General features: G+C 43.0%; 3 protein-coding genes across 4 annotated transcripts in view; 1 reads left to right on the top strand and 2 right to left on the bottom strand.

Annotated features, from left to right (window-relative positions):
• Positions 1–18,630: 18,630 nt before the first annotated feature.
• On the bottom strand, positions 18,631–47,571 carry ddhd1b (DDHD domain containing 1b). The gene is made up of 13 exons (XM_063495764.1): positions 46,619–47,571; positions 44,678–44,854; positions 44,122–44,250; positions 41,957–42,104; positions 41,742–41,851; positions 36,798–36,904; positions 34,591–34,847; positions 33,984–34,059; positions 29,127–29,276; positions 27,696–27,760; positions 27,362–27,540; positions 25,909–26,166; positions 18,631–23,051 (listed from the first exon to the last, which is right to left on the bottom strand). The coding sequence occupies exons 1-13, from the start codon at positions 47,331–47,333 to the stop codon at positions 22,867–22,869; spliced, it is 2,556 nt and encodes an 851-aa protein (XP_063351834.1). The 5' UTR covers positions 47,334–47,571; the 3' UTR covers positions 18,631–22,866.
• A 4,606-nt stretch (positions 47,572–52,177) lies between these two features.
• On the top strand, positions 52,178–61,075 carry cgrrf1 (cell growth regulator with ring finger domain 1). Of its 2 annotated transcripts, none has more exons than XM_063494625.1 (6): positions 52,178–52,249; positions 54,405–54,541; positions 54,861–55,038; positions 56,948–57,095; positions 57,476–57,583; positions 58,924–61,075. In XM_063494625.1, exons 1-6 carry the CDS (start codon positions 52,239–52,241, stop codon positions 59,224–59,226), a joined length of 885 nt encoding a protein of 294 aa, XP_063350695.1. In that variant the 5' UTR covers positions 52,178–52,238; the 3' UTR covers positions 59,227–61,075. The 2 variants fall into 2 exon arrangements, with proteins under 2 accessions (XP_063350695.1, XP_063350694.1); XM_063494624.1 differs by having other exon boundaries at positions 52,182–52,408; positions 58,924–61,073.
• Positions 61,076–61,169: 94 nt separating this feature from the next.
• The window catches only part of psmc6 (proteasome 26S subunit, ATPase 6), a 10,876-nt gene continuing 7,109 nt past the window's right edge, over positions 61,170–64,936 (bottom strand). The window contains exons 8-14 of the mRNA XM_063494623.1: positions 64,922–64,936; positions 64,713–64,836; positions 64,321–64,382; positions 63,074–63,194; positions 62,910–62,990; positions 62,553–62,624; positions 61,170–62,473 (exon numbers count right to left, since the gene is read on the bottom strand). The exon at positions 64,922–64,936 is cut by the window's right edge and continues 47 nt beyond it. Coding sequence (XP_063350693.1) covers positions 62,355–62,473; positions 62,553–62,624; positions 62,910–62,990; positions 63,074–63,194; positions 64,321–64,382; positions 64,713–64,836; positions 64,922–64,936 — 594 coding nt within the window. The 3' untranslated portion in view covers positions 61,170–62,354. The remainder of the gene's footprint in view (positions 62,474–62,552; positions 62,625–62,909; positions 62,991–63,073; positions 63,195–64,320; positions 64,383–64,712; positions 64,837–64,921) is intronic.

Here is a 64,936-nt window from a genome sequence, read left to right on the forward strand (position 1 = left end):
AAGTAAGCAATAGCCAGAATCAGGCATGTGTGTATGTGTAAAGTTTATATTATATACTTAAAATATTGAAAGTACAAAGAAACTGCAAAGCGCAAGTGCTATGAAGTACATCAAGAGTGAAATAGTTCCGGTACGTGAAAAATAGAAACTAGAACAATGCACAATAATTTTAACAACCGTAATATAAACAAAGTAAAAATAAAAGTTATTTCCTTAAAACACCATATAGAACAGTCGTAATAGCAACCAAGTAAAAATTAAAGTAATTCTTTCCTTAAAACACCAGCAAGTCGTCTTTAACCCAGGCTCTCCAGGCAGTCAGTACCACTCATTAGTAAACAGGAAATGTGACTTCAAATAAGTCAGATGCACCTAATTTACATATACACAGACACCCTCTCAAAATAACCAGCCTGATGCAGCGCCCGTGGCAGACAGAAAATATGCACAAACATAAGTATTATAACAACAAATTATAACACAGAGACGTCTTATAAAATATACAAATATGTACAAGGCCTTAAAGCGAACAACCTACCGAATTTAGAAAAATTTAACTTTAACGGTCCAACCGATAAACTCCCTGAGTTTTTTGTAATCAATTAAAACCAGTCTCGGCCCCGGGCCGTGGTCAAATAACTAATAATCTAAAACAATTTAAAAGCGGCAACCAACTATACTTCCCCGAAGTTATAATTGTAACGTTACACGCCCGAAACCCGGTTTCTATCGACCAAAAAAGTGCAAAATACCGTCCCGGACGGCAAAGTGGTCCAACCACTAGTTATTCAGGAGTGCCCCAGGCTCCACAGTGACCAACTGACTATCCCTCAAAAGAGGACAAGATCTAAGCGTCCTTGACCTTGGCAAGCGTTACCTCTGAGCAATGCACTTCTTAGAACTCCCAGAGTTCCGTTCTACAGGAATTTAAGTACTTTTGAAGACACCCCACAAAACCACAAAACCAACCAAATCGGTGTCCAAGCCCGGCTTTATAATCAATGTAGACATTAATGTCACAAAATTCACTAATTCCCTGTCCTACTACATTCATTTACCACTGTAATTCCTTAACCTTATTTCAATTCACTTTTCCATACACTTATTACTTCTTCATAATCCTTGTAAAATCACTTAATTCTGTTTTCTGTTTTACTTAGTTCTATTCTATATAGAAACTTCTGAAATGATCACAACACAAACATTTACCAGTAATGAAATGAGTAGACATCAATTTCAATCATCCAATTCGGCACACTTCGGAATATTTCAACAGGTTGTGCCTACCTTTTGATATGGGCTGCCCTTTGTCCACTCAGATCGATCACTGCTTCCTGATTGTGCGACCCCCTTGGACGTCCACAACGCCACTCTCACTCTCTCCTTAACCAACACCGGCCAATGCACCAAATGTTATGGGTCCGAAATTGGTGGAGAGTACAAAACCAGGACAGTCCAGAAGGTTTGGGTCAAAGCAATCTTTATTGAAGTTCACGCGCGGGAAGACAATCACTGCATACATCAGCAAGGGTCTTCGCCAAAATTATACTTCAGATTGCTTTTATATCATCAGAGTATTATGACGCCCCCTCTTGCGTTTACAATCACATAATTTGCATGTACAGAACATTTATGTATTTTAAGAATTAACTGCAGACACAGGAGTTCCCCTTTTGGCATCTTCTTCCAAAGAAGGCAATAAACTCAGGCCTCTGTGGTCTCCAGGGGCCGGTCCTCTCCACTCGTCACCTGTTGTCAAGACAGACGCTCCAGTGCAGCATGTTAACTGAGTGCCTTCAGGCCTCCACTCAAACCTGTTTCTAGATTATATGTAATATATATATGTGTTTTGTAAGCATGTGTGCACTCTTTCTTAAGCTCCCAATTTCCTTACCAATGTATCACCCAGACATAGCGCTGAATGAAGCTTGTGACCTTTATTTACCTGGGAAAGCTTCAACTCTTTAAGACCATAGAGCTGCAATGTGTGTAAAGATATAACAATATAAAATGGTTATGACTGCACCTGTGAGAGATTAATATGGTGTCAGTATGTTTAAATGTTTCAAGGCCATCTTAAAGCTATAAGCTGTGTGATTAATGCTATTGGCAAGGCTATGAAATATATTGTAATAATGAAGCAATTTTCTTTTATTCTCACAATAGTAAAATAGGAAGTGAACATGCCAACAGGCAACAGCGAGAGCGACAGAGACACAACTGGGAAACAAGGGAATAAACATAGAGACAAGACTATATGTGCGTCACGGCACAGCAGGGAGGCAAGACAACGGAATCCTAAAGACTAGATAAGAAAACTAGGACAACCTGACAACATAAACAGAGGGACGAGAGAGGGCGAGAGAGCAACACACAGAGACATGAGGAGGGGAACAGACAGATAAACATGAAGACAAGACTGACCTAACAGGGGACGGCACATAGAGGCAAGACCAAGACAAACACGACACAGAGATGAGACCAGGCATGAACGAGACCAAACACCAAACAACCTAGACTAGAAACACAGATAACTAAACTAGGAACAAGTCAGACAGAGAAAACTGTAATGAATAAACAAGACTCAAAAACCATAGACACAAAACACTGAGCTGACCACCCAGGTACCCTAACAGCCACACAACATTGTAATGGGAAATGGACTGATTCTTATATAGTGCTTTTTTTCCTCTCCTGAGTACTCAAAGTGCTCTATACAACATGCCACATTCACCCAAGCACTATCTTCTATGCTTTTTTAAAGTGCTTTCTAACTACCATTCAACTACTAACTACATTCATCCTCCGATGGCTGCATCGGAGAGCAACTTGGGGTTAGTATCTTGCCCAAGGATACTTGACATGCAGACTGGAGGATCCAGGGATCGAACCACCAAACTTCCAATCAGTAGGTGACCCGCCCTACCTCCTGAGCCACAGCCACCCCTCACACCATGCCACCAGACCGTCCACCTCTCTCCTATAAGCCGCTTCGTCCCCTCCAGTGATGCGACCGATCACTGCAGTGCCATCTGTGAACTTCAGTATGATGTTCTCTTTGTTGGAGGTGACACAGTTGTGAGTGTACAGGGTGTAGGGGATGGGGCTGAGGACACAACCTTGTGGAACTCCAGTGTTTGTGGTAATGCTGACTGAAGTCCTATTGCCGATCCTGATAGTCAGAAAGTTCTGTAGCCAGTCACAGAGGGTGGGGTGCAGGCCGAGTGTAGACAGTTTGTGGATGAGTTTTTGAGGGATGACTGTGTTGAAGGCGGAGCTATAGTCAACAAAAAGTACGCTGATGTAGGAGTCATTATTTTCGAGGTGGGAGAGTGAATAGTGAGGGGCAGCAGCGATGGTGTCTGACATGGGCCTGTTGGGTCGGTAGGCATACTGCAGGGGATCCAGAGTGTCTGGAATATTGCTCTTAATGTAGGCCAGCACCACTCTGTCAAAACACTTGATTGGAGTGAGTGCAACTGGTCTGTAGTCATTTAGGCAGGTGGCTGGGCTTTTCTTGGGGAGAGTGATGATAGTTGTGGTTTTGAAGCATGTGGGAACAATGCTCTGACTGAGGGAAAGGTTAAGGATGGAGGTGAGAACATCAGCCAGCTCGTTAGCACATGCTCTAAGGGCCCGTCCAGGGATGTTGTCTGGTCCTGCTGCCTTTCGGGGGTTGATCTTCCCCAGGACCTTGTGGACTTGGTCTATTGAGACCGCTGGCGGGGGAGAGGGTCGGGTAATCTGGGGATTCGGGAAGGTCTTGGAGGTCTGGAGGGTCTGGGAGATCTGGGAGGTCTGGGAGGTCCAGGGGGTCTCAAAGCAGGTGTAAAACAGGTTGAGATCATCCGGCAGACCGCCTGCGGAGCTGATGGTGTTGGTGGTGGCCCTATATTCTGTGATGTGCTGCAGGCCTTGCCACATCCGCCTGGGGTCAACAGAAGAATAGAAGCCATCCAGCTTCTCTCTGTACTGCCTCTTAGCGTTGTAGGAAGCATTGTAATGGCGTTTCTCAGTCCATGCTTCGCAGCTTTATACTCCGTCTCATTGCCTGATCTGAGAGCAAGAGAGCATTCAGTATGCGAGTACGGGTCCAGAGTTTAACAGGTTTGGTGACAGGGTTTGATTGTTTCAGTTTCTGTCTGTAAGCAGGGTACATGAACAGAGAAATGTGGTCAGACTGTCCAAAGTGGGGGCGTGGTGCAGCCCTATATGAACAGTGTATGTTGCTGTAAACATGATCCAGGGTGTTCTTGTCACGGGTAGGAATGGCCACATGTTGGTGATATTTGGGGAGTACAGTCCTTAAGTTGCACTTATTGAAGTCACCTTATTGCATCTCTGTTTCACGTCTCAAGGTTTCAGGTTTGTTTTTGCTTAGTTTTTCCCAGTTTAGGTTTCTCTTAGGTTTTGGTTTTCGTCCACTTCGCTCCTGTTTTGTTTCACCTTTTGTTAATAAAGCTCGCTCACAACTACGCAGTCTGCATCTTGGGTCCATTAATAATTCACACACGGCTTGCCCCGGCAACCCTTGACAGTACGAACCAGCCACAACATGGATCCAGCAGACTTACCCGGGGAGAGCGATCTGATGCGAGTCCAACACCTGGTCGAGTGGATAACCCACACCTCTAATATGAGAGCAAGGATTGTGGGGATAAATGCTATTGAGGTGATCCTCAAAGGAAATCCCTATCTCCGCCAGGTCAGAGGATGTTTGGACTTATTGGCCAATTTGCATGAAGCCTGGGAGGCGGTGCAAGCTCGGGAAATAACGGACTTTGTCCAGCAGCAACAGACAACGGCCACCCCGGAGCAGCTGCGTCAGCCTCACCTACTGGATGTGGTTTTGCCCGGCCCGTTGGAGCCGTCTGCGGGGAGGAAACGACGATCGCGCCGCTGGAGCGTCACCCCACAGCCGGATGTTGAGACTTCTGAATCGCCGGCTGTGGTGAGTGAGGACTCTTTTTCTTTTTCGAACTGTGGGACTATTTATTCAGGGGCTGTGTTTTGTGTGGCAGACAGCAATAAGAACTGCTTATCCGCTGCCCAGCAGCCTTCAGCTCAGTTAGCTGCCCAGCAGCCACCTTCAGCTTGGCTAGCTGCCCAGCAGCCACGTTCAGCTCAGTTAGCGGCTCAGCAGCCACTTTCAGCTCAGTTAGCTGCCCAGCAGCCACCTTCAGCTCGGCTAGCTGCCCAGCAGCCACTTTCAGCTCAGTTAGCGGCTCAGCAGCCACTTTCAGCTCAGTTAGCTGCCCAGCAGCCGCCTTCAGCTCAGTTAGCTGCCCAGCAGCCACCCTCAGTTCAGTCTCCTGTGCCTCCAGTGTCACCTGTAGTTCAGGCTCCAGTGCCTCCAGTTTCACGTGTAGTTCAGGCTCCAGTGCCTCCAGTGTCACCTGTAGTTCAGGCTCCAGTGCCTCCAGTGTCACCTGTAGTTCAGGCTCCAGTGCCTCCAGTGTCACCTGTAGTTCAGTCCCCAGTGTCACCGCTACCCGTAGCTCAGTCCCCAGTGTCACCGCTACCCGTAGCTCAGTCCCCAGTGTCACCGCTACCCGTAGCTCAGGCTTCTGTGTCACCGGCCTCACTCATTCACTCCATGCAGGGAGAAAATCTAATTTCCACCTAGGGAGTTTCTCGCGCTTTAGCTGCTTTGGGCACAGTTATGCACTCCAGAGCCTCCCCAGAAGCTAGGTTTCAGTCCCTGGACCCCTGAAGATTAAGCAGCCCTCAGAGAACTACTCCGTGTCAGCGCTGTCTGGGCAGAGCCAGTGCTCAGCACAGCACCCATTGCCTTCATGTCTGCCAGAGGACTCCGTGCCTGCTGGCTTTGTGATGGCTTCTGCTGGAGGGTCCAAGGGGCCCGTCCAGCCTTCGTCTCGTGTCTCCGCTGGAGGGTCCGAGGGACCGCTCCGGCCTTCGTCTCATGTCTCCGCTGGAGGGTCCGTGGGACCGCTCCGGCCTTCGTCTCCTGTCTCTGCTGGAGGGTCCGAGGGACCGCTCCGGCCTTCGTCTCGTGTCTCCGCTGGAGGGTCCGAGGGACCGCTCCGGCCTTCGTCTCGTGTCTCCGCTGGAGGGTCCGAGGGACCGCTCCGGCCTTCGTCTCATGTCTCCGCTGGAGGGTCCGTGGGACCGCTCCGGCCTTCGTCTCCTGTCTCTGCTGGAGGGTCCGAGGGACCGCTCCGGCCTTCGTCTCCTGTCTCCGCTGGAGGGTCCGTGGGACTGCTCCGGCCTTCGTTTTCTGTCGTCGCTGGAGGGTCCAAGGGATCCGTCCAGCCTGCTGCGCCACCACCTGCGGCTGTCACACCGTCGCCTGCAGCGCCACCGTCTCCGGCTTCAGCCTCGTCTGGTCCAGCTTCAGTGTCTTCAGCCTCGTCTGGTCCAGCTTCAGTGTCTTCAGCCTCGTCTGGTCCAGCCTCAGAGCCTTCATCCTCGTCTGGTCCAGCCTCAGAGCCTTCATCCTCGTCTGGTCCAGCCTCAGAGCCTTCATCCTCGTCTGGTCCAGCCTCAGAGCCTTCATCCTTGTCTGGTCCAGCCTCAGAGCCTTCATCCTCGTCTGGTCCAGCCTCACCATCCTCGCCTGCAGCAGCCTCTTCTTTGCCTTCAGCGTCGCTGGCCCAGCCTCTGTGCCTTCGCCTTCAGCGTCGCCTGGCCCAGCCTCTGTGCCTTCGCCTTCAGCGTCGCCTGGCCCAGCCTCCGTGCCTTCGCCTTCAGCGTCACCTGGTCCAGCCTCATCTGGTTCTTCGGTTGACTTGCCACGGCCTCATCTACACCTAGCACGGCCGGCCTTACCTCAACATCTCCGGCCATTTTCCAGGCTACTGGCTGGGCATCATCGCCGTCGTGGGTGGCCTCCTGACCCCCTTCGCCTGAGTCGCCGCCGTTGCCTTCCGCACGGTCAGCCCCCGGACCAGTTCTGTCGTCGCCGCCACTGCCTTCCGCGCGGCCGGCCTCCAGACCCCCTTCGGCTGAGTCGCCACCGTTGCCTTCCGCACGGTCGGCCTCCGGACCAGCTCAGTCATCTCCTTCGCCAACGACGCCGCCGCTGCCTTCCGCGTGGCCGGCCCCCTGAACTGTTCAGACTCCTGTGCTGTCAGCCTCCGGGCCGGCCCCCTGAGCTATTCTTTTTTGGACTCATGTTTTGTTTTGGGACTTCCTAGTGCTCCTGTTTTGTTTTGCTCCGAGTTGCTGGTTCGTCTGTGTTGTTCCCCTCCATTTTCCTGTGTATTCTCCCCGCGTTGTTCTCCCTGCATCTCTGTTTCACGTCTCAAGGTTTCAGGTTTGTTTTTGCTTAGTTTTTCCCAGTTTAGGTTTCTCTTAGGTTTTGGTTTTCGTCCACTCGCTCCTGTTTTGTTTCACCTTTTGTTAATAAAGCTCGCTCACAACTACGCAGTCTGCATCTTGGGTCCATTAATAATTCACACACGGCTTGCCCCAGCAACCCTTGACATTATCGGAGGCTGCGGTCTGGTCTCCTTGGTGTACGGAGTGAGTCTGCAGCTGGACGGCGCATTCTGGGACTTTATCTGAAAGCCAGGTCTCGGTGAAAATAAGAGTGCAGCATTCTCTTATCTCCCGCTGTGTTGTGATCCTGGCTCATATTTCGTCGAGTTTGTTTTCCAGGGACTGCACGTTGGCCAGTAAGAGGCTGGGTAGCAGTGGTCCCGAGCTTTTAGCCTAGCATGGAGCCCTCCCCTCTTGCCTCGTTTGCGTCGCCGTCTCCGAAGCGCTCTCTTGGGGTCGGCTGGCTCACTTGGGCTCGGTGCTTCGTGGCCTTCCTGGGAGTGGTAGCGGTGGCTGCCGGGGCGAACAATGGCTGAATGTTCCGGTGGTAGAGCTGAAAGCTCCGGGGGTAAGAAAAGAGTAGAGTCCAGATGATTGTGTGAGTTGCCAATGTCTAGTAGTGCCTGTCTCATGTATGTTAGCAGTGCAAAACACTTGTCCAGTGTAAAAAGAACAGTGAACACACAGGAAAAAAAAAAAGAAAGTCGTCAATTGTGAGTGGCGCGAGCAAACACATCTGCCTCGAGGGGTGCCATGATTATTATTCCTACTCTTATAGAAATATGACTACGGTTTTGATTTTTTAAGATTATTTTTTGAGCATGTTAGCCTTTAATTAATAATAGAGCAGTGAAGACAAGAAACTGGGGAGTGAGAAAATGGCAAGACACAGAAAAGGCTACAACTTGGACCGGAACCTGACCCACTACACTCGAGCAGGTGGCATATGGTTGCCTGCTCACCCACTGAGCTAAACTGGCTCCAATGCCCAGGGTTCATATTCAGGCATGCAGCCCTTATGTTCAGATTCAGTAATCTTAAATGCTGCTGTGTATTCAAAGGCTTTTCCTAAAGGCACATTTTCCATTTTGATTTATAGCACCAGTTCTTAAGAAGCTATCGTTTTATCTTTTCTTTTAAATTTTTCACTTTGTCCAAACTGTTACAGATTTTGAAAATTAATTTTTCAATTCAATTCAATTTTATTTCTATAGTGCCAAATCACAACAACCGTCGCCCCAAGGTGCTTTATATTGTAAGGCAGACCCTACAATAATACATACAGACAAAAGACCCAACAATCATATGACCCCCTATGAGCAAGCAGTTTGGCAACAGTGGAAAGGAAAAAACTCCCTTTTAACAGGAAGAAACCTCTGGCAGAACCAGGGAGGGGCGGCCATCTGCTGCGACCGGTTGGGGAGAGAGAAGGATGACAGGATTAAAGACATGCTGTGGAAGAGAGCCAGAGATTAATAACAAGTGTGATTCAATGCAGAGGTCTGTTAACACATAGTGAGTGAAGAAGAAATATTCAGTGCATCATGGGAATCCCCCAGCAGTCTACACCTATTGCAGCATAACTAAGGGAGGATTCAGGGTCACCGGATCCAGCCCTAACTATATACTTTTATAAAAAGGAAAGTTTGAAGCCTTATCTTAAAAGTAGAGATAGTCAAGGGTGTAGATTTGGCATGGACGGAAGGGACATGTCCCCACCAATATCCAGTGATTATTGAATTGTCCCCACCAATAATTTGATCTCTTCGAGTAAAGAAAAACAAACCCAATAGAAAGAAAAAAACGATCTGTCAACGTCTCTTTCACTTAGCGGTGCAGAAAGAGTTAAATTACGTTCTCTACTGGAGTCCTACCTCATGTGACAAATATGGCCAATGTGATTGGCTGTGCCTTTCAGGGAGCTCTGTTTAGTTTTAGCAGCGGCAAGCCTGCGCTGCTAGGACCTGCAAGGAGGGGAGGAGGATGGCAGCAAAAAGGAAGAACCTGGATATAAGAAAGTATTTTTCAAAGAAACCTGTAAGTCACTTAAAGTCAAGTTCACTCATAAAATGTGTCCGTCATAATAACGTTACAGGCTATGCTAGGCTTTGGCCCACATCTGTCTAAAATTGTATGTAACCATGAATAACGTGTTTTGGAAACTAACTGCACAACAGGCAGCACTATTAGTTATCTCAGTCTCAGAGTAGCATTACTAATTTTTTATTGAAACTGTCAGAGAAAACGGCAGCCTCGAGTAAGCCAGGATATTAGTTTAAAGAGGCTGTTAAAATTGTATGTCTAACATTAAAATGTTGGTGACACAATAATTTCATCCTAATGGTACTGACATATTCATGAGGTAGTCATGATTTTGCAAATATTCCACCTTGTAGTGCAGTTTGCACAAATTGTTTTAAAAATGCACTCACCCTACAAACATTACTGATGAGTCAAGATCTGCACAAATTGACATAAACACTGAAGCAGCTACACATTTTATTCTTATTGTCATGTATGTCCTATTTGTCAGGTGACAGAAGAACCAACACAAAGCTCAGAGAGCAATGGTGATACAAGATCACAGGTGAAATTGGATGATGACTTGGTGGTTCATTACTGTATTTGAAGCACATGTGTGACTGCATGTATTTCATCAGGTGACAGAGGCAGCTCTGCCATATTGTATCTCGGACAGAGGTGAAGAGGCAAGGTCACAGGTGACTGACTGATGATTTGATACTATAGATTAACTAGTATTTATTATCATCATCCCATCATCCCAGTATCCTCGGCTGAGGATGAAAGAAGCTTCAGTGCTCTCAGAAGACTAAAAACATGACCAAGGTCAACAATTACTCAAATGAGATTAAACAAATGCTGCTGTATGCCATGTCCACCAGGAGAGACTGGACAGTATAGATGTAAAACAAATATGCCAGCAGTTTATCTCAGTTAACGAGAGGAGCAGGCATGTGTTTGGCTCCTTCACATAGTGGACATTGAGTTGTTGTGTGGGGCACCAGTAGTCTATGTCTGTTGCTGTAACAGTAGTTCATGTTTAGAATAAAAAATCCCAGCTCACTGATTTGATAGGGGCAATAGTGTGCCTAAAATGTTGCATAATTTTGCTGAGAGATCTTTTACTTTGTGGTCATCTTAGATGAGTAGTTTTATGGACAAAAACCACCATTCAGTGTTCCCTTAGTGCTAATGTATAAGAGATGTTGGTGTACAACTGAAGTAACGTTGTCCTTACAATCATATTCTTTTGTTGTTGTGACCAAGTGGTCGGCGGGATTATAAAAGAAATAATAAAATGACAACGCCACCTAGGGGAATTTCACCCCCAGGAAATATATCTAAGAAAAATAGATAAAAAGAATAAAAAGAGGCCGCACAGATTCAAGGATGCACACTGAGGCAGGTTGGCTCCAATATTAAAACAGTTTTATTTATGGTAAAAGAAATAAAGAATAAAATATTAAGAAAACAAAATGTAGCGTCTTTGTTGACAGTGTCCTAAAAGTGAAAATAAAACAATCGTGGAACTTGGACTTACCAGCAGCCGTGGACCTGAAAGAAAATCACACAAAAGGAAAATCACTGCAGCCCACCCGGTGCTGTACAAAAGAAAGTGTGAAAACGACCCACCACCTGAGGTCCCAGGGCCACTGGCACGTCCTCCGTTCACTAAAATAAAACACAGAAAAATACGTTAAAAGAATAAAAGGACACTGAGCGTCAGGCTCGCTACAGATCATAAAAAAACTAAAACACACTTTAATAACTTTAATAAAAGAAATCACACATGCACACACACACACGCACCACACTGGAAGGCTTATGCCCCACGGATCAAACTACCACTCGTGCTGGTCGTAATTGTCCAAGCCTCAATCGAAAGCTGGTCTGGCTCCCCACAGGCTGAGACCGGCAATGGAGGCAAATTTAAAATTCCCGGCACGACACTCGGGCAGAGGATCGCTTCAGCTTGATCACAGAAGTGTGAGTACAAGCCACAGTCCAGAATAAAATAGAATAAAACCAGGCGAACCAGGAAAAGGTAGGCCTACTTAATAAAAACAGTCTCACGACAAGATAAAACAGAATAAGACAAGACAAGACAAGACAGCAGGCTCCACCGAGGAGGAGTCCTCACAACAGCGGCTGGGAAGGCGTTTCACTCTTCCGATTTAGGTTGGGCGATTTGCCACGGAGAGGTGAATACAGCAATCAAACCCTAAAACAGATAAATGTAACGTTAGACCCTTATAGCTGTGAATGCTAATAAAAATAGTTTTAACGGCTTACCCCAGGACCGGAGGCGCTATACTCTCACTGGTGGGGATAACACGAGCACCTCTCTCGCAACACCGGAATAAATCAGAAAACTGCCGCGCTACAACAGGCCACAAAACTATATTACTGCACATTCTAATACTTGGAGTAAATCTGAGGTTAAGCAAGAGCATACCTGTGGCTGTCATATAATCTACTCTTGCTGATCAGTCCGTCGCAGAGTGCCAGCATTTACTGCTGCTTTGCGCTGAATGCACGGGAGGAATAATCCAGAGAAACACCGGCTTAGCTTTATACGGGCTGACGCCACCCTGCAATCAATATGCAGGTGGGTTGCCAATTAACCTAGTTGCGCAGCGAAGAGAACGAGCGCAGGAGAGAGCGAGCGCAGGAGAGAGAGTGAGAGAGAGAAAAAGAAAGGCGAGTAGCCCATCTGGCTACATCTACCCCCCCCCCCCCCCCCCCTTTTTGTATTGGCGCCCCGACAATAACTCAAGGGACCTAACACCATGGCCTGAATATGGCAAGCTGAGCATTAGCAACTGGTGCAGATTCAACAGGACGTGGCAAGTGATGAACATTTGAGTGCTGACCAGCTGTCGAACGTGCTGTTCTTCGCAAGTGTGGCCCACTCACCTCAGACTGTTCAACAGATCCTGAGGAAGAACCTAGGGGAGCAGAGGTCGGGGGTGCTACAATCACACTGGGAGTAGACCTGAGCTCCACCGATGGAGCTCTAGCGGCATCGGAAAGTGACGCCACAGGTGCTGCAGGGTGTGAGGGTACCTCAGGGACAAGGAGCCACAACTCGTCGTCACTCAGAGAGGTCCGCTCTGAGTCAGCAGGCGCAGGTGGGGGTGGAACCTGTGGACCAGGTGTAGGAGGCCCTAGGCTGACCTGTGCCTTCAACATGTCGCGATGGACATGTCGAACCTTCTCCAAGTCTCCCACGGGGGCAATGGTATAAACAGCCCCATTCTCTTGGGGTGCCCTCAACACCTGATAGACCACAGAGCTCCATAGGTCCTGGATCTTGTGCCGGCCCCGGGCGCTGTGATCTCGAAGATACACCAGCTGACCGACCTTTAAAGGAACAGGGTGGACTCTCTGGTCATGCCGCTCCTTGCGACGGTCAGCGGCCAGCGACAACCGTGCCCGAGCTCCCTCAAAAGCCACCATTAACCTGGCTTGATGCTCGACCACCCAGTCCTGAACCTCTCCAGGCACTGGGTCCTGAACACGGCCTAGAAGGAAATCAATAGGCAGCCTAGGATCCCTGCCAAACATCAGGAAAAACGGCGACTCTCCAGTGCCCTGATGGGGCGTGCTATTATAGCAAAAGAGCACATGTGGTAAGCATGCAGCCCAGTCGCGTTTCCGAGATGATGGCAGGGTCCGGAGGAGGTTATGGAGGGTTCAGTTAAACCGTTCACACTGCCCATTACCTGCTGGGTGGTAAGGGGTTGTACGGGACTTGGCTACCCGATACAACTCGCATAGCTGTTGCATCACCAAACTCTCAAAGTTTCTACCCTGGTCAGAGTGGAGGCTGCTAGGAACGCCAAACTTAAAAAACCACTCTGTTAACAAGGCCTGGGCCACAGTAGAGGCCCCGGGTAGGGACTGCAACCGTGTATTTGCTAAAAACGTCAGTCATAACCAAGACGTTTTCAACTCCACTACGGGAAGGTTCCAACACCGTGAAGTCTATGGCCAGGATTTCATTTGGCCTAGACGCCAACAGGTGACCCATATAACTATGAGATCCCAACTCTGAGTCCTTTGCGACCTGACAGCGTTCACAACGCTGAACCCATTGCTTGATGTCAGAGGACATCCCGGGCCAATAGCAACGCTGCCTGACCAGTTCAGTGGTACGCTCAATACCTTGGTGCCCATGGTCCTGGTGCAGCTGCCTCAAGGTCTCAGGCTTCAGAGCCTCTGGAAGAACAAGTTGGAGGGCTTCCTCACCTCCACCCGGACGCAAAATATGGCGATAAAGGATGCCATCCTTCTCCACCAGACGATCCCACTGATGCAGCAGAACCATGATTTGTTTGGGGACCAGACTCCTTTCCTCCGAAGAGGGCGGGGACTGCCTCCTCCAGTATACCAAGAAATCTTTCAGGAGGGGGTCAGCCTCCTGCAAAGCACGGATGTCCCCCAGAGAATGAGACGGAAAGGCCCCAATCTCCAACTGAGTAACGGAGGGCAAAACTGCTGGACACTGAGCCTGCTGAAGTGAAGTTGGGACAGGAGTCCCAGGCAACACACCCTCGGCCAGGCTGGAGCTCGTCTCATACTGTCGAGAGAGAGCATCAGCATTCCTATTACTGCCGCCTGAGCGATACTTAATCTCAAAATCAAATGCCGCCAGCTGGGATTCCCACCTCTGCTCGGTGGCACCCAGCTTAGCTGAGGAGAGGTAACTGAGGGGATTGTTGTCAGTGTAAACCACACACTTCTGCCCCAGCAGGTACTCCAGGAACTTTTCTGCAATGGCCCATTTGAGCGCAAGAAACTCCAGCTTCATGGAGCTGTAATTGTCCATATTGCGCTCATGGGGCCGAAGACCTCGGCTGGCATAAGCCACTGGCCTAACAACACCTTCTATGTCTTGGGAGAGAACTGCACCCAAACCACTATGGCTGGCGTCAATCTCCAAGATAAATGGGCGTGCGAAGTCAGCATACGCCAGCACAGGGGCAGACACAAGCTTGGCTTTCAGGGCCTCAAAGCTATCCTCACACTGAGGTGTCCAGATAGCACTCAAACTCTGTCCCGAGCCCTTCTTTGTCTTGGTGCCAGCCAATTTAGCCACCACTTGATGCAGGAGAGTCGCCAATGTGGCAAACCCCTCCACAAAGCGCCGGTAATAGCTGGCGAAACCCAAAAAGGATCGCAACTCTAACACGGAACGAGGACACTGCCACTTGGCTACTGCGTCAACCTTGGCTGGATCGGTGGAGACACCCTCACAAGAGATTACATGGCCCAAGTAGTTAACCTTCTGCTGGAAAAAGGCACACTTTTCTAGCTTAGCCTTGAGCCCCTCTTGCTGCAGCCTTGCCATCACCATCTCCAGCCGTTGCAGGTGCTGAGAAACAGACGAGGAGAACACAATGATGTCATCTAGGTACAGCAGTAACGACTGGCACTGCTGATCCCCGAACATCCTCTGCATTAGGTGCTGGAAGGTACCAGGAGCATTGCACAGCCTGAACGGCATACGATTCCACTCGAACAGGCCAAACGGCGTGCAAAAAGCGGTCTTGGGCTTATCCTGCTCAGAAACTGGCACCTGGTTATACCCGCTGGCCAGGTCGATGGTAGAAAACCAGCGTGCGCCAGCAAGGGCATCCAGACTTTCCTCGATGCGAAGTAAGGGGAAGGCGTCCTTCCTTGTTTTGCTATTCAGCAAACGATAGTCAACGCACAGACGGAGGCTTCCATCCTTCTTGCGGACCAACACGATGGGAGAGGCATAAGGACTGCTACTCTCCCTAATTACCTGGGCCTCCAACTGCCGCACGAGGAGGGCCTGAATCAGAACCTGCTCTGGTGCGGCGTGAAACCCACTCCCCAGTGCACTCCCTCGCAAAGTGTCCTGGCTGCTGACACCGGCGACAAATCACCGAGCCAGCCCGTGAAGGCCGAACACCTCTTCGGGGGTTCTGTAAAGAAACCACTGTCTCAGTGAGCTGATTTAACTGCTCTTGCTGGCGCTTTAGGAGTTCCTTTAGCTCACGCCACTCAGACTCGGGTGTACCAACAGGAGCAGACCTAGGGCTAGTATGCACCCCACACTGAAAACCATACGCTGATGGGTGGGAATAGCCACGGTCGCGAACACCGCCTGAAAACCCTTCTCTCTCCCATCTAATTGCTTCCCCGCGCACCTCTAACAAGGTGGCAGTAGGCACACAGCGAACATATTGTTCTGCGGAGAGCACTGTCAACAACATGTTCTACAAACTGGTCTCGGAGCAACACTTCTGCATTACGCATGCCATCAGGTGCACTTTGTTTTACTTGCTCCATCAGAGCCATTAGTGCTAAGGAAAACTCCTGCAAAGTCTCTCCCTCCCGCTGTCTCCTCGAAAAGAAAGCCTGCTGCAGAGTGACATAGGACTGCGCATTACCATACAGTTCCTTTAAAATGGTCAACACCTGAGCAGGATCCCCTCGCTCTGAATTAGGGCGGAATTTGATCTCCTCCCTTGCTTCTCCCTCTAAATGGTCAAAAATAAAGAACGCTTGATCAGCAACAGACAGGTGCCGGGCACGCATGCACGCTTGAACCTCTTCGACCCATTCAGCTATATTGATGCCCGTTCTGCCATTGAACATGGGACATTTACGGTCCCTAGGCACCACCACCAAACGCTCTGTGACGGCGGCCTGGCTACCAACATTTGGTATGCAACCAGCTGGTGTGAAGGAGGCCGACGCGGCACCACCACCAGACTCCAGCACAGCGCCCCTATCCCGGTGCAATTGCTCATTATCTGCTTTTAACTGCGCTACCAAGTCTTTAAGTTGTTGCAATTCTTCCTCCATAATAAATTTTAGACCAAAAACAGGGAAAATTAAATCAGCAAGGTGCTAAAATCATATTACTCTTCCTCCTAAACCTGGATACTGCTGTCTTGTCTATAATCACACACTTAAAAAAAATAGAGCCTTCAAACAGGTAAACTATGCTCTCTACAAAAATAAAACAATTTACAAGACCAAACGTCTACCTCAAATGTGCATCCTGTCGACCAACGCCAAGTATATGACCCCTAGGTGCCGTTGTCATTTGATTATTTCTTTTATAACCCCGCCGACCACTTGGTCACATTGTCATGACTGTATTTGAAGTTATTTTTATTTTTGTATGATACCTGATTTATATGGAATATGGCTGAAGTAAACTAAAGTCTAAAATGCTTAGTCAGTCATTTGTTTAATAGTAATTTAACATTATATAATTCACATCTAAAACTGAATTGTAAGTTTAAATGGTTTAAAAGCATGTAGAATAGCATATGTAGTCAAGTATATTTCTCCTTTTTTTTATCAAGAAGCAAAGACAAAAAAGAAAAAAAAAAAAGGAAACAGGGCAGGGTTCGGTGGTTAAATCATCTGTCCCCACCAGTGTTGGTCAAGTTACTTGAAAAAAGTAATCAGTTACTAATTACTGATTACTTCCCCCAAAAAGTAATCCCGTCACTTTACTGATTACTTATTTTCAAAAGTAATTAATTACTTAGTTACTTAGTTACTTTTTAAAAACACGATTTACAACCTGAATAGGTGATAAAGCGATAGATCTTTCAGCCCAATTCTACTTTTTCTGCATAATCCATCATACAAAATGTAATCAAATGGAAACGTCTCTTTTTAAAACTTTAAACTTTAAATCTTTTAACTTTATGCATCAAGCAAAAACTTAATTATATGCAACATTCTCTGACTGGAAGAAATTTGTTTAACATTTAAACCTATTTTCTGCACATTCCAGCATATAAAATAAAATATTTTTTTGTATTTACACTCACTCTTTCAAATAAATGCAAGTAAAACACAGCAGAAAATAAATAAAATCAAAGACTAGCGGTCCTGTTGCTCTATTTTCACCTATAAAGCAGGAGTGGGTTAGGCGGAGGTTTACCCTGGTGCAGGTGTGCCGCAGCGGTCAGTTGAAGACTCCGCGAGTTTCTCTGTGAATTTCCCATTACGTCGTAGCGCACTCGCTGCTTGCTTGGAAGTTTAGGGGGTTTTTTCGCTGTAAAAAGAAGTTTTCTTCCCAGGCACAACGGACACTAATGTTTTTGTCACTTTTTATGCAATCAAACTCAAAATACGGTCAGTACTTCCATGCTTTAAACGCTGCATGCTATACTCTCTCCCGCACTCGATATGTTATGATTTGCACACAGCTGTTGTCACGAACGTCGCACTCGCTTACGTCACTGTCATGAGACATTCTCGTAAAAAATCACGGTTTTAGTAACGCAGTAACGCAGCGTTCCTACGTGAAAGTAACGGTAATCTAATTACCGTTTTTGCAATAGTAATCCCTTACATTACTCGTTACTTGAAAAAAGTAATCAGATTAGAGTAAAGCGTTACTGCCCATCTCTGGTCCCCACCAATGCCAAAACCAAATCTACTCCCTGGGAGATAGTGTCTGTCTCCCGAATCCAAACTGGAAGCTGGTTCCATAGAAGAATGAGTCTGAATGAGATTCCGATTTCATTGCTGTATATCCTGGTGGTGTGGATCAGTGAATCAATGTCCCATTCACTCTTGGGGTACAGCTTGATGTCATCCATGTAGAGGAGGTGGCTGACAATTGCTCCAGTCGGGATCCATAGCCATACTCATCAATGATCTCACTAATGCTATGTAGAACAGCAGTGAGGACAGAGTATGTCCTTGGTCGATCCTGCATTTGATGGTGACTTGTGCTATTTTCTTGAAGTTGGACTCTAGTGTTGTTCACCACATCCCCATTGAGTTCCCGATGAAGGATCTAAAGGTCCTGTTGACCTCGTATAGTTTGAGGCATTCCAGGATCTACGTGCGGGGCATTGAGTGATAGGCCTTGCTGTACCTGGGTTGACAGCACTAGCTGGTGTTTCGCTCCTCTAGTATTCTTTTAGTATTCCTACCAATTCCTTTCTGTGTCCTGCTCATTTTTTTAGCCATGTGCCTGTTCATCTTTGCCGCTATATATGTAAAACATTTTTGATATGGTGAGCGAGACATATTGTGTTGGACATATAACATAGATTAGTAATAACTAAAGTTGCTTTTGTTGTTGTTGTTTCTGTCCAAAAAATGGTTTGAACAGGGTTAAACATTTCAAGCAGATTAATATAATTTTTATTTAAAAATTCTCCCTTATCATTTATTACACCCATAATAGTATGTGCTAAATCAGAAGTGTGTTCTGCATATGCAAATTAAATCTTTCACAATGTAAAATGAAGACCAGAGAAAGAAGTGTATGTTCCTGGTTTTTTTAATCATAAAATGGAAGAAAAAAAACCCAAGAATCTAATAAGAGCCACATCAATCATGAAGGAACTGTACAATGTACGCAGAAGTGGGAAGCTAGACAGAAACATGGTGTTAGCTACACTTCTCATTTCATCAGCTGCAAAGTAACATTTGACATAACTACATTTATTTAAAAAAAAAAAAAAAAAAAGACTGAAAAAGATGTCACTGTACAAAATGTAAACAGTATCGTTGATGGGTCCAAAAGACATATTCTGTTTCTGAATGTGATATGGAAACCTTTTAATTCTCAATATTGTTAGAGTTTTCATTTTGCTTCCAGGGTAATGCAGAAAAGGAGAAAGGCCTCCAGTCACATTCCAACGCAAAAGATACCCGCAGCAGAGGGGACCACCATCGGCATCAGTGATAGTTAAGGGGCAGTCTGCCACCCAGTACTGTTAATAATGCAGTCTAATGATTCTATGATTTAAAGTCATACAGTATGTATCATCATGCATCATTCATGAAAACCGTCTTCATTTACCATGTATCCTTGCTATGCTACCTTTTACAGCAATGCAGAGTATTTGGCCACCCCACATCATCAGACATTTAAGGCCTTTTCCTAACAATTTTTAGAAAACATAATATTTCATGTCCAACATATTTGATATTAGGTCTGATTTTATTCAATATTAAACTGATGATGAAAACATCACTATATTTTTACAAACATTTAAAATAATAGTACATTTGAATCCAAGGGTACTTTTTGTAGGTTTTGGTATTCAAAAAAAATTGACAAGCTGACTGGACTTTTTAAGGTACAAGCTAAAAATGCAAAAACAAACAAACAACAACCTATTCTCAAATTCAGAACTGTTCTACACACAGAAAGGATTTCATTAATAGAATTATCCTTACTGTGCAGAACCTAGACCTCTCTTGGTTGAAACTGTTTTTTTTTTGTTGTTGTTAGCTGTCTCCTAATTTTTGTAGGCCCCCAAATTCTCTACACCGATGCATATATAGGACATCACATATAATGGGTTTCAACTAAAAAACAAAAGTGCAAACACATATTACAAGGGATCAGTGAAAACAAGTTTAAAACATTTAACTGGCAGGTTAAACTTTTCTCTGAATTCTAATGTATGCATAGTACATTAGCAAATTTAGTGTCAGGTGTTAGTGTCAGCTTCTCTGCATGCTTGTGTCTTTACAGTTCAGCTAATGTACATGGCACATCTCCATTGAATGCTTTGAGTTAGGTAAAGTGGCCTTTAAGAAAATTGTTTAAAATTGAATTGGTGCACAAAGCTATTCTCTGGGTAACACAGAATCTACAAACAGGTTTTAGTTTTTACTAATATATAGACTCACACTAGGCATTGATGTAATTCACTGTTATATTTTGCCTTTTTGCCTCTGTTCTGATAGAAGGGTCATTTTTGTATATTATAATTTCATTTTTATTTTATAAATATATATTTTCATATTTTTATTTATTATATTTTATGCAATAGTACTGATTACAGTGAGGATTCAAGCTGTATCACCTCCAAGGCAACTCACAAATATTTTGCAGCCAGTTACGCCATTAGTGACACAAACAGTATTCACTTTCAACATGATAATAAAACACCCAGGCTGCTATAACATTAAGTTACTTTTTTTTTCTTAAATAATAAAGGACGAACTTTTGTGGCTGCAGTTATTTCTCCTGCCCATATTGACCATGAAGTCCTTTTAATTGTGGCTCCTTTTACAGTAGCAATTCTGACATGGTTAATCTAAACTTGACGCATTAAATGATGGTGATGTAGGCCAGCACAAAAGAACAAAAACATGTGCATCTCACAATTTTCCACATAAGACAACAGAACAAACTTTCCTAGGCTTGTGACAGCTGCATGTGCAGCAACACAGCTGAAGTTGGGCAAAACAAAATGCATTCTGGGATGCTTATATACAGGAAGAGCTGATTGGGCCATACCAAGTGTACCTCTTACATGGGGGAGAATATATAATTAATTTTAAGTTGTATATTTTCTTTGACTTATGAGTTGTCTATTTACTTTGTATTCTGTTGAGTATTATTGATTTGAAGAGGTTATTAAACTAACAGTTATTTTGTTTTGTTTGGTGTTACATAATTTGTTAGTATTTGTTATTACCTTATGTGTCATCCTGGACTGATCGGCCAGTAGTTATGTCCCCTGTGTTTGTTGTGTGTTGGGGCAGTTATAACGGGGTAAATCAAACCTACAGATGGGCAAAGTGAGACTTTGTGAAACACTGAAACACTCAAAGCATTTGTGCCAGAGTTGTATTGAGGCTTTGAAACAATCTGAAACCCGTCTCCATGATGACATCTGCTGGCCAACTTTCACTACACCAGTACACTACACTGGCACAGACAAGCTCTGCACAATTCCAAACAAAGCTACTTATTATACCAGACTGTAAATAATTATGATCAACACATATTTTGGAGGCCAGAAAAATATTGGGACCGTTAAAGATGGGTGGCAGCCTGTGACTATAGTGATCGGTGTACTTCAGCAAAATTCTTCCTCTGTTAATAGTCATGTTGCTTTCAGCAACTTAATTTACAAAGTAAATCATTCTGAGAAAAGACTGCTGTGTTTACTGGAATAACCACAGAGGTTTCCAGCTGTCTGGAGCTCAGTCTGTCTCATTTTTTCCTCAAAGCCTTCAAACTTTGGATGTCTTTGGTTGATTTTGAAGCTTTCCAGGTGTTAGTGTCTGCTTCGTGCTAGAAGCCCCCAGTCTCTGTCTTGATGCTAGTAATCATTCAAAAGAGGTCTTTACATATTATGTATATATCTATATAATATTGGATTGATTACACTATAGATTCCAGTGTTTAATTGAAATAATAGTATCATAAATATTAATTCAGTAATTACAAATGACTCAGATTCTTGAAGCATTGGGATCCCGGTGCTTTGTAATGCCTAGAAGGAGCAGGTTTGGCACCGGTTGAAATTGGGGTGAAGTGCACCAAACCTTGTTTAGTTGTGGTCATGTGACCCAGGTGTTTTGAACCATGCTTTGGAGCAGTGTTTCAAAACATCTGCACTTCACAAGCTTGACACAGTGTCGAAACACCATTTCCTCTCCGGTTTATGGGATATCTGCTTTAAGGCACACATTTGTAAAACTACCTTCTCCCACACCAACTACAGGGGCCTGGCTAGGTACAGGTTTTTCAAGGGTGCAGTGCTGGGTCTCCAAAACTACAAACAGGCTACATTTAGTATCGCTATTACAAAAGGAGGAGGAACCATTAAAGAAGCCATGCTACACATATATTCGGTGCAAAGGAGGTGGAACTATACAGCAGTGAACCAACAACAAGCCGCCATCAGAGGGTTAGTGGTTAGAGTGATGTTATTTTAATTTTAATTTATATAGTACCAAATTACAACAACAGTCTCCTCAAGGATTTATGAGATTGGTGGTCTTTAGGTCCCCAAGCATAATTCTGTCATGGAAATCCCTGCATGGTTCAGGAACACTTCCAGAAATCACTGTCTGAACATCTACATATCCAGATTAAAGCTCTATTATGCAAAAAAGAAGCCATATGTGAACATGATCACTTTTCTCTGGGTCAAAGCTCAGAGAAGACAGTCTCAGTCTGTTCTTTGTCTCAGAATGGACAAAATAGAAAAACGTTCTGTGAACACACAACAGAAATTTGAAATTGTTTTTGGAAAACATGAATACCTCAGGACTAACGATAAGAGGCGTCACCCAGCTTGTTATCAGCACTCAGTTAAAAGCCTGCATTTCTGATGGTACAGGGGTTCATTTGTGCCTATGTAATTGGCAACCTGTGTATCTGGGAAGGCACCAGCAATGCTGAAATGTATATAGAGGTTTTAGAGCAATACAACATAGATCTAACAGACAAGAATGAGGCAGCATTCCTCTCACAGAAGTCCAGCTACAACAAACCTTTGCAGAAAAGGTAGTGGTGCACAGTGGTAAACGTGAAACTGTGCAAACTTTTTTGAGACTTGGTTACAATAAAATTAAAAAGGCCTTGGTTTTTTTATGGTAAATTTTCTCAGCGTTAACATCTGATATGTTTTCTTTGTTGCATTGTGAATAAAACGGGATTTGAAATTTGAAAATTCTGTTTTCATTTACATTTTATACAGCATCCCAACATTTTTGAAATTGAATTTGGATTTCAAAAGTTGGAAAAAGAAAGTAAATTGACTCAGGTGTACAGGTCCCACTCTCACTTTGCACTTATGTGGTGTCTGAGTTGTCTTCAGCAGGTTCAGGAAGCTCATGTTGTCTGTACATAAAGGTGAGGAGAAACAGAGCCACATCATAAGAGCACCAATAGGCTGTATGTGAAGTCACAGCTGACCAATAGCGGCTTTCTACTAATCCCTCCCGCAGCTCGAAGTCAATGCGTCTCTCCAATTCCACTGCAACAGAAGAAATGCCATATTAGGATGTAAGATCATGTGAGCCAGGCTGGTGCTGAATACTCATACTGAAGAAGTTCATTTGACTTTTTTTCACTATGCAACATGTGGTTTCCATTTCAGTTTACTGGAGCAATAAAATTTCTACTTTTGGCCTAAACTCTTACTATTAACCAGACATTGAATATTTTGTAGGTATGCATTAGTAAACTACAGTAGATCATAAAACATATTTATAAATACCGAATGTACGCATACATTTGTAACCACCAACCTTTCTTTCTCATCAAAAAATTGAATAGAATAGCCCTTTATTGTCATTGTACATGTACAACAAAATTGTGGGTGCACAAAACCAGCTGTGCAGGAATAAAATATAAATAGCAGACAGCAGGAATAAATAACAAAGAGGAGAAATGTATACAATCAAGAGGAATATATAAAAAGCAAGAGAGTGCTTGGAAGTACTGCAAAGAAAAAATACTTCTGAAGACAGTCCGTGTGTGTGTGTGGCCTGACTGATGGGGGTTACTCAGACTATGGCTCAGATTAGTGAGGTGGGTGGGGTGTGGGGGAGCCAAGGAGAAGGAGCTGTTTGTGAGTCTTGAGGTGTGGGACCTGACCAGAGGGCGGCAGGTTGAACAGGTAGTGGGCGGGGTGTAAAGGGTCACCTGTGATGGCCCTAGTTTTCTTGAGACAGGAGGAGCTGGCGATGGCCTCCAGGGGTGGCAGAGGGCAGCCAATGATTTTTTGGGCAGTGTTAATTAACCTCTGTGCAGCCTTTTTTTTTCTCAGTTGTGGCCCCTGCATACCAGACACCCATGCAGAGCACAATCTCCACTAAGGAGTGGTAGAAGGCCAGCAGCAGCTTCTGGTCCAGGTTACTCTTCCTCGGGACACAGAGGCAGTGCAGCTGCTGCTTGGCCTTGTTTACCAGGGCGATGATGTTGTGGGTCCAGGTGAGATCGGCGGAGATGTGAGTGCCCAGAAACCTGAAGGTGGAGACAGATTACACCTATATTCCATTTATGATGCAAGGGAATTGGACCTCCCCTCCGCGAATTGCTACCTTATCATGTTGGAGGGATTTGTGTGTCCCAGGGATCCCAGGGGCTATGTTGTCTGGGGGCTTTTTGCCCTCTGGTAGGGTTTCCGATGGCAAATTGTCTGGTCCCTCCCACAGGACCAAAGAGCAATTCAGAAGACCCTTATAAGAAGACCATCGAGGGAACAGTTCACCCTGCCCAGGATAGGGTTACCGGGGCCCCGCCCTGGAGCCAGGCCCGGGGAGGGTGCCCGAGGGTCCTGGGGCCTGGCTGGGCACAGCCAGAAAAAGGGACATGGACCCATCTTCCTGCAGGCCCACCACCCGCACAAGGCACCGTAGGGGTCGTGTGACTTGTGAGCCGGGTGGCGGCGAGGAGCGTAGGACCTGGGTGTGTCTGCTTTGGGGTGTCTGCTTTTCGCGGATGATGTGGTTCTGTTGGCTTCATCGGGTGATGGCCTCCAGCTCGCTTTGGAATGGTTTGCAGCCGAGTGTGAAGCGGTGGGAATGAGAATCAGCACCTCCAAATCTGAGGCCATGGTCCTCAGTCAGAAAAGGGTGGAGTGCCCACTCCGGGTCAGCGATGAGTTCTTGCCCCAAGTGGAAGAGTTTAAGTATCTTGGGGTGTTGTTCACAAGTGACGGGAGGAGGAGCAAGAGATTGACAGACTGATTTGTGCTGCGGCTGCAGTGATGCGGACACTGTACCAGTCGCCTATGGTCATGAGCTGTGGGTCGTGACTGAAAGAACGAGACCGTGGATAAAAGGGGCGGAAATGGGCTTCCTCCGAAGGGTGGCTGGCCTCTCCCTTAGAGATAGGGTGAGAAGTTCGGCCATCCGAGAGGAGCTCAGAGTAGAGCCGCTGCTCCTTCACATCGAAAGGAGCTAGTTGAGGTGGTGCTTCTTTTACATGTGTGTGTACCCTCTTTTTCCCTTCAGGCTTAGAGGGGACATTTTCTGCCGGGTGTTGTAGGGTCCTGATTACTCCAAGTTCGTGTTCCAGAGGGTGGTGGGAGTCAAAGAGGAGGTATTGGTCCATGTGTGTGGGCTTCCAGTAAACTTCAGTGTTGAGGTTTCCATTCTCTTCAATATGCACGGCACACAGGAATGGCAACCTGTTATCATTTATGTCTTCCCTGGTGAACTTTATGTTTTATCCACAGAATTAATGTCTGCGGTGAAGGATCCAAGAAGTATAATCCTTCACAGCTCACATCACTGGAGGTTTCCTCCTGTTATGAGGATTTTCTACCCACTGTTGCTTGCTCGTAGGCGGGTCATGTGATTGTTGAGGTTTCTTTCTGATACTGGAGGATCTTTACAATATAAAACACCTTGAAGCAACTGTTGTTAGGAAATGGCACTATATACATAGAACTGAACTGAACTGACTTAACAGAACAAACATGATTTTGACTCACAAAAAAGTTTCTGAAAAATGATTACAGGGAGATAAAAGAAATGGTAAATGGGCTGGTTCTTATATAGTACTCTTTTACTCAAGCACTTTATACATGTCTCATTCATCCATTTACTACTCTCTACTTGTAGAGGTTATAGCTAAGTACTTTCTAATTATCATTCACACAGATTCTGTGTGACACACACATTCTGATGAATGCATCAGGAGCAACTCAGAGTTCTTGCCCAAGGATGCTTTAGCATTCAGACTCAGCCTGGGAGCAGCCTGGGATTGAACTACCAGCCTTCTAATTAGTGAATGATCTGCTCTACCCCCTGAAGAGCAGCCACGTTGGTTTAAGATCTTAATAACCACAGCAAATCATAGATGCTTTACTTTACAGCACTTACATGAGGTGATGTCCATGACAGCTGAGGTGGACTGGGACATGGCAGGCTCCACCTCCCTCCTCTCCTCCATTATTTGTTTGTCCTTGTCTTCTTTCTCTGCCATTGCTACTTCTTCCTCTCCTGTTCCCACATTTTTTACGTCAGCAGTCCCACTCTCAGAATCTGATGGCTCCTCCTCCACTCCACCCACCTGGCCGCTGGAACGGGAAAAGCGGGAAAATAGGATTCCTCCAATTCCCTTTCCGAGACTTGCAGCACCTTAGGGGTAATTAGATTTATGCATTAGATCATCTTATTTTGTATTCCTAATCTAAAGTTCTTCATTAACAATATTTACTGTGTTCAAAAAAGTTGTGTGTCTTCTGCCCTTTTCTTCTTTCAACTGCTCCCTTTTGGGGTTTTCTGGATACCCACAACCAAGGTATTGGGCAGTAATGGGAAAAGCTGGATTGATGCACCAACCGTATTAATTCTCATGTTTTTCAAAGCCTCAGGGAGTCACTCGAAGGGGGCAAAAGGGCAACAGGTTCAAGATCCTTGTCTATGGACCACAACTGTGGCAGCAAAACTTCCACTACTTCATAGAGGCAAAGGATCTCCTCTCTGTAAGGTCAAAGATTTACAATAAAAATCTTCGTGTTCTAAAAAGATTTGCCTTAAATGTAATTTTCCCTTTAAATTTAAGGGAAATTTTTAGTCTTCCCTAAAACTACTTTTTACCCATCTGCAGTTAATGTGGGGTGTGCAGTTACAAGTAGCAACCGGTGAATTGTGTGATGTGACAGTGTTTTCTACTCTTACTTTAAATGCTTTTTATCTATCAGGCACACACATTTAGATATCAACAGATACTTCTAAATCAAGATTTAGCATCTTGCCCAGCAACACTTGCAGCTTAGATGAGCTAGGCATCAAAGTACTCAACAGCCCATTCTATCTCCTTAGCAACCGCCTTTATGTTTTAATCCATCCACAAAAACAAAAAGGATAGCATCGGCAAATGTTAATAAAGAAAACAGATGTCACCTTGAAATGTTTGTTTTTAGCGTTCTAGTGCTCTACAAATTTCATGACCTAAAAACGCTTGGCTTCTCTCATCTTAAATTTTTGGGAGCTTAGTGGAGTATAGTTCTAACAGTATTAGAAGCAGTACCTCTATATCTGCTGTGTAATATCAAATGTCTTTTATCCAGTTAAAGTTACTCTCCAGAGCTAATTGCTTCTATTGATTTGTTTAGACCCTGTTTACTGCCCAGTGCTGGGCCTGCTACAATATCAGCAGCTCAAGCATCTTCTGTTTCTCTCAGCTTACATCAGCTGATTTTACTTGGCGTTCATATCCATTTCATATATTATTATTTCACTAAACTGATTTTTAAACTTGAGAAGTTAAAAAAATCACATATATATAATGTTCTCCTATCATCTATGACTCTATTGCCGTAATCCTCACCCATGATGCTGGCCTTGCCCAGGCTGGTGATTGACTCTCCATAGTGCCGCCGGGGCTGGGGGGGAGACGTGCAAGGGCTAGGGATGCTCTCTGAATCTGAGACAGACACAGTCTCCTTCAGGGGATTGAGCAGCGTGGGCCTGATCAGATCATACGGTGCTGGGTTGGTAGTGTTGTACCTGCACATCACATCAACCTCTGCTCAATGAAACATTTCGTCCTTACTTAAATGACATGATAGTTATTACTACACACAAAACCAAAAAGTTTATTTCATTCCAGCCTTTAAAGCTGGAAAACATCTTTTATATACAAGACACTTGACATTTCTTACCAGTGGATCTGAACAGGTGCAATGTTACTGTAGTGCTTTAAGATTAGAGGCTCCAGTCTGTACGCCTGAAACAAACAAATGTTTAAACTCATTAGGTATTTTAAAGACACAATTTAATCATGACTGTAAGCTTGTCTTTAAATTCTTTAAATTTAAATTAGTGTAATACTACCGTAACTTTTTGTAACATTATCTTTGTCAGTATTCATTGAACAAGATATGAATAGCTTGATCATTAAAATAGGTACTTATTATCTCAGCAGGTTAATAAGATACATAACTGTGGAGCTTCAGCCACAACAGCTCCCACTTTGGACCCATGATACAGACATCCTCTCTACTTTTAATATTTGGCTTCAAACGTTCCTTTTTGCTAAAGCATATTTGAATTTGAATTTATTTATTTAAAAGGGACAGTGCAGTTTAACATAGTCCAAGTACAAAACATGAAACTGATGTAACGCACATAAGTTTACAGCTATTGCTAATTTTCAACAATTGTCCCTTGTTGGGATTACAATCAACATAGATACATTTTACAATAAAACATACATTTTCATAAAACCAAAATACACCATAAATACAATTACAATTAATAGATAATTAATTAATTAATAATTAATTACAATTAAAATAAAATTAAAAATCATTAGTTAAAATTACTACATCTCTGATTTCCCTTTAACCAAACTTTAACCTTCAATGTAAAGGATCTGATGTCTGTAATCAATTTGCTTTCGGTTGGAAGTGTGTTCCACAGATGGCAAGCCTTTATGGAAAAAGCTGATATAGTTAGGGTTGGATCAGATGACCCTGAATCTTCCTTTAGTTGTGCTGCAATAGTTTCTTTTTCACTCACCAGTCTGCATTTAATTATTAGTTATTATTAATCTCTGGCCAAACCAACCCAACGTTATTTATAAAGCGCTTTAAAACAGCAAGTGCTGACTTATATGTTTAACTGCTTAACATTAAAGACAGAATAAAAAATAAAGTAAAATAAATTGTGTGTGTGTGTGTGTATATATATATATATATATATATATTCCTCAACATCTGACATGGTCCACGTCAGATGTTGAGGAACCAGGGCACCTTGATGAGAAAAGAAATGGGTGTGACTTTTAATTTTTAATCTGTGGCATTCTTCCACGGCCTGTCTTCAACTTGTCTTCTTACACTCACCCCAACTGGTCACAGCAGATGGCTGCCCCTCCCTGAGCCTTGTTCTGCTGCTGTTTTCTTTCTGTGTTAAAAGGGCATTTTTTCTGCCCACTGTCACCGAAGTGCTTGATCATAGGGGGTCATCTGATTGTTGAGGTTTCTCTGTATTGTTGTTGGGTCTTTACTTACAATATAAAGTGCTTTTAGGCGACTGTTGTTGTGATTTGTCGCTGTATAAATAAAACTGAACTGAAATGAATGACTCACCACAGGGTCCGTAGGGTGGAATATGTTAAAGAGGCGATTGCAGATAGATTTTGGAAGGATGTGGTCCTGCATGCCATTGTTTCCAGGACGGATTCCTCGCAATGCTAAGAATACAGCCAGAGGAGACCCCATGCAGAAGAAATTCTCTACCTGCAATACAGAGAAGAGGGTATCATTAGAGATATTAGAGATATAGTCATTGCTCCTCACAGGCATTTAGTGGCAGGTCTACACTTCAAGTGAAGCTCCCTCAGATTGTGATTCTGTGAGCATTTGACGTGCTAGGAATGTTTGTACTTTAAATATGAAGGCCGATTTATACAACAATGTTTTTAGGCTGAAATACAGGGAGACTATATCTGCAATCAGATCTATGACAAAAGATGAATAGAATGGCATAATAGCAACCCATCATTTTTGATATGTGGTTCACATTTTGTCACACTTTAATGTTTCAGATCATCAAACAATGTTAGTATTAGACAAAGTTAATTTCAGTAAATATTAATTTTTTAAATGATGATTTCATTCGGCACCAGGAAGCAGAGTTGCAGTCCTACATGACTCTTTGTGGCTTCTCTCCTCTTGTTATCCCCCCAAAACCCCATCCCCTTAGAGACTGTATCAGCTCCCAAACAAAAAAAAAACAAAAATCAGGAAAAAATTGCTTAGAATCACAAAGAGTACCTGAACGCTACATCCACAGAGGTTGATTATCTTGTTAATAATTTTATCTCCTCACTACGTATGACACTGGTTACTGTAGCTCCTGCGAAAAATAGAGCCTCAAATCAGAAGTACTTGACTCCCTTGAATAATTCTCAAACACGTAGCTAAAGCAGATAACTCTTAAGCTGTCACAAATTTAGAAGATAATCGTTTAGCCTGGAGAAATAGTTTGCTGCTTTATAAGAAAGCCCTCTGTAAAGCTAGAACATCTTGCTATTCATCACTGATTGAAGAAAATAAGAACAACCGTAGGTTTCTCTTCAGCACTGTAGCCAGGCCGACAAAAAGTCAGAGCTCTGTTGAGCCAACCATCCCTTTAACGTTAACTAGTAACGACGTCATAAACTTCTTCACAAATAAAATTTTAACCATAAATTAATTTGTAGTACTTTCCAGACTGATAGATGTTTTTGTTTCTTTTCTGTTTAGATCTTGAAATGATGTGTCCTTTTTTGGGCTCTTTCTACCTACTTCACTTTGTCAGACAGGTTCTATTTAAGTGACTTTGTGATTCAGTGGGTCTGACAATAATCGGGCCTGGGTGTCACTAGTGACTATGGAAGCCTGTAATTCAAAATTTCGAGTTATCTTTCTCAAAATTTCGACTCAATAACTCGAAATTTCGAGTTAGTGCTGCCAATCAGTAATCTGAGTGAATGACATCATTTCCTTGTTACCCAGAAGCTGAAGCCCTCAGCTACAAATGCTACAGCTAAGCTACCAGTATTGGAGCCAGTCATGAATGCACAGATTGCTGATTATTTACAGCGTGGCTTCACAAATGATGAAATCCTTGTGTTATTAGCGAACGTACTCTCGAAAGCACCAATTTGTTGCGATCCAGTTTTGAGTACGCATTCCATGTAGATTACTGATTGGCAGAGCTAACTCGAAACTTCGAGTTACTTTTCTCAAAATTTCGAGTTAATAAGTCGAAATTTCGAGTTAATCAGTCGAAACTTTAAGAAAACAAGTCGAAATTTTGAGTTAACAACTCAAAATTTAGAGCTGTGGATACTTTTTTTTGTGGTGGAAATGGGCTTCCATAAGTTAGATTGAAGTTGTCTTTCCATAAAATGTTGTTATTCACAGTTAATTTGTGATTTATTGAGGGGGATTACTTTTTCACACTGTGCCAGGTAGCTTTGGATAGTTTTTTCCCTTAATAAATGAAATCATCATATAAAACTGCATTTTGCATTTACTTGATTTATCTTTGTCTTGTATAAAAATGTGACACAATTCAGTGTGACAGCCAGTTTGCCATACATAAGAGTATTTTTTCTACCAAGTAAAGACATCAGAGTGTAAATTTGCAACACGAAATGACTGTCACAGATGATCCACAGTCCTTTTTGTACATGTTTGAAAATCATCACTTCATGAGCACCGAGCTGGGGCCTGCCGACCACCCTTCTGCCTATGTCCACCAGCTGAAAGATGCGGTTATGTGGTAGCTGCAAATAGGGAAGGCAGCTGGAGAACAACAGCTACAGGAGCTCGTCATCACGGAACAGTTTGTGAGGGATTGAGATGAGTGAATGAGATGTCACAGGCCAGTGAGCTCGAAGGCAGGTGGTTCTTAGCAGGTCGTCACTTTGGCTAAGAACCACCTTGCTGTGCATTTAGGGGAACACACTGAAGCTAACCAGGCTACCCATCTAATACCATGAACTGGACCTAAAGTCACTGTCCCTGCTTTACTGCCATTAGTCCAGTTGCCTGCTGGAACTGCACCCAGCTTGCCTTGGGCAGGAGTGCTTCAAGTATGGAGTGACCCTGTCACTTCTAAAAATAAGTGCCCTCATAGGTGATAGTGGTGGTGCTCATAGGTGGGGGTTGGCGGTGGTACAGGTCACTTCCAACACCCTTTCCCAGTCAGGGGGGCACCAAACAGTGTTCTGATCAAAATGCAAAGGGGATATACATTGTGCCATGATAGATTAGGACTACATTCAGTCCCTGACTCAAAGGGACCTGGTTCACGCATTTTAAGTGTGTAAATGGGGATGTTTACTGATATGCAGTAGCATCAATGTAAAATAGGTACAAAGGTAAAATGCCAGTAGTCCGATCCCATTGGCCACATATTTGGGTGCATGTGCACACTTAACCACATAAATCCAGCTCACATTCCAAAAGCACCTTTGTGCCCTTTACCACTTACGGAGGTCATGTTTGAACAAACTGGCATGGATTTCACTGGGTCGTTTCATCAAGCCATTTGTGATAAGTTCAGGTGGACTGTGCAATTCGATATTACAAAGCAGAGCAGAGTTTTAAGGCATCTCCCAGGTTGGAATGCTGAAAGAGATTCTGACATATTAGGGCACAGAGTTCATGTCATGCAACAGTGAAAGAAGAACTTCATAAGTATGTGTATTAAGGCTATTTTACGAGTATCATCTGCCTACTGACGGTCTAATGGAGTGACTGATTAAGACTCTAAAACTCATGATTTGTTAATTCATTTGTAACAAGGAAAACAAATGGGAATAATGGATGTATTCCCTGTTGTTTGTGTGAGCTTACCCAGGTCTCCCCAGGATTTTTGTCCCTTTGAACTGCTGTTCAATTGAAAACCTTTAAACCAGGATTTCATAATTACCTACAGAAAACTACGAGGATAGTTCAAAGCGTAAAACTTAAACTCAATACATTATGGACCTGAGAGCAAAACCTCACACTTTGGGTTGGTTGAAAACTTGCTCCAGGCCCAATGAACATCAACACCACCTGTACAACACAGGGGAAAAAAAGACAATTTATAATTTTCAGTGGGGCATAAAGTGCTTGTATTACTCCTTTCTTCCAGCACTAAAATTACTCAACAAGTGGTAAGACCCCTTTGAGATCACGCAACAATTGGGAGATGTTGACTATGACATGGTGCAAACAGACAGAATTCAGAGCAGAATTCAGAGCAACACAAATGTACACCTGTGCTGTTGGGTAAGGGCATGTGCCACCTCATTCTCCTTGAAGCATGGAGGGAGGGGGAGTCTGTTTCTCATCTGGCTCACCAGAGCCAGATGAATGACAGAGATGAGATGAGTCCTTTCTAATTACCTTTTTTAATCAGCCCAGAAGGCATGTGTTGCCAAGTTGCATCTTCCAGGTTACAATAATTTCATACAGCATCATGTTAAGACTTCCCAATGGTGACGGTTTGGTCAAGACTTTATAGATTGCCAGAACACAAAAAGTAGTTCTGAAAGAATTAAAACTAAATCTGGAAATGAAGGTAGTAGGAGTCATGGTGTAGTCCTATTGTTACTGTCATGAAGAGGGATGGGTCTATAAGGTTCTGTGTTGACTATTCCAAGGTGAATGCTGGTTTACAGTTTGCTGCCTACCTCATGCCCTGGATTGATGAGCTCCTTGAACAACTGGGCACCGCTCAATTTTTCATGACACTGGATTTACCCAAGGCCTTCCTGGCAGATTTCCTTATCTCCAGAGTCCAAGGAAAAATGCCTTGGTTTGGTGCCCCGGCCTGTTGCATCCCAGTACTACAAATGCTGCTTTCTACGAAGATTAAATGATCAGCCACAGAAAAACCTGAGCATAGCATGTGCAGTGGGTAAGCACAGTGCTGGAGCCCTTGAAGCAAGCTGGACTTACTCCCAGCCTGAAGAAGTGCAGGACTGGACAGAGGCAGGTGCACAATCTGGGATTCCCCTTGGGCAGTGGGCAAATATCCTCTCATGTGGACAAGATGGGATTGGCTTGTTACTATCAGAAGTTCATCCCACATTTCACGGATGTGAATAGCCCATGACTAAACACACCGAGAATGGTGGTCCATCTTGGGTCTGTTGGACCGATTGGTGCCAGATGGCTTTTTATAGGGTGAAAATAGCCCACTGGTGGAACCCCCTGAGCAACACCCCTAACCTCTCTGTCCCTTTTATTTCGCACATTGATGTGTTGAACAGAGCATTGGGGGCTTATTTTTTCCAGTGGGTATGTGAGGTTAACTCTCAATGGAACTCAGTGGTGGACAAACTAAAGCAGTGGGAATGAACACTCTCTATCCATGAGAGTATATTCCCAGAAAGTTTTATAATAAAGATCTGTGTGTGCAAATCTGCTCTGTTTGAGGAGAAACTGCTACACCATCTTTACCTTGAATTTCAAGGCGGGCACTGGAACACAAGACGAAGTCTGCAGACCCTGGAACTGATCCTCTAAGTCCCTCAACCTGGACAGGATGACGGATACCATTTATTATGCCAGTGTAAAGCAGTTGACATGACTTTCAGCCGAAAACATTCTAATACATAATGAAAAAACATGATGTTTTGAAAATTGCGACCCAAAAAATGTGTGAAAAATCTGAAACTGAATAAAATAAAACTGTTTCTCCAAGTCAATGACAAAACAATAGTGATATCTCTGACAGAGATTATCAAACTCTCAAGCTATATTTTATTGAGCATTGATCCTTATAAAGATATTTGTTCCCTACATTTTGAGCGGCTCCAAGCCATTCTGCTGGTGAAGGCCACTTAAACAAAGAGTTAACCTTTGTATTGTATTAATACACAAGTATTATACAATTATATTACACAAGTGATTAAATATTTCTCTGTCCCTTCCTATATAATGAAAAAATGTGGAAGAATAAAGAGGGTCTCTCATCAAACTCCTTTGTGCCATTAGGTACACTTTTTGCTGAAACAGATGGGGCCTCTGACTCCTTACCTGTTTCAGACAAAAGCCAGAGGAGTACCTGAGGCGCGTTAGTCTCAGTTGCTCCTGAAGGTGGTGCTTTTCATCAGTAGGCCAGTGGATCCGTGTATCCTCTGGGTCTAGGGCTTCTGGATGATGAAAGCGAACTGGATCCCAGCCTGTCATTATGTCAAAGGTGATGACGCAGCCCAGTGAGTGAGACACTATGGACACCTTCCCATTTTTCTCAAAGTCTGGGTTCCGTGAGCAGAAGAGTGAGTACAGACGATTCAGTTCCAGAGTCAATCCCCTGGTAATCTACACAAACAAAACAACAGCATGTATGCACAACACCATGAGATATAAGTTTAATTATGTCAATCAGATTCAAATAGATATGATTATATTTGATGTTTTAGGGTCATTTTGATCGGCCGGTAGACCAGTGCTGCATAGCCAGTCTGGATTACAAAATCTTAACCAGATTTTAAGTGTGACAAAGTTTGGTTTAGCCTAATGGGAGTAATGCTGAGTGCCAGCAGGGAAGCAGTTTATTTAACACACTGATCACATCCTTGATCAATTTAGAATCACCAATTAATCCAACATGCATGTCAAGAGTACCTGGAGGAAAGCCACACAACTTGCCACAGAAAGACCAGGCTTCACATCACAAACCACTGCACCAGCTCCCTGCAGCACCATATCAGTGAGGGGACAAAGGCTAGCCCTTAGGAACACGGTTTGTAGTGAGAATACTTATTTATTGTTATTGTTTATCATTTGTTAGCACATTGAAATAAAAGGTTAAAATATAAGTTTTATCGTTGTCATGTGTTGAGTGTGAGAAAAGTGAGGATCCAAATGCAGACATGCAGAGACTTACTGAGGTAAACTAAAAGTAAGGTGTTTTATTTAGCCGATTGCAAAAATGCATGTGAAACAAAGTGCAAAGGGAAACTGAAAACTATTAACTAAATTATTAAACTATTAAATCTGATATCAATAAAGCATTTGGGAAATCCATTAACTCCCTGCACTAAAGGGAAAATTAACTGGCACATGTAAGTGACACACTCTGTAAGCGAATCATGAGAAAGGTGGTGGATCAGCCCAAAACTACACAGGAGGAGCTTGTTGATGATATGAAGGCAGTCGGGACGACAGTCACAAAGGATTTCTCCATTAAGTACGAAGTCATGTTTTGCTTGGGGATCAAATTTATGTTTTTTTGGTTGGCGTAGGATTTTTTGTTGATATCCTGTCTTTTTTCATTAAACGAACCTACCATCAAAATAAGAGACTGGTCATTTCTCTTTAAGTGTAAATGTAACAACTTTGACTTACACTTTAACCTCAATAGCTCATCAGTTGGATCAGCCCACAATGGGCAATCTTTGCTCACCACGTGCATCAGTGAGACTTGTCTCCTCATGACCAAGTCGCTGGATCACCACCATTCCTTCCTTTTGACCACTTTCAATTGATACTGACCACTGCAAACTAGGAACACCTCACAAGAGCAGCAGTTTTGGAGATGCCCATTTTCAGCTGTGAGGACAAAATGTTCAATTGCTCACTATTATATCCCACCCACTAACAGGTGCCATGAAGAAGATACAAGAGCAGAAGCATGAACTAAACCTCTTCTGAGAACATGCATTTATATTTGCTTAAACCAAAGGGCAATTTGACTGCTACCACTGACAGTGTGTAACTATCCTTGTTCTTTGATTGTGATATATATATATATATATATATAGTCAGAAATCTCTGACTATATATATATATATATAGAGTCAGAGATTTCTGACTGGCAAAAGTACCTTCGCCAAGGTAAGCAGACTGTTGCTGATTATTATGTAGACTTCTGAATCTTAGCTGAGGAGGGCAGGCTGGGAAGAGAAAGACCCTCATTTTTACATGGATGAAGTAAAAATCTCAGAAGTGAATTCGCTGCCAAAGACTTTCTAATCTGTACTTGATTTATTGATACCTGAATGTGCATTAGGATCAGTGATCACATTCAGGTGCAGAGATGACTGCCAGACTCCCAGGATCCACCGACCTCCAAAAGTGCTTCCCCAGATGCTCTTTCTCTGTAAGTTCTTTCTATCTAACATTTAGAGAACTCCTTGGGGTTAGTGTCTTGCCCAAGGATATTGGAGAAGACGAGGATCGAACAACCAACTTTCTGATTAGTAAGCTGCTCTACCACCTGAGCTACAGCTACCCTAAATGTTGAAATGGTGGGGCTTTTTCACTCACCTCATCTCTGTACAGAGGACTTGTGTAGTACATGATGTCCATGGCACTGCTGTTCAACATGTCTCTTAGACCTCTAACCTTGTCTGGAGTGATGGAGTCCACTGTGTCTGTAGGAAGAACATCCAAATACATAAGACATGGTTGTCAGAAGTTCCCAGAGCAAAATGAATTACTTTTTAATGCTTCTGCATATTCTTGAGTAGACATTATGATTTTGGCTTGCAATGTATAGATATGGCAAAACTCAGTAGTATTGTCCTTCTGTCCAACATGAATATTAGCGAGTAAACCACAACAATGAAACCACTGACAGGTGAAGAGGATAGTACCATCATCAGCAAGTGTCAGGAACATTTTTCTCACCAGTGCTACTGACTTTATCCTCCTTGTTTTGTAGCATTCAACAGTACTACCCCCTTCTCCACTTTTGGTCCCTTTCGTTTGCTGCATTCACTTCTGTAGTTAAAAGTTGATTTTGGGGGAAAAATAAGTATGAGGAGGAAGTATAAGGATGATAGATGGATAGTTTTTCAGTGTCACTCTGAGAAAGGACGTTTCTAGTTTCAAAGATGTTGTGCAAATGGAAGAAAACAGTTGTACATATTTGTTTAGTTTAATATGTACATTGAAGGACATATACTGGTCAAAAAAGGTTCCTCACAGTGTTACTGGAGGCCAAGGTAATGCCATCCAGAGTAAGAATCTGGTTTCATATCCATATTTGTAAGCTCTTTAAGGCCAAGTGAATTCATCTCATGTAAACAATAACGTGGCGCACAGCGTGACGTGAAAAAAGGCACATACCTTTGACGTTGCGTGACGAACTCTGTATTCCTCGTCCAAACGTAAATGCAAAAAAGGAGTTTTAAAAAATCTGTTTTCGGTGATTCGAAATGCCGTGTACGTGTGGACGAAAGGCCCAAACACATAGAAACAGCTGCATTTTCAAAAATACCCATGGAGGTGTGGACAAAGCAGTGTTTGGGGGGGGGGGGTAGCCAAAAAAAGTTTGGGAACCACTGAATTAGGGAATTACAGGTATTTATGTCTTTAAGACATTCCTGCAGTTTAACTAATTGGTGTGCGTTATCTGGCTAGACAGAGTTGGGTGCCATCTGCATAGCAGTGAAAATGTATGCTATGCCTTCTGATGATATTGCCTAAGGAAGGCATGTATCATGTAAACAGAAATTGGTCCTAGCATTGAACCCTGTGGAACTCCATATTTAACACAGATGAGCTATCAAAGCAATCTGGGCTTGACAGAGCTGATCACCTCTATGCCACGCTGCATCGACACCATAAAGGATATTTCATGAGCTATAAGGTAATCATGGGCTGTAAGCTAATCATCAAAATAAAAAAAGGAAAAAGCTAAATATATTTATATTTAAATGTGATGAATTTCTTTTCACAATATTGTAATTCTTTATTTAGTTTTTGCACTAGTATTTAAAAATCTTAATAGAAATTCAGTTAAAGATCAGAATACAGAACAAAACACGAGGATGATGGTTTCTTTTCTTAAAAGTAATCCAGCATGGCACTAAATCACTCCCTGTAAAAAATAATTTGTCACATTTCTTGTTATATTACTTTTGGATTACTCAGTAATATGCCCTGAAGTGCACTCTGACATAATGACCAGTTAACAATATAAACCTGAGCTATAGTCTCCCATGCTGACACAAATCACTATCCTAATCACAACATACATGTGCTCTTTTTCTTAGTCTTTACATAAAACCACAAAAACGACATCACAAAGCAGCTGAAAACCAGCTCAAAGGAATTCCCTCAGTGACTTTACTTTAGAAATATATACGGACAGAAATGAAGTCTGCAATGCTGCAGGCCTGACTGCTCATCACCACTTTTGTTGACTGTTAAGGTTCAGGCTCTGGCTACATCCTGGTTCAGCATATGCTCAGCTTTAACATCACTCTGGATTCTTCTGTAGCTTTATGTCAGCATGCTGTTTGTGTAGACGTATGCAAAGAGCAAGAGTTGTATTGGTTTTGTCCCAGATGCAGTTTGCACTCTACCAGCGTACTTATGCCTTTTTGTGCAATTAAAATAAAAGTAAAGTCCATATTTCCACTCCTCAGAAAAACATTGTTGTAATTTAGTCTGCCTCTGGTGTGGTATCGAGAAATTTTGAAAGTCTTTCACTGCATTACCTAATGTGGATATCAGAAGAGTTGTTCAAGAGCCAAAGACCACTTGTGGAGAGCTACAGAAAGACCTGGAATCAGCAGGTACAATTGTTTTGAAGAAAACAGTAAGTAATGCACTCAACCGCCATGGACTGTATGCATGCATCTACTAGGATGATGAAGATAAAACGCCGGTGGATGTATGATACTGAAAACAGGAAACTCTCAACTGTTTTCAGAGAAAGAAAATAATGGCTCAGCCAATCACTTGACCTCAATCCAATATAGAAGCTATATAGAGTACTAAAGCTCTGAGTCCATAAAAGGGGCCCACAGAACCTCAGAACTTGAAAACTATTTGTGTGGAAGAATGATCAAGCATCACACTGCATGCAACTAGTTTCTTCATACAGGAGGCATCTTGAAGCCGTCATCACCAACAAAAACCTTTGTACAAAGTGGTAATTGCATTTCGGTAAGCATGTTCAATACCTTTTTTTGGTGTCATTTCTCATTATTACACATTAACTACTTAATTTATAGATAGATAAGATACTTTTTTTGATGCCCATGGGGAAATTGACTTACAGCAGAAGACAGCTGACATTCAAAAACACCACATAAAAAACAAACACATCACCTTAAAAAACATAAGCACACAATATGTAGACACTTTGGCTTTCCTTACATCTTAGGGATGATTTTATACCACACCAACTTGGCAGCCTATGTGTTGCTCATGTTCAGAATTTTGATGGCTTGAGGAAAAAAAGATCATTTGGACGTATTTTCTGTGAACAAAGTGGGACAATAGCGCTGTGCAGATGATAATAGTCCAAGGAAAAGGTAAGTGGATGCCTTACATCACTCACAATATTATTTGCTTTACTCCATACCCAGTCCCTAAAAATGCTTTCTAAACTTGCAGTTTAGAAATGCAATAGCAATGCAGTTCCAAGCAACTTACTAGCTAGTATCACTGTATTTCTAGTCGTCTTTTTCTGTGCCTCAGAGACATTTTCCAAACCAACAAATAATACAAGAACCAAACACACTTTTAATAAAAGCCCAACAAAACATATGAAGCATTTTAGTTATGTTTTATGGTCAAGCATAACGCCAAGATATTTGTATTCAGTCACATACTGGATCAGCTCTCCATTTATGAATTTAGGCTGGGATAATGGATTCCTCCTAAAATCTACTGGCATTTGGTCCTTGTGGTGTTGAGTACAAGATTTGCCCTCTCACACCATTTAATAAAATATTCAAGAACTGGCCCATCCTCCCCATCATACACGAGGCTCTCTAAGGCTGTATCATCTGCATAATTAATAAAAAGTCTGTTTTGAAAAGTGCTATTACAAGACTTGGTATACAGAATAAACAACAATGGAGATAAAACAAAGCCCTGAGGGGAGCCTGTTGAAATGGTCAGTTTGTCAGAAAGTTGAGTTACCATTCAGACCAGCTGTGTTCTACTCCAAAGAAAATCAATAAGCAAAAATTCTTTTTCCAATTTATCTGCTAAAATAATCAGTAAGATTGTGTTAAAAGCAGAGGAAAAGTCCACAAATAAAATCTTGGCATGAGTCTTTGCTTTTTCCAGATGAGCATGTAGTAAGCAGCAAAATTAATACAGCATCTTCCACCCCTCTCTAGGGTTGATAAGAAAATTGCATGAGGTCTATAAGACCTTGAGTTTTCGGTACCATGTACCTTTTCACCACATGTTCAAAACATTTTATGACCAGAGATGTTGGTGCAACTGATCTGAAGTCTTTTGGACCCAAAGGTCTAGGGAACTTTGGAACAGGAACAGTTACTGACACTTTCCAGATATTTGGTATCGTATGACTGTTAAAAGAAAATCAAAAAATTTTATTTTTCAAATACTTCAAATATTTTCAAATATTTTTCAAATACTCCCACAGACATTGTCAGGATCTGAACTTTTATGCGGTTTACAGCCTCCAAAAACTTGCAATACTTTTGATTCTGTAATAAAGTCCAAGGGAGGAGTTGGTGAGGAGGGCAACTCAACAGGACAGTAATTTCTACTGCCACTAACAAAGCAGCAGAAAAGGGTGTTTAGCTGATTGGCCATCTCCAGACCCTCACTAACCTGCAGGTTGAGGGAAGCATTCCCCCTACCTTGATGTGAGACATTTATCATGGTTTTGATACTCTGCCATGCTTCTCTGGAATTACTAGATGTCACAGCACCCTCTAACTTTTGATTGTACTTTTAATTTGTCTCTGGAGGTCACTTCTGGCTATGTCACCAAAGTCTTTAAAAGTCTTTTTCTTCATTTGCATAACCTTTACAAGTTTTGGATGGGACCACTAAATTCACACAGAAATGTATATAATCAGTCACCTGTTTGGTACAGTCATTAATGTTAGCACTTTCAAATACTTAGACATCTATGGTTTGATTTTGTTGCATGTGTGGATTGGATGGGTTGTTACCGACATCTAGTGAGAATTTTATGTCATTAGCACCTCTAGAAATATAAATATATTTTATATAGAAAAACTGTGATGTGTTCAATGCTTATTTACCCACTGTATATGTTCAACATTTGATATAGAAAAAAATATGCTGAACAAAAATAAGATTTACTAAATACTAGTGCAAATTTTGATCCTGTTTTAGAAGATGAAACTCTGTGTCAGTTTAATGTAAAGTGGTGTAAGCAGGCTTTTCACACGTGCTGTAGCAGAAAAAAAACAACTGCATAATAAGCTTGCGAGCAATCCAAAATGAAAGTGTTGTAAAACATACCTCCATCGAGACACAGTTTGGACCTCCACTCCACAGGAAGGAACTCTACATGCTCTGTGGTGCGATCTGAGAAGTGTTTCTCCTCCATCTTTCTGGCAGCATCTCTCATCCTATCCAACAATTAAAAATAAATAAATAAAAAACTGTTACTTCCAAAATTACTCTAATTTTAATTTTTTATCTGTTCTTGCAATGGAAACACCATAATTTCTCACATGCTCGTGTTCCTGATAATGCGACCCTGGTCCATCTTCTGGCCAATGCCATGCACCACAAATACAATGTGTGTGGTTTCAGGTGGGGTGTCTTCAGGTGCAGCCTCTTCCACGTACCCTCGATGGAGACGTGTCCCACTGCTGGAGGCTGAGGACGTGAGAGACAGGTACAGGGCTGTGAAAAAAGTATTTGCTCTCTTCCTGGTTTTTTTAGTCCATCCAGCCATTCATCCATTTTCTTCTGCTTATCCGGGGCCAGGTCGTGGGGGACGCGGTTGAATGCCTTCTTCACATGTATACTGGTTAGTCAAACTCCCATGCAACCTCAAATATCCTCAAAAGGATAGGGAGCTAGTCCAGTGTTACGTGACCAGGACGAAAACTGCATTGTCCCTCCTGTATCCAAACTTTGACTAATGGACGGACCCTACTTTCCAGCACCCCCCTATAGTTGGAGCACCACCCTGGTCTGCCAATACAACGGTACCACTTGAGATCTCCACATGACATTGTAGAGGCGTGTCAACCAAGACAGCCTTACAACATCCAGAGCCTTCAGGAACTCAGGGTGAACCTCATCCGTGGGGCTCTGCCACCAAGGAGCTCAGTAGCCACTCTTTAGCCCCCAGTGATGAATGAGTCATGCTATCTGCTTCCTCTATGGAAGACCTTCCAGTGTGATTAAGCAGGTCCTCAAAGTATTCCTTCCACTGCCTAACAATATCCTCGGTTGAAGTCAGCACACCACCCCCACTATTCACCGTGTGGGTAGAGCACTGTTTACCCCTCCTGAGTCACATGACGGTTTGCCAGAACCACTTCAAGGCAGTCCAAAAGTCTTTTTTCATGGCCTTACTAAACTCCTCCCTCACCCGAGTTCTTGATTTAGCCCACTGTCTAAGCCACATTCCACTTGTCCTGCTGGGACCCATCGGCTGTCTCCAAAGTCCCACAGGCTAACCAAGCCGAGTAGAATTCCTCACCAATGGAGGTGCAGAACATGGTCCGTTCTGACTCAATGTCCCCAGTCTCCCTCGGAATGCTCTGTCAAAGGTGGGTGCTGAAAATCCCACATCAGCGTTGAAGTCTCCCAGTAGCACAACAAAGTCCTTAGGTGGAGCACCCTTAAGAACCCCACCCAGGAACTCCAAAAGGCCAAGTATTCTGAACTGTTGTTTGCCACATAAGCACAAACAACAGTCTTCATCCGTTCCCTGACGCAAAGGCACAGAGAACAAACACTTGCACCCACAAGGGAAAAATCCAACATACAGGCAGCAAGCCAATGAGATACCAAGATACCCACCCCAGCCCACTCCCTCTCACCAAGGGCAACTCCAAACAGGGGCAGAGTCCAGTCCCTCTCAGGGAGACTAGTTCCAAAGCCCAAAAGATTCAATTGAGGTGAGCCCGATTATATCTAGCCAGTTGCTCTCAACCTCATACACTAGCTCAGGCTCATTCCACCAGACAGGTGACATTCCACGTCGTGATCACCAGCCTCGGTAGCCAGGATTGTTTTAGTTTGCTGCACAAATGTTTTAGAACATAAAACAAATTCTAAAATATAACCTGAGTAAATAAAAAATCAGCTCAATATCACAAGCAACACACAGGTCTGGTTACTGCCAGATATACTTAATTGCTTAAATATCGCTTACCTAATCATTTAAATCACTTAAATAGAATCTCTCTGACAAAGGGAACTAGGCAAAAAAAAACAATTTTGAATATCAAAACAGCTAAAGAATCAGCTGAGAAACAAAGTCACTGACATCTACCAGTCTGAGAAGGGTACCAGCAAGTCCACCTCTGAATGGCTGAAAAAAACAAAATTAAGGTTTTGGAGTGGCCTAATCAAAATCCAGACTTTTTTGTTGAAATTTTGTTTAGTTTCATGACATATTTCAGCTCAGAAGGACACTAAAACATTCTCCTTGTCTTTCCAACAGCTGGAGTTCCTTGGTGACTACTACTGTCCTGTTTCCCTGATCCTGCATAGAATGTCAGCACTATTCACCAGGTCAGCTTCGTGGGGTGCACCCCATTTCTCACCCAGTGACAGCTGGGATAGGCTCCAGAGTCAGATGACCCTGACTTGGATAAGCAGAAGAGGATGGATAGAATTCTTGGAATAGACAGAAAGTGTTAATCATCCTATATACCTTTAGAGAAGCCCAGTTTCTGAGTTACAGTACGTGCAATCTTCGAGGTGGTAGCATCGCTGTACAGATACACCTCATCCACACTGTGCCAGTCCACATGACTCCTGTTCAGCTTCAGACTGTGGATAGCTGTGAGAAGTCACACTGTAATTAAGAGCAACTGACATAATTCATGCAGAATAATTAATTCACCAACTCCCATGACAGTATGCAGAATTGGAGTTAAAGGGATCACTGCATTTTAAAATGTGTTACTTTTTGTTGATTATGAAAATATTTGACTTGTTATATATTCTTATTCCCACGGACAGATATAATTGCTGTGAAAACAGAATTTCCCAAATCTGGAAATATCTTCTTTTATTACAGCTTTTAGATTCAATAAACACCCATGCATTATAGCATCACTTGACTTGTTTTGTGAACTTGCTGTAAAAGACAATTCTGGCCAACAGAGACACACATCTACAGACATGGTTGCAAACACTCATCTTCTTTGCCTGACACACACACAATGGCATCTCTCTGTCTTTCCTGTCTGTTTTAAATTCCCTACCGTCCTTGCTGTCCACTGTGGTGGTCACTGCCTCGATCTCATAGGTGTCCCTCATCTGTTGCCCCCGGAAGCATAAAAGGTGTTCCTGCTCAATCAGATCACTCTCATCCTCCTCCAGTGGAAGCCAAGTTCCATCAATGAACCACTGGCCCCTCATCACAGGAATTCGGTCTTGCTCTGTGGAACAACATGTGAAATTTATAAAAACAAAAATTGTAATCTAAGACAGAATGTTGGATCCCAGTAACAGTAAAGAGGAACTAATTTTGAAAACATCAAACACAAAATTTAAAATTAATCATATCTGTTAGTGTGTGTGTCTAATCTAAGAAATACTAAGCAAATGTGTAATTATAGGTTCAATTTAGAATGGACCCAAATTAGTTCATTAATATATTAATATATACACTATCAGTCAAAAATTTTAGAACATCCCTACAGAGAAATTGCAAAGAAAGTCAAGGTGTAAGTGAGTACAGTTTCCTTCACCAACAAAAGGCACTCAGAAACTGGGGCAAACGCTGACAGGAAGAGGTCTAGCAGACCCAAAGCCACAACTGAATCAGAGGACAAGTTTCTGAGAGTTAACAGCTTGTGTGATAGTCAGTTCATGGGACAACAGCTTCAAGCACAGCTTAATAGTGGTCATAGTAAGCAAGTATCAGTTTCAACTGTGAAGAGAAGACTTCGAGCTGCCGGTTAGACAGGACGTGTTGCAGCAAGAAAGCCATTGCTAAGAAGTCAGAATAAGACAAAGAGGCCATGAAACACAGCCATTGGACTACTGAAGACTGGAAGATGGTATTATGGACTGATGTGGAAGAGGAAGTGTGATGGTCTGGGGCTGTTTTGCTGGATCCAGACTGGTGACTTGTACAGAATAAGAGGCACCCTGAACCAACACGGCTACCACAGCATTCTGCAGCACCATGTAATATCCTCTGGTATGTGCCTAGTTGGTCAGGGGTTCATCCCACAGCAAGATAAAACATAAGTCCAAGACCAGACCAGGCCAGACCAACCTCAGAAAAAAGAACAAGCTAGTAAGCTTGAAAATATGGAGTGGCCAGCACAGTCCAGACCTAAACCCCATCGAGCTGGTTTGGAATGAACTGGACAGAAGACTGAAAGCAAAGCAACCTACAAGTGCCACACATTTATGGGAACTTGTGCAACAGATATGGGAACTTTGTGGAAAAATATTTTATGTCTATTGTAGAAAGAATGTCACGGGTTGGTCAGCTGTTATATCTGCCAAAGGGGGCTACTTTGATGAGTCGGAGGTTTAGAATAAATGTTGGTCTATAAATTAATTCCATGTTTTCTTTTTTTAACTCTAATTGCTTATTTGTAGTATGCTTTCATTTCAGAGTGTAATGAGACAATAAAGTGCATAACTTTCAATAAAAAACTAGAAAAATTGCAGTGTTCCTAACCTTTTGACCAGTAGTGTGTATATATGTATTCCTGTTCTCTGCTCTACATCCCTGTAAAGTATTGTTATTGTGTTGGACAAAGTCTTGAGAAGTCTCCTTCTAATATAGACTAATTGTGCGGAAACAACTGTATTATTGTCTCGTTTCAAAGAGCATGTCTGAAAACATGCTTGTTAAGTGAACTGGTAGTTGGAACGTGGCCACGGAAGTGAGGTAGATAAAGTACTTAATGTGTACAGAATAAAGCGCTGTGTGAATGCATGGCTCAGTGTGGCTTTTGGTCTAAAGCACTTTGGGTGGTCAGTAAGACCATGACGATGTCAGTAACAGAGGATGTTTTTGCAGCAGCCTATTAGCGCAGTCCCCAGAGCTCAGTCTAACAGTACAGAGGTGACAGAGTTAGTAGCAGCAGAGGTTTAATTTTCTTAGAAGTGGTCACAGATACTGACAGCAGAACACGTGCTAACAGTCCTAACAACAGCTATGTCATTACTGAGATGCTCACGGTTCCAATAAACAGGGTAGCATTCCTTTTCTTTGATATCCACTTCATAAAGGCCCCCTCTGACACACACTGCCTCCACGCTGGTGCCGCCGTTGTGGACCGGCTCTGTGATTTGCTCTGACACTGAGAGCTGTTGCACTGCCGGTTCCGCCCTGAAACTTGCACTGTCCACGGCCGAGCTTTCCGGCTGCAGCTCAGAGGACCCGGCTGTCTCCTTTTCGTCGGCTTCATTGGGATCCACGGCCTTATCCTGGTTCTGGTCAACGAGCCGCCGGTAGATTATCTCGATTTTTAAAGAATCGTGTCCGACGAAAGGTTTCCACGTCCGTTTGTCCTCTTTGTAAAACCAGCGGACCTCCTCTGGGCCCAGCTCTGTGACGATGTCACCGCGGTGCCGGGAGCTGTTGGACCGGATGCGCTTTTTGGTTGTAAGGTTGCCATCGCTTTCGGTGTAGTTTGGCTCGAAATCCAGATAGGATGAGGCAGAATATTCAACCCGATCCAGGCCCAACATCATCCCATCCAAGGGCAGACGCGTGTCCAGTAAGCTGGACTGTGCCGACTCCTGGTCCCCATCACCGATGCTGTCCGCTAACGCGCTGTCATCAAAACCGGACACAAACACATCGTTTGCCATGTCCCACTCACTGCTGCTCACAGAGTTATTCTCGGAGCTCTGCTGCCGAATTGTCCCTTTTTCCTTTATACTGCTCATTTTTAGAGTCCACAGGAAAACTCACAATGATGTCCTCCCACCAGACCAGTGGACCAGATTAACGGTTTACTTTTCTGCATCTACTCACTGTCTTTCTTGCCATTATAGCTACACATTAAAGCTGAACAAAGTAAAGATAAATCCCTGCTTTCCTGATCCCATTTGCATCCCCCTTTCTCTGATAATGGCTGGAAAAAACACAATAAGCTATGATGGGATTCGCAGTCGCTCCCTAGTGTTAGGTAAAATACGAAAAGTGCAACTTCCTGTTCAAACGTTCAAAATAAACAGATTTTTCACAATAAGACGAAAATTGTAAACCCAAATAACGCGTGCGCGCAGGACGCACACAACGCGCGTGCGTCCTGCGCGCGGTGAACTTACACATCCAGCTACAGACCTTTAATTTGAGTTTAGAATTTCGCTAAATTGACTATTAATCTGTCGTCGTGTCAAAATTAAATTCCAAAATACAATTGTTTGTAATAACAGGAATCCCACGGTGCATCCAGTTCAATTAAGTTTTATTTATACAGCGCCAAATCACAACAACAGTCGCCTCAAGGATCGTTCGACCATCCAGAAAGTATTTACAGCGCTTCACTCGTACCAAATTTTGTAATGTTACAGCCTTATTCCGAAATGGATTCATGACAAAGTGAAAAACGTTTGCTTGAGGATTCCAGTGAGCACAGTGACCTCTATCATCCATAAATGGAAGAAGTGTGAGACCACAAGGACTCTTCCTAGAGTTGGCCAAGCTGACCTATTTGTTAACAGTGCTCACAACAATTTTTTGAGTATGCAAATATCTCATAAACAGAGAAGCCATGTGAGATAAATGGAACCCAAACTCCAGTCTCAAACAGTCAAACATCATGCCCCAGTCACACACAATATTACATCCATGAGGAAAGTTTATCAGCTGAACAGCACATGACATGCTGTTTCAGATTCAGGGGCAATTCTAGGATCAAATCTTTAGGCGACTCAGCCCCTGTTCATAATGTCATGCATAAAGTCCTGAAATTAATATTAATTGAATATTCTGCTTTCACACTAGGTAAACAAACAAACAAAAACCCTCAGTTATTAATAGATGCTTACACAGCTACAATATTCATTTACAACAGTGTCATCTTTGCTATGTCCACCTCCAGACTGTCACAGAGCACCAGGGGAAGCTGAGAGTTTTGAGAAGTAATCTGAGCAAGCAAAGACTGAAATGTGGACCAAAGCTGTGGAGTCAAATGGGTTTCCATCCATCCTAAAGACCTGAGCTGAAGATGTAAAGCTGCAGACTGAAGCTGGTCTTATGCTCCTCCGTTTTATGCTGTCTGCTGCGCTCCAAGATTTGGGCCACTCTTGCTTGCACTGTTGTTGGTCAGTCCACCAGCTACAGAGAAGAATGAAGTTATAACATTCAAAGATCTGAAAACGAGAGTTGAAAAATATGAAAAGTGTGCACCGCAGCCACTGTCTGTCAGCAGGGCAAAAAGGAAGGGGATTAAATATAATAAAAAGACAGAAAAGTATGCTGTGTGGTCAACTGCTGCACAAAATATAGTTGATAATGGGAGTAAGTAGGGACAATAATTTCACCCTAGTGCATGCGGATATCGCTTTGTATTAGTTCTGATGGATTGTGCAACACGAAATCCCAAAGCAGTGCTACTGTGCACCTTTTTCTACAAAGAATGTTGCACAGGTGCAGTTTCAGGCCATTTCCTGAGTTGGCATCCTGAAAGAAATACTGACTGACCAGGACACGTCGTTTATGTCTCACACACTAAAAGAACTGCGTGAATTATTGGGAATTACATTTGAGAAAGTCATGGTGTTAGACCTAAAGAAAGAAAACTGGAAGCAAGGTCCAAGCCCAACTAAAATGAGATTTAATACATTCTGGACACTCTGAGGGCAAAGCTTCACATGTTAGGGGTGTAGGGGGCAGACGTTGCTGCATAACAACAGCGTTTTGCAGATGTATTCTCCCCTTATTCGGCTGTACCAATCTCCTGGAGCACCATTTTGAGACGATTACTCTACAGGTTACCTGAGCATTAGGGACAATTTGTTCAAAGAAATTGTCTGAAATGCTAAAAATGTGAGTAATAGAAGAGTCACACAGTGCCTGGTGTAGCCCCGTAGTTCTTGTAGAAAAGAAACATGGATCTATCACAAGGTGAATGAGGTGTCACAGTTTGATGCATATCTGATGCTTCGGTTGACTATGTGAAGACTTGCCTGATTCATCTGATTCACTCATATCCATGTGTATCAGGGTCGACGACGATGCTTGGTTGCATCGGGGCAGACAACAGGCTTGGCAGCTTCGTGACTACAAGATGGCTGCAAACAGACGGAACAATGACCTGTGGCATTTGTATAACCTGTATAACTGTGGTCACATACAACATTTGTGCCCAGAAATGCTTTAAAATGTTAATTGGTGTAATAATGGTTCTCGAATAGAAATAAAAACAGGGTTTTTGCAGTATGGTGTGTGGATGTGCTCTTTGTCTGAAGGTTGCTAAACTCTAGAGGGACACTTATTGCGAAACATAAATGGTGACTCAGGTTATGCACTATGCCAGCTTTTCTTTTTGATTACTTCATTGTTCAGTAACTATCAATATGTGAAGGAGCTCTGATGGTAACAATGGAGCTCCAACTCCCAGCGAGAACATTACAGACCCATTAGATTGTACAGCTCTCAAGGCTGTAGCTCAGGTGGCAGAGCAGGTCAGCCACTAACCAGAAGGCCGGTGGTTCGATCCCAGGCTGCTCCAGTTACATGCCAAATATCCTTGGGCAAGATACTAACCCCATGTTTGCCTAGTGGTGGTGGTCAGAGGGCCCGGTGGCGCCAGTGTCCGGCAGCCTCGCCTCTGTCAGTGCGCCCCAGGGCAGCTGTGGCTACAATGTAGCTTGCCATCACCAGTGTGTGAATGTGTGTGTGAATGACTGAATGTAGTGTGAAGCGCTTTGAGGTCCTTAGGGACTAAGTAAAGCGCTATACAAATGCAGGCCATTTACAAAAATACAGCAGGATGTGGTACTCTGTTCTACATTCCCACCTGGTTCCACTTGTTGTAATGAATAATCACATTGCTGGTTTAATGCAAACTTTGCAACTGAGGTCCTAATCCGATGCACTATCTTCTACATTGTTTTGGTATAAGGTTACCTAAGGGTTGACAGTGACAAAAATTGGGGAAGCACTGGACTTCCAAATTTTCACTTAGTATATTTATCTCACTTAAGAGCTCATCTGGTATTTGAATCTCAGATTCTAATCGCAAGTCTTCGAGAGCCTCGTTTCTGGGTGTCAGCGGAAATGTTTAGTAAAAAGGCGGTTTCAGACTGATCTATCTCCACATTCAAATGTAAAATAAAACAATTTCTAAAAATACACATACATAGAATGGTATTCTTTCTTTAATATTAACATTGTTTAAGTCACCAAACACGTTGTGCAGCATAATAAAGACACACATTGCTGTCCTGGACCAGCTGTTATGTGAGAGAATGAGAGATGGTCTCATTTTTGTTTCTTTTAATGTTGTCTAAAACACCATCATCAGTAAAAATCCATTACACATTTATCTGTATTTTGAATGGGGAAATCACAGTCTGAAAGAGTAAACACAGTGAAAAACATTTCAAACACGTGAAGAAAGGCTACACCGTGTCAGAGGAAGCTACGATATCAAATGTATCAGCTACCGTTTCTTAGTCTTCAGCTTTATGCATATGTAAAACTGTATTAAGGTGCTATAATTCCCCTGTTATCAAAACGCTGACAAAAGAGGCATGAAAAATAACAAATCTTTGGCCAGGTAAAATTAACACCCTGCCTTATCACAAGCACAGCAGGACACCACCATCTGTTTTAATCAGCTCTGAATTGGCTTTGGTCATCACAGAGACTTATCACCTAGAGTGCCAGCGTGACCTTCTGAAATCCCCCTTTGTCTGACTGATTTGAAACATATAACCTCTTCCTCAGAAGGCCGTAAAATCAGTTACGTTTCCCACTGGTCAGCTCAAAGCCATTCTCCCCGTTCTCTTGTTGGTCTAAGCGAGAGCCTGCCTATCCCAAATTGCTTTATTGGTGGTTCAGGGAGGAGTTCCCAGACAGCCAGTATCGTCAAGTGTGGACTTGAGGTTTGTGAGTTGGTGTGAAAAAGTTTTCACCCCCTTCCTGATCTCATATTTTTTGGTGTATTTTCCACATTTAAAAGTTTTAGATGACCAAACGAGTTTAAATATTAGAGAAGGATAACACAAGTAAACACAAAATGCAGTATTCCATTATGATTTTTTTTGCTTCTACTGTCATAAATCACAGGGCCAGAACTCACTTTCTAAAAGTACTCTTATCCCTCCTTAGCATGAATGGAAAATGCAGTTAACATTTACATGATATGCTCAACTTTCTTGCTACTTTGTTGTTATTTTCGTGAATGGTCGGATGATCCGTCACAATGGGGCGGCGTTTTCTCCTCCCCTTTCATAAAGGGTGGTCCAGTGTATCCTCTGCTAAATGAAGTGCTGATGCTTCTTTCCTTAGTATTTGGAGAATAGGAACAGTGACGGTTATCAGACTGTTTAAAATTATGGAAGAGGATTAAAGTCACTGGGGAAAAAATAAAAGTGGGCACATCTTTTTTTCCAGAATTCCGAGGAAAAAAGTTAGGTTTCTCCCTTTTTTTCTCAAATTTCTTTTTTCAGACATTTTCTCAAATTTTTGTGATATTTCACTCCACACCAGTTGGTGGCGGTAATGCACCATTTTGCTGTTTGACAACCAACAATACATAATAAAATCAAAAAAGAAGAAGAAGCTATTTCCGGGTCACGTCTCGGTGCGAACCTTGCTAAGCAAGATGGATTATTGGAATGAACCCAAGGTGTTATATGAGTTTTTTTTTAAATAAACACGCTTATTCTTGAAGCTGATGAGAAATGGCAGGGGTGTTTCTAGCCACACTCTACGAGTACTCTCCGCTCTTTTATATTAGTGTGGTGTCGCTTTGTTTCGTTGTAACCGCTGCTATGGTCCTCGGCTGGTAAGTTGTATTTAGCTAATATAGTTAGCCACACTTTGATATATAATTTACATTCGTTGTCACCACACAGGTACCCTTCGACTTTATATATTAACGACTTGAATGTGGCCTTCATAATATAACATAGCATGTAGGTCAGGCGCAGTGTGCTGTAACATGTCTATCAATCATCTTGCTTATTTTGTGTTGAACAAAATACTGCATTGACCTTTAATTAAAATAATCCAAATTGTTTTTTACAGTCCATTAATTTTCACGGTTTCAGAACTAACTGGAGAAACTATTATAATTAAAAATCTGAGTTTAGTATCGTTCACATTGATACTTTAATCATAATGTTTACAGTCACTAATGACTGCCTTAAGACTGGAACCGACGGGCCATAACAAATTTGATGATTTTTTTCCTCGGTGATGCTGCCAGACAATCATAGCTTGTGCACTGAGCGATCAATCTGGGACTTCTGGGCTTTGTTATGATGTTTGTGTTCCGGTGATGTGGGTGAGCTTGATGCGTGTGAAAATGTTCTTACCACACTACCTGGCGTTATCTACGCTAGTGTACTCACCATTGCTTAAAAGTTTGGTTTCTGGGTCTCATCGGGGTGCACTTTAGGGCTGTGGGTATTATGAAGATTACTAGAACAACCTCACAAATGTGCACACACACACACAACGAGGTGGAAAAAATAATGGGCTAGTGATTTTTCAAAATCGACCTGTAGATGATATGACATGTGACTCTAGTAGCCCGGCTCACCATTTAATTCTTTTCTGAGCCCCCGCCCAAAGGAGAAAAATTAAATAAAATCAATGTACAGGAGTCTGGCGTGGTTGTCTTTACTGTCCAGGTGGGTTAATGCCGAGTGCTGTGAGCAGTGATGTGTCAGCAGGGAGCACACCTCTGTGGTCTTCCAGGTTTTCTGATTGCCACATGTAGTGAAGTTCTTACCTACAGTGACATTCTCTGTACACTGTGCAGTGTTGCTGGTTACTGTCTTCACATACTCTTTGATGTTTATGTGGTCTCTCTGAGAGGCTTCACTCAGTGTGCCTAAAGTAGAAGTGCTAAGGCTGCATCCTCTGTTTGTCATTGGCTTTATGTGCTTCAGTGAGGTTTGTAAGCAGGTACAAGCATAATGGAAAGATGATCAGGTGGGGTCAGGGGGTTGCCTTGTATGCGTGTTGGTGGTTTGTGTACACCAAGAGTCCAGCATGTTCATCCCTCTGGTTTTAAAGTTGTTGTATTGCTTGAACTTGGGGAGCACAGTCTTGAACCTGTTGTGGTTAAAATCCCCTCCAATCACTTCAAAGCTGCTAAAGTGTTTAGGTAGAAGCCCACTGTTGCTGTCGTGTAGTCCTCCAAGTGCCTAATTAGAAATAGCCTTAGCACTGGGAGCAGTGTACACAATGGCAGTGATAATAATGGTGAATGGCTGGCATTTACACTGAGGAACTCTGCCATCTGTCATTTTTTTCCCTTGACAATTGGTTTTTCTTCCTCTGAAGTTTTTGCTCATTACCTGAATTTCTTTCATTTTGCAACCTAATAATTGCCTGTTATTCTTGAATATGTTATTCTGTGAAATGCACATGCAACACTTAGAAACAATTCAGACGTTGTATCTGGTTAGCTGATGAAGAAATAACAAATTGCTCATATGACCTGCATTTGAAGCTCTAAAAATTTGGGTCTCTGTATAAAGGACTGTAATTCCTCAATGCATTATTTTTGTTCAATCCTTTTACAATAAAGTTCAGAATCTGCACTTGAGTTGGATTTTTGATTGTTGATAATTGGTTGTAGAAATATTTCCAGGCATAACTGTGTCATGTTCTAGACTACAGTCAACATAGTAGCAGTTAATTCAGAAGAGCATGTTTCTACACAGCCAGCCAGTGTGTGCACCCCTCTGCATTTAATCGAATCAGTTTAGATTTAAGCGAGAACACCACCAGACAGAGAGACTCTGCTTACTCTCGCCCCTTTTCTGTAGGTTTGGCTTTGACGTTCCAGTTATACTTCGCAGCTATGATGAGCAAGAGCCCAGCTTACCAGCCGCTGAGAAACAGATGGTTCAGGTGACCAATCCCTTCGCCCTGGAGTTGGGTTCTGGATCAGCAAGTGTTACCGGTGAGAACAGATGAGGAATGAAATAATGCTGTTACTGGGAAAAGGTATTTTTTGGCCCAAAAGTATTTGGGGATGTGAAACTTCCATGCCTGCATCCAGAAACATCTGTTAACCCTCCTTTTCTAGTGTGTTTCCAGAGGATGGTGACCAGCTGGATGTACTAAATAGAAAAAAATGTAAATCTATTGACTGCCAAGAGAATGTTTCTGTGTAGTCTATATAATTATCAATTTGATTTGCGGTCTGCTGTTCAATGGAAAGATCTCTAAATGGTGATGCTGTGGAACACTGAACCTTTTTCTGTTTTTGCTCTGTTCAGACGGTGTGCTGGTGAGACCTTGTTGTCTGGAGTCCTGTGTCCTGAGCTGTTTCTGGGGCTGTGAGGTCAGTACCCTACAAGGAGTGCTACATGCCCACCAGCATGGCATGATGCTCAGCACCCACCAGCATTTCCAGGAAGCCCTGAACCTCCACTACTATTATTGCCAGAAATTCCAGTATCCTATTTGTTGCTAACCAGGTATCTCAGTGGTATGCCTCTGCCAAACAGTTTTGACTTGATCTTTGACCTGTGCGATCTAAAATTGTGTTGTTCAGTCCAGCTGGAGTGTAGAAATTTCTTCTTTCTTTTTTCACACTGTCTGTCAGTCTGTCACTCCCCTCTTCCCTCACTCCTGAACGAAACCCAGAGACACCTAAACTCCCCTACTTGGTGCATCAACTCGTCCTTGACCCAGGGTGGGCTCTCCACCCTTTTCTGGCCTCAGATTTAGAATGGGAGATTTTTATTCCTGCTATTTCAAACTCTGCTGTGAACTACTCTAGTGCAAGCTGGTGGCCACCACCACCTGATGAAGCCAGCAGAACCACATCATCTAAAAAAAGCAGAGATGAGGCTGAGGCTACCAAAGTGGAAGCCTTCCGGCACCTGAATATGCCTAGAACTTCTGTCCATCAAAATTTATCATGAAGAGAATCAGTGACAAAGAGCTCTAGCGGAGTAAAACACCTACCAGAAATGAGTCCGACTTATTGCTGCAATGCTGGTCTAATGTTCTACGACCAGGACGAACACCACACTGTTAAGATTCAACTAATGGACAAATTGTCCTTTCCAGTATCCTGGAAAAGACCTTCTTAGGGAGACTAAGGAGTGTGATCCCCTGTAGTTGGAGCACACCCTCTGGTCCTCTGGTTGGTGCCTCTTCTTAAAGATGGGAATCACCACCCCAGTCTACCATTCCAGAGGCACTGCCCCAGAAGTGTGATTTATTTAGAAGTCTAATTACAAAACACCACTCACATTCAGACTCGACACCACTCGGCTGATCTTCCCTATCACACCCCTGTAATCGATGTCATTGCCCACATGAGCTTTGAAGTCTCCCAGTAGGACGACAGAATAACCAGATGAACCTGCACCCACTCAGTGACTTCAGGAACGCTGGATACTCTCAACTGTCTTTGGGCACACAAGTGGAAATGACAGTCAGGACCTGGTCCTCGACCTGAAGGTGCAGGGAAGCAGCACTGAATGGACTCTCATCCATTGGCGTAAAAAACCAATATACTGTCAGCCATCTGAGGGGATACAAGAATTTCCACCCCTGCCTGCTGCCTCTCACAGAGGGCGATTCCAAACTGGAACAGATTCCAGCCCGTCTCTAGAAGAATGGTTCCAGAGCCCAAGCCTTGCATTGAAGTGAGCCCGACTATATCTAGCCAGTATCACTCAACCTTACGCACTAGCTCAGGCTGTTCCATGTCGCAGCAGCCAGCCTTGAAAGCTGGGCATCCAATTGCTAGGGCCTGTGCCCCTGCCCTCCACTTGAAACACATTGCACCTGACCCCCAACGCTGTGTCCTGGAGGGGGTGGGCGTGCCCATGTTGTCTTTTTGGGGCTCCTTTCCGCCCAGCTGGACCGAGTGGGCTAGGATCCGGTCATCAGACACTCTCCTTCAAGCTCTTTCTCCAGGCCTGGCAGGGTGTAGCTCTAGTAATCCTATTCTGGGCAGGGTAGACTGGTCCCCTGGTTTAGTTCCCTTCATAGGAGTTCACTGAATTTCTCTTCATCTGGCCAATTTGCCTTGGGACACGGTAACAAAAGCCCCCCAACAGCATACTCTCCTGGGATCACACAGTGGAGATGTGGCTTGTTTCCGCTTGTAGGAACCTTTGAGGTCCATTCAGGTGATTGGCACTGGACTAATTGTTACATGTGGTCTGTTCACGTTCTTGTGCCAGTGGCAGCAAAGTTTGTGTTATTAGTCATCAGTCAGAGCAATCATTTCTAACATTTCCGCTCTTTGACTCATTGAGCTTCATGCTTCATGTCTGCCTTATGAAGGAAGACGTGAAGCATGTCTTCATGTCTCCTGCCGTTAGTGTCTTTGACCTTCTCTCAGTATCAGCAGTGAAGATAGAGCGGAGCGGCACACACAGATCCCCGCTGATCAGGGCATCACTGATTTTGGACCACTGCCAAGACATCGCTACCCTCTCGTGGCTGTGCTGACCCTGGAAGAGGCACAAGACAGACACTTGAACGACATTGTGAGTTTAATCATTTAATTTATTTATTTTATAAACATCTCCAGTTTGTCTTAAGGCTCTTTATACTGTGAAGAGGAAACCCACACAGGAAGGCCCCAACTGGGATTTGAACCAGGAACCTTCTTGCTGTGAAGCAACGCTATACTCAGGGTAACAGTGTGGTCAAAATGAAGAGGGGAGTGGGGGTAGAGAAAGTGGGCAGTGCATCATGAGAACTCCCCGAGCAGTCTGATCCAACCCTAACGATGAGTTTTATCTTAAGTCTGTCAAAGTGGGAGCAGCTGTCAGTCAAAGAACAGCAACACTTACAGTGAGTTAAAAAAAAATGCAGATTTACATGGTGAACTGGTAGAAGTAATTGTAAATGTTTTCTCTTTCAGGTGGCTAGTGTCATAGTTATTCATGTTCCTGATGACAAATACAAGCTTTCTGCACGGATTCTCTTCCAGTATCTCCTCACCTCACAAGGGAGCATGTACGAGTTAAAGGTTGGTCACATCTTTTTCTGTGTGCATTGCTGCTCAATAATAATAATAATAATAATAATAATAATGCATTTGATTTCAAGGACACCATTAAATGTAAAAAATAACATAAAAGGTCCACTTCTTTGTACATTCTGATGTCAGTTTCATCAAACTGTCAGGACTTTGCTGTTATTTCTAGGTTGATGCTATTATTCTTATTAGTATTATTCCTTATACTGAGACCATTGTTATTCTGTCACTGACAAATTCAAAACTGAGGTGAAAAAGTGGCCAGAAATGCATGAGAAGAACAAAAGGGAACAGTTGTTGGCTTTGTTCAGTTATTTTTCACTCATGGTTTCATAGGGGTTTGCGGTTATGACTTCATTTCCCACTGAAGCATAAATCCCAGTGACTCCTGGATTCTCCTGTGTCAGTGCAGGCAGCCAGCAATCAAGAAGCATTTATATTTAAAAGGCCAAGAGTGAAAGTGGAAAGTCTTTCCTTGGTTTTCACCATTAGAGTCATTGCTGCAGCCACGGCCAGCACAACAAAAAAGCAGCTTTTTTATTTTACCAACAATACAAACATCAGGAGGTTGGTTACTATTCTGTAGTGCCACATTATGGCTCTAAAAATTTTGGGTTTAAACAGTTATTTCAAGGACAGTCTTAAATGTGACAGTTTTTTAGACCAAGGCTCCATGTGGTAAATAGGTTTCATTAATGCAGTGTTTCCTGCCCTCTGTAATGTGTGCTTTGAAGGAAAATGCATCAGGATGTAGTGGCGTGTCAGTCAGGAACGAAATGTGTCTCTTTGAAGTCAACGATGGGACTAAGAGCTTTTTTCTTTTTGTTTTAAGCAGTTACATTTATTTAGTTGTTTGATTGTCTTTTGTTGTTTCACTGTAAATAATTCAAAGTTTATAATCAGGGATTGTATGTTTTTGGCAAACTGACATGGATGTTTGTTTTTGTACTTTAATAAGTCATTATATATAATAAACATTAGTCATTAATTATACACATCATTTTACTTGTTTAGGTAATAAATTAACTAACAAAACCTCTGACGAGCTGCTTAGAAACCAAAAGAACAGGCTCTCTTAGTAGAGCTAGAATTCCCGTCACTTGCAGGATGAACACTCAGATGAATTCACTGACTCTTCTTGCAGTTCTCACACTGATGCAGATTACTGCAGATGCCTATCAGGCAGATCTTGTGGCTTTAGACTAGCAAAATGTTACATATTTTGTGTCGTCTCTGTCAGTGTCAATACACGTGTGAAAATCTCCAGTTTGCCAAGCACTTAGGTTTTTCTTAAACTGCTGTAACAAGGCCCTATCTCTTATCTCCTGCAGCCTCTTTTCATGTCTGCTGACAGTGGGGGGATGTCTGGGTCTGCTGATTCGGGGCACACTTCCACACCCAGTGACACTCAGAGCGAGGATCAGATCCCAGTGATGGAGGAGGAGGACTGGTCAGAGGGGACGGAGGGCAGAGACTGTGTGGTGTGTCAGAATGCAGCAGTGAACAGGGTGCTGCTGCCCTGCAGACATGCCTGCATGTGTGACAGCTGCGTGTCCTTCTTCCAGCACTGCCCCATCTGTAGAGCCTTTGTCCAGGAGTCGTTTGCACTGACACAGAGCAATGACTGTCAGTGAACTGGTGAACATGATAAAAGAGATGGCCAGAAGGATCTGTCGCCTGTGTGACAGGTGTTTTGGTTAGCAGCAGATCAGACCTGTGTGTGCTCCTTTAAGGTCTGGTGGCTTTCTTTAAAACATTCTCCAGGACTTTACAGCGTTACCCAACTTCTGCAGTGCTTCAGCTAGCCTCTGGGATAGTTTCTTTTCTACGAGTGACACTGCCTCCACCATACATGGAAGGATGTTCTCGGGTTGTTCTGCAGTACTTTTGTTACACTAAACAGTTCCTTATGTTCACTCAGTTCTTCAGCAAACAGGAGTGTTCACAGTAATATTGTGACGTTTTCTGGCTCCTCTTGCTGAAAGTGGCATCACTGTGACCGCTTATGTTGTGGTTGTTACTCACAAAAGTAATGGATTAGATATTACTTGATAAACTTCCTAAAAGTAATACAGTATATTGCTTATATTCACCACTTTTGTGTTACTCCATAATTGTCTTATAGTTACCAGTTAATAATTTAAAGCTACAGTTCTGCACAACATGCATACGAGCTGTGTTGTACTTTGGACATATGAACACAAAAACAGCCCAGAGTGATGGCCGGGGTGATTCTGTGGTAGAAACAGGTGGAAATGGAAGCTACAAGGTTATTGTTGGCTTTGTTTTTCTTGTCCTTTAATTCAATAAAAAGATTGACAGCATTGACGAGTGCAGGTCTGGACAATCTCTCCAGTTTCCACCTCCCAGAAACGAGCTGATTCAGCTGACTGTAGAGTGGTCATGCAGGGTAAAGAGCCACTGTAATGTAAATAATAACATAATTGTAATTAATTACTAAACATGATGACTAAAAACATGGAAACTGGTTACAGTAACTTGTTACATCACTGCTTGCCAGAGTTTAGTTTCACTGTTGATGCTCATTAACTAAACTCTGGAACATTGTCCAGCTCCATCTTCTGAGTTCTGTGTCAAACTACACAGCAAAACTTTGATGCATTAGAAGGAACAGCACACATTTTCACTTCTAGGATAATACCCAACTTTATTTATCCATGATAATTAAACTGCAGGTGTTTCTGTAAGACTTAAAGACCTTGATGACCTCTAATTTCTTGTTTGCTTACTCTGGATGGCATTATCATATCAAACGTAGACTGAGCCCATGTTTGACGTTTGTTTTTATATTTTCTCTCAGTCTTTTATTTACAGCATGTTTTAAGTGATGATATAATGGGGGAATATGTTTTATATGAGCAGTGTGCAGCCTGCTGTACTAAAATCAGTGCGTCGCATGGTCACAGGAACATGCGTGTATTAATTTGGTGATTTATTAAATGTATGAATGTTGTACTTGATTCTAATCTGCTGTTGAGTCTCTTACACTGATGGAAATAATGCAGATAACACAGAACACACATCACGAACAATCGTTCAACCAATCGCATTCATTTCACTTTGACCTGCGACAAACTGCAGCATTCATCTCTTTTACAACAGTGTTGCGTTTGACTGCTATATTTTTATGTTCTTTACGATGCAGGTTTTCCCATCTCTGGAATAGTTGGCAGTAATAAGGATGATTTTATGTTGAAGAACACAGATATGACCATTAGATTACTTTGATGCTTTCATGTGTCCATGCTGGGAAACCCTGGGTTAACTTGAGCTCCTGTTTATCCTGGGGTCAGCGATTCCAGATAATGGAAAGATATCCTGGATATGCCATCCTCGCTCCATGGTGTACAGGGCTCTGAGGCAGCAGCTGGACTGCCTGTTTAACCTCATGATTATTATTCACAATAAAATATTAGTCTGTTTGTGTTACACTAACAAGCCTGGTACAGTTAAACCAAACAGTCACTACATGACAGAAACACCAATGTTATCCATTTTAATAAAGTTTATGCGTGTATACACAGGTCATGCTGATTATTGAACAAAAACTCAAAGATCAGATGTTAATGAGATTTATTTGCTCTCTCTCCTCCTTTAACATGTTTTTAATGTTAGTTATAATTCAGAATTGGTGACTGAAATGAGCATGACATACGAACATCATGAGAGAAAGACTCGATAGTTGAGTTAGTTTCTCTGTTTGCTGTTGGCGCTGAGAAACGCCCACTGAAAGGCCAAAGCAATGGTGTTGACTCAATCAGCGTTAACCCCGCCCCCTGACTGTGATTGGTGAGGCTGACTGATAAAATTAATTCATGAATTGTCCCTCCTGGCCCTCCATAGACACCCTCTCTACTTTTATAAATAAAGCATAGAGTTAGGACTGTATCCGTCTCAGCTGCTGGGGGCTTCCCATGATGTACCAAGTGTTTCTTCTTCAATTACTGTGTGTTTATACAACACTCTGCATTAGTTACTCATTAGTTATTATTCTCTGGCTCTCTTCCTTTCCCTTCACCCTCAACTAGTGGTAGCAGATGGTCTGCTGGAGGTTTCTTCCCATTTTTACCATGTGCTTGTTCATAGGGGGTCATCTGATTGTTAGGTTTTTTGTATTATTGTGAGGTCTTTATAATCAATATTAAAGAGCCAACTGTTGTTGTGCTTTGGCCTATATAAATAACACTAAATTAAATCAAGTAGGACCTTCACCATGGATCCATAAAGTTTGGTCCATATTATTCAGTCCCAGTTGCTGCCATCTTAAAATATGCATTTCAAAGGTTAATATCACCCTTCTAGATAAAAATCAGAGACTGGTTGAAAAAGTTTAAAAGCACACTAAAACATAAACTGAACACCTCTGTGGTCATCTGTGGATGTGATTAGTTAACAGGAGCATGTTTTTGTCAAATTTCCATTTCAGTTGTGGATAATTAAGAAGAAAACTGAACGATGGAAATAAAACACAGCTTCAGCAACAGTTGTATTTGTGGACATAAAGCCGTTTTATACAAGTGTGGATTATAAGACAAAGCCTCTTTCATGTGGTGTAAACACTGAGGCGGGTTCAGCTAATAAGTGGAAACAGCAGGTAACGTCACTATGAAAGTCACTTTTGGCATCTGGAAGGTGGAGGGATTTTTTTTTCTTTTTCTTTTAATACCGCTTCCCAACAAACAAACTTTAACACAGCAAATCCATGACAGAGGAATAAAAAATAAAGAAAAGGACAGACAAGTTATACAGGTTTGTAGTCCAGCTTAGACTCGAGCTTCTTTGAGTCAGCCACCTTCCTCACGGCCTTCATAAAGTCCTCCTGAGTTACGTACTCACGATCTGAGCGGATGGCAAATAACCCTGAAAACATACACAGAGCCACGTGAGAGAAGAGCTTCTCAGAGCTCATCATAGATCTGATAAGGAATGATCATCTGACCTGCTTCTGTGCACACGTTTCTCAGGTCAGCTCCATTGAAACCATCTGACAGCTTCACAATGGCTTCAAAATCTGAAAGTAATCATACAGTTAGATCCGTTAAAACGGAGAGGTCACGTGTCGATTATTCTGCAACAAAAACATTAACAAAAGCCTTCAAAGAACAGAGATATGTACAAGTCATGAGTAGGCAGCAAAGAGGAAAGCAACCTGTTGTTCATCTGAGGGATTTTTGTCAAGTTAACATGCTGAAACTTCCAGGCAGAGCACCTAAATGAGCAAACTACCAAAGTAACACAGAGTCCGTTTGACAATTGGATAAGTGCAGCAGGACTGAGGTGATGCTCGTCTACTCACCTATTTCTCCGTGCTTGGTGATAGGACTGGAGTGAATCTTAAGGATGTCAAGACGAGCCTGCTCATTGGGCAGTTCAATGTCTGAGGAAGAGACAAAGGAAAGTGGTTTTCTTGTGTGGGCTCACATAGAGCTGACAGAGAAGCTGAACAGGAGAAGTTCTTACGAATTTTGCGGTCCAGTCTGCCAGGCCGCAGCAGGGCAGGGTCGAGAGTGTCAGGTCTGTTGGTGGCCATGATCATCTTGACTCTGTGCAATGTGTCGAAGCCGTCCATCTGATTCAACAGCTGAAAACACACAGACATGTCATGTATTCTGTGTGATTAAGCACCTGTCCACTGCAACGGCAACCATGTTACTGGTGACTAAAAGAATCAAGTTAAAAACAACAAATGTTTGGAAAGGTCTGCTTCAAATGAACAACCGACATATTGACATGATGTCTTATTGCCTAAACAGACCCAGTACAGACGTTCAAACAGCGTGTTGTGCTGTTAGTGTCTTTGCGTTAACATCTGTTATAATAACAACAGATGGGTGGGGTGGGTTGGGGGTCTGCGTCAGGAAGGGCATCTAGGGTGAGCTGATGTGCCGCTTGTGAGCAGCCAAAAGCATTTTTAATCTCACAGACTCAGAGAATCGGGAATGCTTTTATTGCTCATGTTAGGATCACAGACGTTCTCTCTTACAACACTGTAACTACACAATTTTACTTTCAGGTAAACTTGTCTCCTGTATAGAAAAATGGGAATGTGTGGTATGTGGATAGCATAGAGAGTACCAGCCCGGAAATTTGGAGTACTTCATGTCACACATGGCAGAACAAAAGTGGAGTGGCTGTAGCTCAGGGGGGAAAGCAGGCAAGACACTAGCCCCAGTATATAGAATATAGAAAGCACATAGAATGCATGGGCGAATGAGGCACGCTGTATAAGAACCAGTCCATTTTAAAAGCTTTGCATCAATTTGATGGAGATTTTGTGTGTGAGCTTATTTCTCATGCAGGGTAAAAACGTGCCTCCTTAGTCACTAAGGCTCAATTATACTTTCATTTGCACTTTGCTTTCAAATTCATTTGGTTTAGTATGTTTCTTACTTTAGATAGTCACTATGTGACTGCAGAGTTACAATAAACTGATAACTGGCAGTTATTACTGGCAGGGACTGATACAGCTAAGGACACCCTCCAAGTACAATACAATTCTGTAGTATGGAAAATGAAGTCCAATATAATGTTTTTTAGTTTTTATAAAGGCACCTAAGCTGGACACTTGGGGTATTGGGTGGATTGAGCACCTTCTGGCTGCAACATGTAAGCATGACGCAAAACAGGCGATCACACTGTTCCATATTTGCTGTTTATATCCAAACAACAAAGAGTGCTGCTGAGTGGTGTTTTGGTGCTTCTGTTACCTCCATCAAAGTCCTCTGAATCTCTCTGTCAGCTGAGGTTCCCTCTGAGAAACGTCTGCCACCTACAGGCAATAACACAAGTATCTCAAGCACCCTTCTAACAATTTCACTGTAAATAAATACTCAGTACACAACTCTTTTTTGAATGAACTTTGTGCTTGCTGTGTCAGTATTGAAGCTCACATCTGTGACATGGCTTTACAAAGTACTTAAATTTCATTCAAACTGGAGACAAGCAGGCAAATAAAAAGACAGCTCCTGTTTTCAGTACGTCTTAACTTTAAGTGTGATCTGAATTTTGGAAATACGGCTTTACTACTTTAACAAAAGAATTTCCCAAATATGGGATAAAGCATTTCCTATCCTTCTCTGTAGAGCTGACGCTGACTTACCAATGGCATCAATCTCATCCATGAAGATGATGCATGGCTGGTGGTCCCTGGCATAGTTGAACATTTCTCTGATCAGCCTGGCACTCTCACCAATGTACTTGTCCACAATGGAGCTGGACACCACCTACAGCAGCCACACAGACACACAATAAGCTGAGTGACTGTGTCCGAGTGTGGCAGTACACTCTGATGGAGCTGCTGAGACTCACCTTCAGGAAATTGCA

This window comes from Pelmatolapia mariae, linkage group LG15 (assembly GCF_036321145.2).
Source record: "Pelmatolapia mariae isolate MD_Pm_ZW linkage group LG15, Pm_UMD_F_2, whole genome shotgun sequence".
NCBI classification, from domain to species: Eukaryota; Metazoa; Chordata; class Actinopteri; order Cichliformes; family Cichlidae; genus Pelmatolapia; species Pelmatolapia mariae.

Bases quoted from the DNA above. Each gene is read 5' to 3' on its own strand.
- ddhd1b (XM_063495764.1), bottom strand. From the start codon at position 47,333: ATGAGCAGTATAAAGGAAAAAGGGACAATTCGGCAGCAGAGCTCCGAG. The intron at 36,905-41,741 runs GTATGTTTTACA...TTCTTCCTACAG, and splicing joins CAAACTGTGTCTCGATGGAG to ACACAGTGGACTCCATCACT. The intron at 23,052-25,908 runs GTAAGTGCTGTA...CTTCTGTTGCAG, and splicing joins TGTCATGGACATCACCTCAT to TGGAATTGGAGAGACGCATT.
- cgrrf1 (XM_063494624.1), top strand. From the start codon at position 52,305: ATGGCAGGGGTGTTTCTAGCCACACTCTACGAGTACTCTCCGCTCTTT. The intron at 54,542-54,860 runs GTGAGAACAGAT...TGCTCTGTTCAG, and splicing joins TGGATCAGCAAGTGTTACCG to ACGGTGTGCTGGTGAGACCT. The intron at 55,039-56,947 runs GTATCCTATTTG...ACCTTCTCTCAG, and splicing joins TATTATTGCCAGAAATTCCA to TATCAGCAGTGAAGATAGAG.